The following is a 72,089-nucleotide window of genomic DNA, read 5'->3' on the forward strand; positions in this document are numbered from 1 at the left end:
ACTATTTGATGGTACGCAGACCATATTTAAATTGAAAAACTTTGGTGCATTAGACCAATATTACATTCAAATTAATGGTACGCAGACCATATTTACTATCCTATTTGGGCCATATTAGTCACTTTCCATAACCTGCAAAACAGTACATATACAATATATACCATTCACCCATTCATTATCATGAATGGCCCACATAGCTGGTTAGTAGAACATATTATGCATCACATAAACATTTGCAGCAATTAATCAAGGGCACCAATAATCTACCAATTATTCAGTCCTTATTAATTATAATAAAGTTGTTTTAACCTTAAAGGAATGTAGACCTAATCAAGAGTTTATGACTAAAGGCTCCCACTTAAACCAATAAATTTACATGATTTACTAATTTTAAACATAAAAATGTATTTCCTAGTCTAACCGGAAACATACAAAATTAATTAAATTTTAAAACTCATATAAAATTATAATTGAATCCTTTTATTTTATTTTCAGTTGAATTAAATAAATAAATTTAAATTTATTCAAGGTTTTAATTTTAGTAAAATAATTAGTATAAATTAGAATTTATAATAATTAGATTATTCAAAATTAAATTCCGAGAAAACAATTTAAATTACGAATTTTAAAGTTAATTAAAATCGTTTACGAACTGAAAATTTAAAATTAAAATCAAAGCGCATCAATCGTAACAAGACGAGGCACTTGGGCTTGCGCCCAAGCCCCATCGAGTCACGAGGCAGCAGCGCCCCAACGACTGATCTCATAGCCATGGCACGAGCAACAACAACCACGCGCAAACGCAGCAAGCCAAGCCACGCTTGCGCGCAGCGATGCTCGCTCGCTTCGCAGCAGCTGCCTTGGCGAGGCATCGCTCGATGGGCGCGAGCCATCGCTCGCTGGTGCGGAGCAGCGCTCGCTGGGCGAGCCAGCTCTCGCTCTCGCGCGCGCGCGCGTCGTCTGGCTGTGCCACGCTTCATCGCCCATCGCCCATCGAGTCACACACGCTCAGCTCCCTTGCTTCGCGCGCGCGCCTCTTGCTTGTTGCTCGTTGCATTCGTACCGCATGGGTGACGAGCTCCCTTGCTCGTCGTCGCATGCCCGCACTATACAACACCCCTTAAGGGTAGAGCTGGCAATTTCAACCGAATCCGATGGATATCCATCCACCCGATCCAGATTATACGGACGAAAACCCGAAAATAAGCGGATGGTTGACGGATGATTGATGGATCGGATGACGGGTGGGTCGGATATGGATGAAGGTGCATCCAATCCACCACCCGATCCATCAACCTATTACATTAGTTGTATGCTTTAAGTTATCATAATTTACTTTCATAATATATTTATTATTGTAAATCAAAATATACTAGACATAAGTGTAACACAAAATATTGTGTTCCCTTACTAGGATAACACAAAGATAAATCTAGCTTTGTAAAAGTTACGCAATGGTTTTTCAAAAAGAAAAGTAGTCATATGGACTAATTATTCCTAATTGCAATATGTGTCACTTTAAGTTGTTTTTATATATCTTCAAATTTATTTCACCCGATTCTCACCCGACCCACCCGAATCATCCGTAGATGATGGATGGGTCGGATGTGGATGAAGAATTTTACGGATGATGGATGGGTTGGATGACGGATGAAATGTCATGGATGGATGCGGATTGAGCTTCACCCGATCCAAACCCGATCCATTGCCACCCCTACTTAAGGGTAACACGTAGCGTCCATTGCTTTGTGCATGCAATATTTATGAGCGAATTTTATAAAAATTAAAACTTTTTAATTCAAATTTATTGACAAATTAATAAAACATATTAATTTCATAAATTTAGGGCGAAAAATCAAAAATTTATTAATTTAATTAATTTTCTATTATCATGGATTCAAATATAGGTCATAAAAATTTAAAATTTATCATAAATTAACAATTTTGTTGGTGATTTTTAATCATGGATACCTAATTAAATCGTCAATTAATTATGAAAATCAAATCAATTCTAAATTATTCGAATTTCAACAAATTAATTACAATTACAAATTAGGTTTGTATAATTAACAAGCTTAGGCATTCAAATTTGTTAAACATATAAAGTAGGTCAATCAAAATTCAAGATTTAACAACAAGAATCGCAAATATTCAAATTTAACATCTTAAAATTACAAACTTTGCATTCGAAAAACTAAAACCTCTGAAAAGTCATAGTTAGGCTTCGAATTTGGGAATTCTGGTTTCGGCCGAAAAATAATTTTTTTGTCAAAATTTTAGAATGACTTTTACATGCGGAATTGACACAAAAATCACTCGATTTCGTTGAGTAACGAAGAAACTGCCGAAAAACTGCATACATATAATTAAACAAACGCAAATTTGCAATTAATTACAATTACGAAAATTAATCACCCCTTTTAATTCCTTGCAAATTTATAAAATTTAACCATGTTAAGCAATTATTATGGAATTAATTAGAGGCTCGTGATACCACTGTTAGGTTATGATACATATAACTGAATATAAATCATGCGGAAAAACCATTAAAGCCAGGAATCCAAATTAATTGCCACATAACAATTAGCATAATTTAGAATGCATACTCTTTGTAGCGTGCCCTCGCTTGTTGCGCCCGAACCGAACAAGAACAAGTCTTTAGGACTCCAAGTGTCGTCCCTCCGTAGAAAGTCCACAGCACGTCCGGATCCGCCTTAGGTTTGACTAACTAGAATTGCCCCAAATGTACTATGATTTTCGGTTCTATGAGGCAAATAGATGACTGAATTTTATGCCTAAAACTCTCTTAAATACTTAGAAAACTCGTTATAAATTGTGAGAATTAATCACCTATTTATAGGATATGGAAAAGATATTGGAATCCTACTAGGAAACGAATTAATTAATTTGAATTTAATTAAAACTCTATTACTTAATTTATCTAGTAGAAATAGGAATTTAATCTTAAACGAATCCTACTTGGTTTAGGTTTCGTACGCAAGCACAAACACACACGAGCATGACCCGCATGCGTGCAGGCCATGCCCGCGCATAGCCCACGAAGCTATGAAGCCCACGCGTGCTGCTTGGTGCCCGCAGCCTAGGCGTGCGCTGGGCCTGGCCTTTGCGCTGGGCTTGGCGTGGCCTTGGGCTGTTTGTGAGGCACGCAAGGCTTGCTGGACGTGGGCCTGGCTTCGCGCTGGGCCTTCGTCTAGCAAGCTCGTCCGATGCTAATTCGTACGACGCGCTTCCGATTAATTTCCCGATTCCGGACATCATTTCCGATACGAACAATATTTAACATTTCCGATTCCGGAATTAATTTCCGTTTCGAACGAATATTTAATATTTCCGTTTCCGGAATTATTTTCCGATTCCGATAATATTTTCGATTCCGACAATATTTCCGTTTCCGGCAATATTTCAGATTCCGGTAATATTTCCATTTCCGATAATATTTTCCGATATGTACCATGTTTCTGTTTCCGGCAACATCTACGACTTGGATAATAATTATATTTCCGATACGATCCATATTTCCGCTTCCGGCAATATCATCGTTTCCGGAGTATTTATTATTTGCCTTTGACGATCTCAGCTCCCACTGAAAACAAGATCCGTCGATTCCGAATATCCATATATGGAGTATTTAATGCCATTAAATACTTGATCCGTTTACGTACTATTTGTGTGACCCTACGGGTTCAGTCAAGAGTAAGATATGGATTAATTATTTGCCTTTGACGATCTCAGCTCCCACTTGAACTGAAGCGGCCTCTAGCTAGGCATACAGTTCACTTGATGTCACTGAATTAATACTTAACCGCATTTATTAGACTTACCATTAAATGCATACTTGGACTAAGGGCATTATTTCCTTCAAACTTAAATACAATAAATGAAAGGTTATGATGCTTTAATTAAGCCTTCAAGCCAAATACTTTGTTGAAAGAAGTTGCTCAAACAAAGAAGCGAAGGAGTCATCGAAGACTACCTATGTATATATACATACAAAAAGTTAAAAAAGTTTGTGAACTCTATGTTTATCATATTAAGTAGTCAATCATGACAAGACTCTAATATTATTTATTGTAGTTAATCATGGCAAGACTCTAATATTATTTATTTAATTAGTTAATAACTTAATTATATGCGATGACGTGAAAATCCTACGTGGACGCTCTAAATGCTCTCCAAAAAACTCCCCTATATATATATATATATATATATATATATATATATATATATATATATATATATATATATATATATATATATATATATATATATATATATATATTAGATTCCACATATGGAAAATATTTTGTATTCCGCATTTTAGTTATCCAACATTTTTCTTGCATTAGATATGGAAATGACCAAAGTAATACTTGATAATGACCAAGGATTCAAAATATTTTTGTTCTATATTCTATTGATAATGATCAAGCAATATGTTGATTACTATATGTTTTCCACTTACCACGGAATTACTTGGAAATGACAAAAAATTTCTACCACATCATGCAATACTTACGATATTTATGTAATTGGTTAATAGGAAAATTATGTTTGGAATTATTTTGTGGTAAGTTAGTATTTATATTATGAACACTTTATAATCATGGTAGTCACCGTGTAAAGTCGAAGTTAATTACCTTCATGTATTCCTAGGTAATACCTTCCGTATCCCCATGTAATTACCATCTATGGGTAACAACAACAGTTACCTATAAATTGATGATAGATTATTATCATTCAACATGTGCAACAAAAGTTATTATTAGTTTTTGAGGGAACACATCAAGACGGGAGAACATTTATTATTATTTATAGGTATTATTATTCAACATGTACAACAACAGTTATTATTATTCAATTTATGGAAGTTATTTTCTAGTTATTCTTTTTGGTTGTTTGATTTCGGTTTTAGAAAAATTAATATCCCCTCTATGGGTAATATTTTTCCTATAAATAGGGAACGCAGTTTGTACATTTTAATAACTCCAATATCTTTCGTCGTTCAAACATAAAAAAAATTCAATGGATCCCTCATTCAAACCACCCCCAAAACCCCAAGACAATCATTCCATTAAGAGGGCAAATGACGAAATCAAGCAGGCGAAGAAGTTTCTACGTGAATGCATATCCGATAGGACAACCAACCTACGTTGAGAACGAAATGACAATGATTCAGAAACTTTGAAGTATTTGCTCGAACGATATGATGAAGCGGAGAAAGGAATTGCAGAAGTGAATAAGGAAATGGCAACCGGCCTTAAAATTTATGAGGAAGAGAAGAAAAAGTTAAAGTCAATTCAAAGGAATTTGTTCACGTCGCTGCACAAGGCATTACACATTGCAAACCGCCCTCAACTTTGCGAGTATATCAAACAATTGCTTGACCAGTATGATGAAGTGGAACAACGGGTGACGGAACTGAATCTAGATATTGAACCTATTAAGAGCACTATATTTGGTTGTTAAATTGATTTGTACGTTGGGTTCAACATTTTTGTGACCGAGTGTGATTTTTTCTATTAGTGTTTATAATTATCAAAAGTACGTACTTCTTTAATTGTGTTTGTGAACGAAGTGGTTTTTATCAAAGTTATGAACTCCGACAAATCAAATAACTTAAAATTGTACCTGTATTTTCATATCAGCAAACATTTTTTAGGAATATTGGTGTAGTTAGTTAGTGGGGTACCGTATCCGAAGTACTGACCAAAGGACTTTTTGACACACACCAAGGTTTCAACCATTTCGTTATATGTCTTAAGAAGGATTAATAGAAATTAACTTCCCGAGTGATTCGCACACTTATTTATCTTGGTATTCACCAACTTTAGATTATGGTAATTACCTATTAACTATATGTTGTGGATACCACCTGGCTATTACCACGCTGTGATATGGTACCTACTATGCATTACGTATATGTAACCCATACCAATTACCTTTCTGTATCCCCATACTAGTAACTTTGCTCCTTGTTTACATTTGTTTGTAATCGTGTAGAATTGAAGTTGTTTCTTCGGTGACTACCAAACATACATTATGTAATTACCAACCTATTTCGAATAGGTCCAAACACTAATCAATACGCATCTTTTAGTCCTGGTAAGTACTAAGAAATAATTGGTAATGACCTATCTTGCAAAATATTTTTGTTTACATCTTAATTTCCCTGTTAATTTTGCTAACATTTTGCATCAATTGCTGTAACACCCTCTATTTACTAACTAGAAATAAATAAGAATATAAAAGACTTTATAATAAATTGCGGAAGCTTACACCTAAATCGGAGGTATCACCGCCACACTTGATCACATTGTCAAGTGCTAAGGCTTACAAAACTCAAACTATTACAACTCAATTACTAGGTGATCTATTTACAACTATACAACTGTTATAAAAGACTAAACGGTAAAACTTGAGCTCCTTTAACTTCTAACTGCAATCCTTCACGATCAATCTGCTCCAGTCATCTTGACTGCTCACCATAGAGGACAAATTCCAAAAGGATCGTCGCAGGGCCACCATAAGAAAAAGACATGACCGCAAACACACATAGCAAATAAACACACACGTCAGCAAAAGCTGAGTAATCACCTGTTTCAAACAGAAACATACTAATATAGAATAATAAAGGCTCATATAAACAATGTAGTATGAAACTACATTTCAAGTATGATCCCAAAGATGAAACTAACTCCAAACTCTATAAATACTATAAGTCTTCTCTTCAGTTGAACCTCAAATATATTTAATATGATCCTTTCGTCCACTAAACTTACTTCAACCAATAGGTGCCATGTTTGCTCTTTGTTTTATACCTAGCCTTGGACATGGGTAATTCGAATAAATAAACCAACAAGTATAAAAACTTGAAACTCTCAATAGCTACTAGAAAGACTCTCTGAGTCAAGGCCACTTTTGGACCAAATCCCACGTTGGAGATATAAAGAAAATAATAAAGATTGTATCTTGCTCCTCTACTAATGGTTATTATCTCATTACCAACATGCCAAGGACTAAGGTCTATAACGCTGAGCCTCAAACCAAAAATATGATAATTTATCAACCTTCTCATAATTTGTTCAATATACCCACAATGGATTTCAAAATAAACTTATTAATAATGGCACAAGATCCCAAAATCATATACGGAGTAACTCATTCTATAATAATTTCACTCCTCTATTGCAGTAAACTAGTACCCAAATATAACTATCTATCAATCCTATAATATGATACGATCAAGCTTAATTATAATACCAGTATTGAATTCCCAATACAAACACGAAAACCATGCTAATAACTGAATTTGTATATCCATCTGCGAATATAATCTACAAGAAATAACACTTGAAATTTGCTACTACTATTAACTAATTTATATAACCACTGTGATCTAATACGATCAAGCATAGCAAAAAGTAATTATAAAGCCACGTAAAGCAATTACAACACGCAACTACAATAATGGTAATATAATGAAGTGAATACATATAAACACATAAACATCAAGTAGTTTACTATTTCAATGTAACTGAGCTTAATTACAACTAGCTAATGGCCTAGTATAGACTAGCATCTCAAAGGGACAAGGGTGACTACCTTCTCGGAAAACAAAAGTAAAAATAATCATGATAGCATCCAAGAAACGAATTGATCGACAACATTCTTGGTCGCAAAAACCCAGAGCGATTTGCTGCTTGTTAATTTGGTTGGGTGATAATGATTATCAAGCATATATATGAAGATCATGGGGTATATATCCATGGTTTACGCAAATGGAGAAATAGGTGATGATGATAATTTGCATAACCAAGTAAACATTTTGTATATGAGCAGCGCAAGAGAGTATAAAGAAAAACAACGGCAAAGCTTTCAAAAATAATTAGGGTTAACGGGTTATATATAGGTGCTCGTAATAAGAGTCCTACTAATTTTAAAATAGCGTTTTTAAACTTTCCAAAAATATTAAAGAGACTAAATAAAATGGAAAATAATTTAATAATACTTATAACTTCTTTTTGTTCCCATAAAATATATTTTACGAAATCATAAAATATTGGGTATTACAATTGCATCCGAAGTAATGACCAAAGGACAGTTTGACACATACCAAGGTTTCAAACCATTTCGTTATATGTCTTAAGAAGGATTATAGACCAAGATGAAATATATATGTTTGAGGAATAACAGACATACAGGTTCTAGACAAAAATGAAATATATATATATATATATTATATATATATATATATATATATATATATATATATATATATATATATATATATATATATATATATATATATATATATATATATATATATATATATATATATATATATGTTAAAAATTTCGTTCTTCCTCCTTGCTTCAGAATCCAAGCTGTCTGCAAGTCTATCCCCTGCTCTTGGTACACATATCATCTCTGGTTCGATCAAGAAAGACAGGAGTTGCCTGCAATTTTCCAATATTGAAGTTAGCATTCTCTTTATTTGGTTTATCGCTTGGATTTGAAGGATTGTATCAGCGTTTCTCTTATTAAACCAGATAAATTTTGTATCAGTAAAACCTAAATAAATGAAGTTACAATGATGCGTACAATCACCAAGAACTAATCAACAATGTTTTTCAAATCAGTCTACATTTCGATTTCCCCATAAATTTACATTTACCATATGCAACAAAAATAAAGAAGAAGGGGGGTTGTGTTTACCTGGACAACTCCATGGATTGCTCTGGGATCCTTCGAAACTACTGAAAATGAGTTAACACCCGAGTTCCAAAGAATGACGATACCACACGCGACTTCCACTAGGTCAATTGTATCAAAAGAATTGAAAGGTAACCCCTCAGCAATTTCTTCAGCACTGGACCTAGACACCCTAGTTTCAGTAATGATAGCCATTTCTGGACCATGGTCGCTCATAAGCAATCCATGGAGTTCCTTGACCAAATCAAGGAGGGCGTTCCTTGACCAAATCAAGGGGGTTCCTCGACTGAAAAAAACGCTCGCAACGTGAGGTCCTCGATCGAGTCTTATTGTATGAACCCCATGATGCTCCTCGACAGCGCAATGTGAGGTCCACCAGAAGAAAAGATTCCAACCGAGTCTTGGTGAGCAACATGAGGGGGATGCTCCTCGACACCATGTGATCCAGGAACCAAAAAAGGGAAGAGGTTCCTCGACCTGTGCATAAATAAGCTAAGTATGACAATAAACGATGACTGGTACTGAACTCCGCTCGACATATGACATGCCGAGGATGCCATCTCCTACGTCAAGCGTGGGGCTAATTGTTTGGGCACATATACATGGTCAGCCCAACTCGGTATAAAAAGACAAATATGCCCTTGAATCTTAGGAACCAAGGAGGACAACTGTTCATTAGAAGTAGACGTAATTACATAATTACTCCCGTGTAATCATATAAATACTCTGTTGTAATCATTTAAAAAGGCATCTAATCATTACCTAAAAAAGCAAATCAGTTACTCTCTCTCTCTAGTCCTTCTCACTTAACAATCACTTATCCAATTTAAGCATTATACGAAGGTTCCTGGGACATATTCAGGGACCGCCTAACGGTAACACAGGTGGTCGACTAAAAGGAGATAAAGGTCAAACATGTCATCGGTTAAGTTAATCCCCAAAATATTATCTTTGTAGTTTCTCGTGCAGAAACAGAAAATTATTTTTACGAATAGGTAATTAGAGTTATTGACGATCAAAGGTGCGCGTTGGGAAACGTAAAAGTCAAAGTGGTTGCAACTACTTATAAATGGAGAAGGGTACAAAATATACATTTACCCATGAAAATGGGGCATAGTTAGAGCATGTTTATCAAACGCCTTGTTTTGGTGTTTAGGAGAGAGAAGTAAATAAAAAATAATAAAATAGGTAGAGAGATGAGAGAGAATGAAAGAGAGAGAATGGAAAGAAAAATTGGTGTTTATGACCATCAAATGGAAAACCAACATCTTGTAAGGAGAGTTTGACATGTGGCATATGGGGACCAAAAATATTGATTATCTTTTTTTTTTTAATTGTCAAATGATTTCAGTGACCTAAATTTATTGTGTTAAATAAACATATGTGGGTATGGATGATGTAGGAGAGAGATGATATTTTTGCTGTTTGTTAAATGTTGTTAAAATATGAATAAGGGGAGTCTCTTAAGGGACTCTTAAGGAGAGAGAAATAAAAATAAAAATAAGAGCTAGCTCTTAGGTGGGAAACGAGAGGCTCTTAATCAGAGTATGTAAGATAAAATTATGAAATAAGAGATAGCTCTTACAAATAAAAGCTAGTGCCACATCATTTTTTTTGCATGAAAATAAAATAAAAATAGGGTAAAAAAGAATAAGAGCTAGTGTTAAAAATATTGATTATATTTTTTTTAATTGTAAAATGATTTCAATGACCTAAATTTGTTGTATTAAATAAACATAGGTGGGTATGGATGATGTAGGAGAGAGATGATATTTTTGGTGTTTTATTGTTAGAGCATGAATAAGGGGAGTCTCTTAAGGAACTCTTACGGAGAGAGAAAAAAAATAAGAGGTAGCTCTTAGGTGGGAAACGAGAAGCTCTTAATTAGTGTATGCAAGATAAAATTATGAAATAAGAGCTAGCTCTTACAAATAAAAGCTAGTGCCACATCATTTTTTTTGCATGAAAATAAAATAAGAAAATAGGGTAAGAAATAATAAGAGCTAGTGTTAAGAGTTAGTCCATTTCCCCTCTAAATAAAAGTCTCCTCTTATTATTGCTCTAATTAATGTTAGATTTGGTGTTTGGGAAAGAGAAATATAAAATATTACTCCCTCCGTTTCTTTTTGTTTGTTATTTATTCATTTTATAGTGTTTCACAATGTTTGTTACGTGGAAGAATCTTTCCTTTTATAAACTTATTATACTATCATTTCTTGTGCCAACTTTTAATTTTAATTGGCCCAATTTTTCAACTCATTAAATTTCTTTATAATTTCACAAGTATGTTAAGTTAGCAATCTTTGTGCTTTTCTATTATTGGTTCATTTTGATAACTAAAACAATCTTATTGGTTGTTGTAATGATTAGTGGATTGAGGTTTTACTTGGGTGTATTTTTTTAATAAAAAAGAAAATTAATATTTATTATACGTTAATAAACGTGCAAAAGTCAAAACGTAACAAACAAAAAGAAACGGAGGGGATATATTTTATTAGGTTAAAGACCAAAATATTAGTGTTTGACAAACATGCATTACATTACCGGTCAATTAAAAGTCTTCCCCTCTTCCAATCCTTGACGAACAAAAACTGCTATAGTTTTTCAATTAAAACACCCCAAAGAAGCAGCAGAGTGAGAAAGGGGGAAGAAGAGGAGAGAGAAAGAGAGAAGTAGAAGCCCTACAAAACCCTAGTTCGATTCTCTCTCCATAATTCTCATCCTATCCTTTTCAATTATCTTGTGCATCTTCCTCCTCTAAACCCTAATTTCACTGTTCTTCATTTCAATTTCGTCACCCCCAACGTTTTTTCCATCCCATTGACGTTACAATTTACCCCGACGCCATAAATTCTTTGTAATTTGCAGTTTCTAATACACAAATACTTTAATTTAAGGCTTCAGAAAAGCGTCAAGATAGATTTAATGGAAGGAATGCCGCAGAATACACCGAGAACGGTGGATGAAGTCTTCAACGATTTCAAAGGAAGACGCGTTGGTTTGATCAAGGCACTTACCACTGGTCTCATTTTCTCTCTCTCCTACACTTAATTTCGCTATTTTTGACATATTTTGTATTATTAATTTCTCTGTTTTATTAATAAATTAGATTTTTTTATTATTAATTTTCAGACGTTGACAAATTTTATCAGCAATGCGATCCTGGTAAGCCTAATTTACCCACTATTTTTAGGTGTTTTTATTATGATGCTCTACTTTAGTTTGTTATTAGCTGAAAATTTAATTTATTAGTTATACAATGCCACAATGGTTTACATTTTCTGCCGGTGGCCTTTCCTTTTGATGATCAAATAAAATAGATTATCTGTGTTGCTCAATTTCGTATTTGATTTTGAATTGTTGTTGTCTAGTGGCAGTGATTCATTTTAGTGAAATTCGTACTGATTTAGGCTCAAAATTTATATTCATACGAAGTAACTGTAGTTTAGAATGTTAATTATTTGTTCGAGGATCACCATGCTGTGGTCTTGAGGTCAATTAGATTAATTCAAATTAGTTCGTAGACAGTGTCGTTCTGTATGGAAATCATGACATGCAGTTATACAAACTCTTGACTGATTCACCGCTGAAATCAGTGTCTTGAATCTTGTCACATATCTGTATCTTTTATAACATAATTGGGTTATAATCAGAGTTCTGGTTCCATGAGACCAGATTTATTTTCTTTTCGACTTTTCCTGGTTTAATTTTCTTCTCAACAGTGATGTAAGTATGGCTTTGTGGATAGCTCTGAAAAAAACTTGAGTGGCAGAATAAAAAAATTACTGTTTTGGCATTGGCCACATTGCTTTAAAAAGGTGATGTGAGTGCTAACTGGTGAACGAGAGTGGCAGATTGAAAATAATGCTCATAGATTCATAGTTGTAGGATGTTCCTTTATGATAAGAATTTGTTGACAGGCTTCCTTTTTGCAGCCTCAAATAGGTCATAGTTTAGTTGATGGTCCAGGATTATGCCAAACATGTGAAAAATACTACTAAGATATTTTTTTCCATGCTTAAAAATAGTTGTTCAAATTTCTATTTAGCATATAAGCTGTCAAAGATAGTGTTTTCTTTCTTTTCTTTCTTTCTTAGAAGGTAAGATGAAGGACCCTACTGGTACCTCTTAAAAAATCAAATGCACCACCTCAACTAACTTGTCTTGTGTCAATGATTTGTCATTGGTTTTTATGAATTAGTGTACATTTTTTATGAAAGTGGTCATCCAAGATTACTACCCTGAATAAAAAAATTTGGCCTGCTTTCTGACTAACTCACTAACTGGTGATTTGGTTCTTCCAATTTACAAATTTAGTTCTTCTAATTGCTGGAAAATATAGCCGAACAAATCTGCAGACCACACCTTGCTTAAATTTGGCATGTTGGCAGCAACAAGTTGTAGCTCAACCATGATTCGGGTTTTGGTTTGTCGTTTCTCAATTTACTTGTTAGAGGATCTCGTGTTTGCAAATTTTATGTTGATGACTGATTGACTGGTATATTTGAAAAATTGTCAATGCTGGAGCTTATCGTGAGCTATGTTGCACGGGGACGGGGACGGAAAATGGCAAAATCAAAATTGCAAAAAACGGGTACGGCATGGATTCGGGAAAAAAAAAACAAGAATTTAACTAAATTAAACATCCATACATAAATAATTTAATAGTTCAAAGATAAAAAAAACCAAAAAAACAACAACTAAATTTAATGTCTTAAAGTAGACAAAGCTTAGACAAAGCACATCAATCTTCAAGGAGCAACTCGTTTTCTAAATCCGGCTCATCTAGTGAGAGTTTCGTAAATTCTAGAAACCCAACATCCTCCAAGTAATCAAATGCATCTCCACCAGTATCCCACATCTTTGTATAAAGTTTCCAATATTCTTCGGAATTCCTTGATAAAAGGAGAAGATTGTTGTGGATGAAAACCAAATCTTGGGCACGACTTGATTTAGCTTGTTCCTCCTAAGTGAGTGAATGAAGGAATATGTACTCCAATTTCGCTCACTATAAGATGATGAAGTACGTTGGCCAAGCACTTTAGATGCCAAGGATTGGAGGAGAGAAGTTTGAGCTCCAAAGTTTTCCCACCAACTCTTAGGATCCATAGAATGCATCCTTGAAATACAAGTAAAATCCTCAAAAGGTCCACTCTTCATAGAGAATAGAGCATATTCATCCGTCACTTTACCAACATCATCACTAAGTGCAAATAATCTACGAAAGCACTTCATTCTCTCTCGAGATACTTCACCATCTCTATGAGCAACTCTATATGGATCTCCAAGTAGCCATTCATCACTATAGGACCTTCAATATTTAAAAAAAAAAGTTATAGATTTGTGTATAAATATATTAAGATAAAAAAATGTCAAAGAATCCCCAAATCATTTTGGGACTATGGCTTTGTTGTTGTTGTTGTTGTTGTAAAAAAATGTCAAAGAATATATACCTCGGGTTCAAGGAGTGGGCTAGACAATGGAGAGGAGTGTTGCTCTTTTCCCAATGAGCTACCAAGATTTCATAAACCACGTGAAAAAAGGGACTAAACTCCGGATGAGGACCACATTCTTTCTTGTAAATCTCAAGCTTCACTTGTTCAATCATAGAATCCCACATCTCATACACTAAGTGAAGGCATGGTTTATCGGTGTCACAATGCCTAATCATGTCATAGATTGGCCTTGTGAAATCAACAATATAAGCTTGCTTGTCCCACCATTCATCATTCACAATCTTCTCTTTCACAAAGTTTGCCTTCCCCATGTCTTCATCTCTATCAGAAGTTCACTCATCACTTATAACCATGGCTTGAAGACCCCGTTTGATAAGCTTAAATCTCTTAAGCATCACAATAAGGGAGGCAAAGAGAGTATCGGCCACGGAAAGCAACTTAAGAGGAGAAAACCTTTGGAAGATGGCCAATCTCATGTCGGTGGTTCATGATGAAATTTTTAATTTGAATGGCATCCCCATGGATATCAATGATCCAACTACATTCTTCATAAGTTTCATGATTGCTATTCACAATCCTTGCCGCACAAATATTCTTGAAAGCAAGATTAAGGGTATGAACAACACATGGTGTCCAATAAATGTGAGGAAACTCACTCTTAATGAGCTCCCCAACCCCCCTTTGCAATTTGCTGCATTATCGGTTATGATTTGCACTACATTTTGATGACCTACTTCTTGAATGACTTCTTTCATGAGATTAGCAATGAAATCTTCCCTTCATCAAAACAATTCACAACTTTAAGAAAGATTGGACCATTATCAGAAGTAGACATGAAATTAATGTAAGGTTTTCTTGTTGGATCACTCCATCCATCAGTCACAATTGTCACCCCTTTTTCTTTCCAAGTTGATTCTAGTGGTGTCATTAGCCTCTCTACATTAGCTTTTTCTTGCACAAGTAATGTAGTTCTAAGTTTGCTCTAACCAGGTGAGTGACAACAAAAGTAAAGGCCCTCATATAGTGTGGATTCCTAGCAAGATTAAATGGCAACACTCCTGTGTAAAATATTCTTGCAATTTCTTGATCCAATTGATCCCTAGTCTCAATACCAAAACATCTAGTGATTTGTGATTTATCCGACTTCCTTTTCTTCAATGTAGCATCGGAGTCCAAAAGAGAAAGAGATTCACTAGGCAAAGGAACTTCTCTAGGGTCCGAATCAAGTTTCTTATTCTCAAATTCGTCATCAAGTTTTTGCATTTCAAGTTTATCAACACATTACAACATGTAATTCCTTGACCCTTAATTTGAAGCAAATGGGAAATGGGCCCAAACTCTTGAATAACTAGATGTTCGAATTTCATTACAAAAATTACATCGATATTTCCATGTTCCACCAATTGCCCCTTGTTTTTCAATTCTTGTTACAAACCTCCACAATGGAGGAGAACCCTCACTTGCAATGATTCCGCACCAATTGACCCACTACCCGTGCTACTACCAATACTACCAATATCAGTACTTTGTTGTTGAGATTGGGATGACATATTGGTCCTAATAAAATGAAAAATAAATAAACACATTCAACACAATGATTCAACAATTCGACAATCAACACTCAAGTTAACTAAATAATTAACTTACTGCCTAAATAACAAAACCAAAGAAAACAGAAAAAACGAATAAAAAAACAACCTAACACTCAATCAAATACATGATAATCGAAACAACCAAGACGAAATAAAATAGAAAAAAAAATAGAAAAAAGAAAAAAAAAAATCAAAGAACAAGTTACTCACTAGCAAGGTGGCGACCGACGACTTGCTGAGTTGCCGGGTTGCTTCGACCGACGAGGGGCGAGGAGATCTGTAGCAGCTTCGGCCGGCGACTCTTGCTTCGGCATGCGGCTTCGACAATCGAGATAGAACTGGAGAAGTAAATCGAAGGAGAGTAAAATCGAAAAAGTAGACGACCGGCGGCCAGAAGAGGGGCGGCCAGAAGAGGAGCAGACAACGCAGTGAGTCACGCACTTTAGGTGAGAGAAATTGGGGAATTTGAAAAAGTAAACCGTAAAATGTGAATTTGGGCCTCTTACCTCTAAGATTTCTTAATACTTGTTGGTACGTGCCTTCCTCTTAAAATATGTACCCAGCCCGGCTTCGACAATACCTTATCGTCCCCAAAAGTCACCCGCGTACCTGCCCCTTTGGATTCGTCATGGGTACGTATCCTAGGCGAATCCGTCCCGTACCCGTATCGTACCCGTACCCGGTACGGGAACGGCGCCTCCATGCTTCATAGGTTGTGAGCATAGTATTGTTTTTCCTTTTTACATGTTTGAGTGGAATTGGGATTGTTGAATTGTTCTTCATTTTTTGGAGTTGGTAGGGGGAAAGTGGGAATTGAGATATAGGCATGGTTGTTAAAATCCCGATTCGGATCTTACGATCTTACGACTCTACGATCCAAAAACACGCCACCGATCCGGATCTTAGGTAGGATCTTAATGTGTACCTCGATAAAAATTATGAGTGGTGGGATCTTAATACGATCATACGATTCTACGATCCGATCCAACGATCCGATCCAACATACAATATTTCAAGATAACAGTTTCTTTTTATTAATAGTTCACAATCACATATCATTAGAAATATCATACTTTTCCATCAATAAACTAGTTATAAAAAAAGTATATTGTTTACTTAAAAGTACAGAAGTTCATATAATTTCAACAACCTTGCACATACCTTATTAAATGCACTTGAATTTATACTTGTATTAATCTTATGTGAGAAAAAATTGATCTTTAAGTATTAAAATTACATGAATACATGATTGTACATTGCATTTTAATAATATAAACGTTATTTTTACTATTCACTCTCCTTTTTATATAGCGTTTCTAAGTCTAACTAACAGACTTCCTTCTGCTAGCTAATTCTAACAACTAATAATGCTTTGCCTACACTAACTAACAAACTTCCTTCTTCTAGCTAATTCTAACAACTAATAATGCATTGCCTAAACTATCTCTCCCCTTTAGGCTAGTTCATTACATTTCCACCCCCTCAAACTTCCACCCTTAGTTTTAAAAAGCGCGAAGCGCAAAAGGTCCCGGGAGCTTAAGCGCAAAGCACACGCTTTTCGTAGGCGAAGCGCACCTGGAAAGAAATAATAATATTTTAAAAGTTCAGAAAAGATTGAGAAAATATGGAAAGGAAAGATGAAAAAAAGAGAAATCGAAAAGATGAAAGAAAAATTCAGAATCCGACTGGATATCCGGCGAGAAGGCTAGGGAAATCCTGCTACGAGAGAAAATTGCACTAGGGTTTTCAAAACCCCCCAATTATTCATTTTTTTTAAAAAAAGAAGTCATGTGATACTTTAAAAAAGAAGATTAGAGTCACGTGGATTTATTTTTTAATTAAAAAGAAGGGTCTATTTTGCCCAGGTTACAGGAAGCACCGAAGCGCTAGGAAGCGCGTGCTTCCTGTATGTTGCTAGGCTTCGGCTGGCAGAAGCATTCTTCTGTGAGCTTCCGAGCTTCTAGGCTTTAAGCACGCTTTTTAAAACTAAGCTTCCACCTTGTCCTTAAGGTGGATAGTAATCACTAATCAGCACTCCGATTCCTAGCCTCGGAAAAAATGATCTATATTCCAATTTTCCAATTCTCAAACCGGCCAAAACTGAGAACGAGTTGCAGTGAGTTGTTGCTCCTCATCGGTGAGAATTAGTGTTTTCTTTAGGTTCTTAAACATGGATGAAAGTGCAACGACTTATCAGAAAAGAGTTAGTTTTTTGGATATCGTAAGTTGGTGGGTTGAAAAGAGGGTAAGAAAAGGGGATTAAGCATGGTGGGGTGTTAAGCGGAAGGGTTAAAAATAGGGTCAACATATTTGGTTGGGTGTTTAGGAAGGGCAACCTCGGGCTCCAACTCCCTTGCTCTTGATTAGACCATGGGTATGTGGCAAAATGTAGTTATAAAGGCTGTCCTTTACTGCCAATGAGAAACTTTGTTCTAACCTTAGTTGCCATGCCAGGCTCATGCACCCACAAAAGGCGCGTGCCTTTGCGCCTCTTCCTAGGCTCAAGGCATAGAGCCTTATGCGCCTTATGGTATAAGGCTCCGATTGTTTGACAAACAATGTTTTTTTTTTTAAAAGGCCAAAACCACGTGCCTTTAATGATTGCCTAACTGTTAGAATTTACTACATTGTAAAGGGAGAGAGAAAACCCCAAAGTTTTCCATTTTTCCCTTCTCTTGTCATGTAAACTCCTCGTATTTTAGAGTATCTAAATGAATAGCTTTAGTCACTTGAACCTTTCTTTCAAAAAGACTTAATTTTACCGTAATTACTATTTTACCCCTCTGTGACAACAAGTAGTACTATTTTGTTTTTTTCCCCAGAAAATAAATACCATGAAAAATTGAAAAAATTGTGCGCCTTGCGTACGGAAGGCGCATGCCTTCGCCTAGGCTCCAGGGACTTTTGCGCCTCACGCCTTTAAAAACTAAGGTTCTAACACATGGTGCACCACAAGTGTATATTACATTTATCAAGAAAATATTTTGTTTTGCTTGGTTGATCAACTTGTGACATATTGTTGTCTTTGTAAATGAAAGATTTACTTTGCTCTTAATCTGAAGAAGACAGTGGATTATCCATTAATATCGAAGAAGAAGCTCATTAAGCTATCATTTTTTTTAACTTAACTTTTAGGCTCACTTATGAATTTGGGATGCTTTTACCAGTATTAAGAGTGATATTACTCTTTGCCTTTTGTGTTTACTGAAAGGAATTGATTTTTTACTTGCAGAGAAGGAAAACTTATGTCTGTATGGACTTCCTAATGAAACATGGGAAGTCAATCTACCTGTGGAAGAGGTACCTCCTGAGCTTCCTGAGCCAGCACTGGGTATTAATTTTGCCAGGGATGGCATGCAGGAGAAGGATTGGTTATCATTGGTTGCTGTTCACAGTGATTCGTGGCTGCTTGCTGTAGCTTTTTACTTTGGTGCTCGCTTTGGTTTCACCAAGAACGAAAGGTACTTTTATAACTTCATAACATTTTATACAAGATGATGCAATCTTTTGTTTTGTATAAATCTTTCATCCCAAATATCCTGTTGAAAGTTTTAATATAGTCTGTCCCCAAAATTTTGAACAGTTGACAAGTCAATAATGATTTGGCATCATGAATAATAAAGTGCCACCTAACTTTCTAAATATAGTAAAAATTTAATAGTTAACTTGACTATATGTATTATCACCAAAATGGTAAAAATGACGTTAACTTTGACAAAATTTTGGGCACAGGAGTATCCTTTTCAGAATCAATTTCGGAAATTATGTGGATGGATTTGAAAGAGAATGTTTTGAGATGAAATAAGAAATTATGGTTGAGTTTTTTTGTTGTTGGTTCGGATTACTATCGAAGACATCTCTGTGACCTGTTAACTAGAACTCAAAACATACATATAATTCTTCTTTTGTTCAAGTAATTGATCTCAGAAACTTTCTTAATGGTCATGGTAAGACCCATCCTCAGTTTCTTCTGAGCTTAGTGCCTTCTGCAACTGAATGGATGGAGCCGTAATGTTATCTGTTACAGCCATGAAGCATGGGGACAGCTGTCCATAGCCTTTTCTGGTACCAGGGACGGGGAATGAGTACGGCTTAGGGACATCCCTAGAATGCCGCCAATATGTGGGTATGGTGGTAGCTTTCCTCAGGATGTTTCAGAGATGTTGCAAGCGCGTTCCCACCCCACTAAAATGGATGGAGCCATAATGTTATCTGTTACAGCCATGAAGCATGGGAACAGCTGTTCATGGCCTTTTCTGGTACCAGGGACGGGGAATGAGTGCGGCTTAGGGACGTCCCTAGAATGCCGCCAATATGTGTGCATGACTAGAAATAAAGGGACACGGGTGGTAGCTTTTCTCAGGATGTTTCAGAGATACAAAGAGGTTGCAAGCGCGTTCCCACCCCACTAAAATGTGGTGAGGCAGAGCTCTGCTGGTCCTCTTCGGTGAAGCTGCTTCAAACTTCTCCCTCGCTCTCGATTCTTATGTTTTTTCTTTCCTTTTCTCTACTCTCTAGGCGACGCGCTAGGTTATGCCGCTAACAGTATTTGTATTTCCAGGGTAATAGAATCATGTCCAGTGGATGACTTTGTCTAGATCTTGGGTTGGGCAGTTGGCCTATAACTTAAAAATGATTAATGGTTTGATGGCCTCAAATTAAGTGGTACTGTTATAATACTAATTATGCCCCCCCTTTTATTCTTTTTTATCCCTTTTTCTTTTACTGTTCTACACCTAACACTAACACTAACACATGGGCTTTTATATATATATATATAGTATTTTTTCCCCCATCAAAACAAGCCTTTAGTTTTTGTACTGAATCCCTGTGGTACCTATTACTGAAATCTAGTTTTGTTAATTTTTCATCCCCGTATTGCTGTATCTTTGTTTGTTCCCGGTACTTATCACGGTGCAACTTACACCTACAGTTCTATCTATCACTCTGCACTACAAGAATTCGAAAAGGACACATTATTGTTTGCCTGGATCAATTTAGTATTTTACAGATGCTGTTGATTTTATCTGTTGGTGAATATCTGATTCTTTGCTGTTGATTTGCAATTTATTCCAAATTCTACATGTTTGATATTATGGCTTTGACCACTGTTGCTTGGAAGAAGTGGATGGTAAGTTTGTAGAAGAAAGCAGTTGATACAGATTACAGACTAATAAATTATTAGAGGTCAAAGTTTTGAAGGTGATTCTGGCTTTCAAATGTTGCAACAGGTCACATATTGTTGTCAAAATTGCTGTCAACTAGAGCAGGGATAATGTTAGCCATAGCTGTTGTGTTCAAACAGTAGAAAGTGGACTTTCTAGCATCAGTGGCGGTCTGCTTTGCTGAATGTGGAATCAGCTTTTCAGGGGTGTGAACTTTATGCTGATAATGTGGTTGGCATGGTGTAATACGGCATTATTTTGGCTAGGGGTCACCATGTTGTAGTACTGATGGAATGATGGGCACTTGAAGGTGTAACTATGCAAATTTATGATCGTAGTTTTAAATTGCATCATTCTTTCAAGCTTATCTTTTGTTCACGATTGAGTTCACGGGTGTTTTAAGATGGGTTGTGCATACTGTGATGATAGTATGGCTTCGATGTGAAATTGATATGTTGAATGTTAATGAGACGAGTTATATTTAAAATTTGCCCACTTGTTCTAGCAGAAAAACTCCTTTATAAGTTAAGCTGGTTTCTGGTATTTTTGAGTGTGTATGGATAGTATTAATCTGTTGTGGGATTCGGTTTCAGGAGGAAGCTATTTCAAATGATAAATGACATGCCAACTGTCTTTGAAATTCTGAATGGGAATGCTAAGCAACCAAAGGAGAATCCTGGTCCTCATAACAGCAGCAGCAAAAATAAATCTGGTGTTAAGGTTGCAATATCCTAATATTTGTTTTCAATTTTAACTGAAAAACTTGCAGGTTTATGTTGTATTCTAAAATAATCTGCTTCTCTTGCTTTCCGTTTTAGCCGTCACGACAGCCCGAGAACCACAGTAAACCAATGAAAATGCCTACACCACCGAAGGAAGCTGAGAGTGGGGGGGAAGAAGAAGAGGAAGATGATGAACAAGGAGCAACCCTGTGCGGAGCATGTGGTGACAACTATGCTTCCGATGAGTTTTGGATTTGCTGTGATGTGTGCGAGAAATGGTTCCATGGTAAATGTGTAAGAATCACGCCTGCTAAAGCTGAGCATATCAAGCAGTACAAGTGCCCTGGCTGCAGTACGAAGAGAGCTCGGGTTTGAGAAGTTGTGTTAGGAAGAAGCAATTGGCCACGCTAATTGGTCAATTGAAGGTTTGGTACAGCTTCATTGATGCAATTAAAAAAGTCACGATCTTGTAGACTTCCATTTTCCATTCACTGTTAAGAAAAGGCAGGTCAGCAGCAACCCATTGGATTGAATGAAATAGAATATTTTTCTGTATGGGAATCAAGAATTTGTTGGTTGACTTTTATTCTTAAATTTGCAGAATTGTTAGGAACTGTTATCCATGTATGGATGCTGGCAAGTTAACTCACAGCAGAGGTTAATGTGTTATGTTATGTTTAATGCTCAGTTTTTCTAGTATGGTTCATTGTGTTTTCTTCTATTGCTCGTCTATTTATCTTTACGATGTTATGAGATCACTCTTACCTTACCAGCAAACAAATTACATTTGCATTTTGGATCATAAGTTGGTCCAAGGATTGGTCATTGTATTTAAACAACCATTTGTCGTGTTAGCTAGAAATTGCAACCCGACCTGACTTTGGTTAAAGCATCAAGCTATTTCAAAGTATGTTTAATGCTCAGTTCTTCATAGTACGGTTCTACTTTAGTAAGAAGAGTAAACCTTTTAGGATGCAAAACAATAGTTCCGAAAATGATTTCAATCCAAAACAAAATCAAGCCCTCACATGGTATGAGATTAACAAAATGGAACTGTTTTGAGACCTCTGCCCCTAACATTACAAGTACAACTGCTACTCGTCTCTGATCTCTTGGCAAAATTCGGTCAACAATTGAACTACCAATGGTCCTTGCAGGAGCACAGGCCGTCCTTGAAGATGTGAAACCTGTTATTATCTCTCACAATTATCTCTCTTTCCTCCAACTTGGAGATAATCTTTATAGCCATATGACAGTCTGAACAAATGCGCAAGTTCTTCATCACCCTAATCACTGAACCTGCTTCACTTACAAGAATACCGAAGCAGATAGCCAGTTTCTCACTGTGGATTCCTACCATCTCTTCTTTCTCTTCTTCCTCAATATCCGTCAGTGCACAACTCTGGTCACCAAAATATCCAGATTCTCTCATTTTCCTTCTTAATACAGATAATATGTTGTATATATCTGCTACTCTTTCATGTGATCTATCTCCTGCTATAAACTTATGCATTTTCCCATCATATTCAACTGAACTCCATCCTGTTGCCTTGCTCACACCACTTTCCTTCATAGCTTCTCTAATTCTCTCAACATCCTTCCACCTACCTGACACAGCATATATATTCGACAGCAAGACATATATACCAGAGTTGTTGGGTTCGAGCTCAAAAAGCTTGTTAGCAGCAAATTCCCCTATATCAACTCTCTTGTGGATTCGGCTGGCATTTAAAAGAGAACCATAAACCCCTGCATGGGGTTCCATCGACATCCTGTCCACCAAACTTAGAGCTTCATCAAACTTACCTAATCGACCCAAAAGGTCAACCATGCATGCATAGTGATCAACTGTTGGACAATTGATTGATTCAAATATTTTCCGACCTTCATCCAACAAACCGGCATGGCTGCATGCAGTTAAAACAGCTATGTGAGTTACACGGTCTGGCTTAATGTCATCTTCCTGCATTATTGACATAAGTCCTATAGCTTCGATGGCATTACCATGAGCCGCAAAACCTGCCATTATTGTGTTGTAGGAAACTGCATCTCTTACCTCCATTTTCTGGAAGATCCTCATGGCATCTTTCATATTACCACATTTAGAGTACATAGATATTATGGAATTGTACACTGATATGCTAAGCTTGATCTCTATATTGGAAAGGAGATTTACTACCCATTTACCTAAATCCAATGCCCCAATATGTCCACATGCAGATAGTACACTTACCATGGTTACGTCATCCGGTTTGAGGTGCCCAATTATGAGCATTTGTTTAAAAAGTTCAATGGCCTGAGGTGATTGTCCATTTTGAGCATAACCAGCAATCATTGAGTTCCAAGTGATGATGTTCTTTTCCCTCATCCTGTCAAATAAATCCCTAGCTGTTGCGAGATCTCCAGTTCGTGCATATGCTGAAATCATAACGTTCCAGGCAGCAGAGTTTCTCAATAAACCTAATCCATCAAAGATTCTTCGGGCAGCCACCATATTCCCACATTTTGCATACATATCAAGAAGGGCCGACTGAATAAACGAGTTGACTTGAATCTTTCTCTGATCAAGCATTACTTCAAGATTTTGGGCAAGACAAAGATCACCCTTTGAAGAACAAGACGAGATGATCGTTACCCACGTCCTCTCATCAGGGTTAACCCCAACAACCAACATCTCCTTAAACAATTTCAAAACCTCATCCTCAAACCCATTTTGAGCATACCCAGCTAGCATTGCATTCCACGACACAACACTCTTCTCCGGCATGCCATCGAAAAACCACCTTGCTTTCCCTAAATCCTTCATCCTTGAATAACCACTAACCATACAAGTCCAAGTAATAACATTTCTCTCAGACATCACATCAAAAAGTTCCCGCGCTTCAACTTCCAACCCCAACCTCCAATACCCAGAGATCATTGAGTTCCAATCCGCAACACTTCTGTTAGGCATTTCATCAAACACTTTCCGTGCAACCTCCACTGGCCCGAACTTTGCATACATATCCATAACCGCATTACGTACAATGCAATGGCAACCAAAACCCAGTTTGATAACATGTCCATGTAATACAACACCATATTTCCCAGCAGATTTGATCAAAATTGGGTACGCAGAAGCATCTGGCAAAACATCATCTATCTGCATTCGTTGGAAATACGATAAAACATCTTGATGAGCACCCAAGTGATAGAAATACTTGAGCATACAAGTATAGAAATAAACAGTTCGACATGTTGTAGAATTGAATATGAGTTGAGTGTAGGAAGCTGGGGCACTGAGTCGAGTGCACTGAGTAACGAGTAATGAAACCCAGAAACTGGTTTTGTTAAGAGAGTTGAGAATGATTTGAGCATGGAGCTGTTTTAGATGTTTTTGGGTACTCGATTTCTTAGCAATGGTGGTTAAATACGAGTACATAGGAATTTATGCAGCAAAAACAATCATACTTCGTTCTATCTTCCCTAACGGTTGTTATCCCACTTTTTGTACTAACGACGTAACTGCTTTGTCGTTTGATCATATCATGTCTCTAGGTACTATCGTGCCCATAGGTTGGGACGTGTCGGATGAACGTGTCGAGAGCAAGTCTAGACGACAGACGACAGTGCGAAGGCGACCATAAACTAGGTCAAGATCATGGGCCTCAGCCTTAGGCCCAGCGCCGTCAAGACCTTTGATGGAGTCAACAAGGCAATGAGAGATCCATTGAGTGGTTGCGCATAAGCAGGAAACGTGGAAATACTCAAGGCAACGACCTCCTGGTTCTCCGGGATATTCCTAATTGACTCGACCGTTGGACGTGGATTATAAAAGGCAAAGCAGGACGAAGTAGAAGGACGTTCACTCAAGCATTCAAGCCATAAAACAATATAGCATTGTTATTACTCAGTTTTAGCCATTATTAAGCAATTATTGTACCTTTATTATCGCAAAACACTTTCTTTTACATAGATTACTAGGGATATTGGTGGATTGGTAGCCTCATAGCTACTCGCAGTTTTTCTCCCTACTCCTGGGTTTTCCGCGTCAACATCTCCTTGTGTCGTCTCTCCTTTATTGCTTTCCGTATTTATTTACTTAGTTAGTGTCGACCCAAGCCAAATGCCGTCTGTGGGGACATTAACTAGGTTTCCCGTAGAAAAATTCCTTCAAAAAATACCCCTCTCAAGATGTCTTTTGGAGATATGACACTCGAGGAGATCCGAGCGGCCTACTTCAAGGCCCAGGCAGAGTTGGCTCGTCAGAAAGAAGAGAACGAGCGACTAGCATCTGAAAACGTGTCCTCTAAGGCTTCTGTCGAAAACCTCCATAAGGAGTTGGAGTCTGCAAAGAGTTACAAATACCAGTCGCGCTACAAACCCGGTGGAAAAGCCACACAGCTGCTGTCCTTTGACCTCCATGACGAGGAAGATCCAACCATGTCCGAAGAAGAAGAGCAAGAGAACCCGGACGGTCCACCACCTGACCCCCTGACCCGTCGCCTGAGACTCCTAGAGAAGCAGAGTTCGTTGATGCTAAAGCTGATGTCCAAACTACCAGGGGCACCAACATCAGTAGAGACCGAGCCGACCAACGGATACGCCGCATCACACTTCTGCGAGGAGATCGCCAGAGTGACCGTCCCGCACCAACTAAGGATCCCCATTTGGACAACCCTATACGATGGAACATCAGACCCATACCGGCACGTCAACGTCTACATGCAGCGGGTGTGGCAGATCGGCATTCCATGGGACCTGATCGAACCTGACATGTGCAAATCATTTGGAGGTACCCTCGACGGACCAGCACGGGAGTGGCTCATGAACATCACCCCTGGATCCATATCTTGCCTTGCGGACCTGATCAATGCCTTTTACCAGCAGTTTGCGAGCAGTCGCCAGCTAGAGAAGCAGACTAGAGATCTTAATCCAGAATCCAGGATCCATGTATAAAGTGTAGTTTAAGCAATACATACTTTTGTAGCGTGTACTCCCGAATTAGTCTACGAAAACGAAGGAGAAATTCAATCGCATTTCCTCTACTAAGTCCACCGACACGTGCAAATCCGCCTTGAGTATGATAGCTGAGATCATAATCAAGGATTTGAATTATAGGGAAAAACACAGTTTGGAGGCACAGAGAGAATTAGGGTTATCAAGGATGCGTAGGGTTGAGTGTATGATTAGTTGTGTTAGGAAAACATAGGCACATTATGTTATTATAATAATCTAAATGATGTGTGTGCTAACCGGCCAAACACAAGGCTTAGCTGGCCAGCACACACACGCACAAGCCAGCAGGCCTACACCGCGCTGGGCTTTGGGCTGCGCCAAAGCCAGCACGCGTGCAGCGCTGCTGCTGCTGTTGTTGCTGCGCTTTGTGGGTTGCGTGCACACATAGCCGCATGGCCGTGGGCCTGCGTGCTGATGTGTTGTGCTGCTCCTGCCTAGCGCGCGCCCATGGGCATGGAGTGCTTCGCGCACTCGGTTTTTGGGCCGTCATTCGTATGCGCCCGATGACTTCTTCGGTCAATACTTTTCGTATAGTACAATACGATCCAACGTCGTACGATAAGATTATTCGTTTCACCTAGATTAGGAATATATGCAATACGATATACGGTTCTGATCCAACGTCTTATCGTACAATTATGTTTTCCTTACTAACTTCCCAAGAAGCTATTAAACGAATTTGGGATTCATTTAATCCGACGATCTTTTTTATGTCATTGATGTGACCTTGTAGGTTCAGTCAAGAGTAAGTTGTGAGCCTAATAAATATTAGAACGCGTTAATCGGAAACATTGCTCCGGGCTTGCTGTTCCTATCACTTGATCTTGCTGAATAAATTATTCGTAATTAATCTGAACTTTGGTATTAGACTAATGCACCTTGGGTGAAAGACACATTTCCTTCATTCTCTTCCTTCAAAAGAAAGATTATTTAGAAGTCATGTGGGAGTGCCCCTTCAATGTCAGTTTTGCTCTAATCATACGGAACACACTGTGCACCTCTTGCTTTCTTGTCCTTTTGGAGTTGCTATTTTTCTAAAATTTCATAGCTCTCAAGGTTGGGCTTGCCCTACTTTTGGTCTTAATTAGTTCATATTAATAATTCCCTGGGATCAGATACTACTTTGAGAATCGCTATTGCTTAGTGGTACACTTGGTATGCTCGAAATTCAGCAGTGTTTAGGAATGAAAGTATTTCAGTCCTTGAAACTAGTAATCTAATTGTTAATCATACTCAATTATGGCACAACTTGGATAATCACGAGCAAATTTCTAATGTTAAGGCGCACAATTTGAGTGTCCCTCCAACAGAAGTGGCGTGGACTCGACCACCGCGTGATTTCCATAAACTTAACTTTGATGGTGCTAAGAAAGGTTCTCTTTCTTCGGGTTTGGGATTCTTCACCAGAGATGATAAGGTTTTCTACTTATGGCGGCAGCAAAGACTCTTCACCAGGAGGCCTCCATTCTTTTCGCTGAAGCTTTAACTCTTAGAGAAGTGATCAAGAGTGTTATCGCGTTCGGGTGGAAAAACATCATCATAGAGGGAGATAACTTAGTTGTGAGCAAATCGATGAATCAAGTGTGGTAGGTCTTGTAGAAAATCAATGGATTAATTGAAGATGCTAGAAGGGACCTATCAAATTTTGAGTTTGTTTCGATCAATAACTGTTTTCGGTAGGCTTCCAGCGGCGGATTTCTTGGCGGCAAAAAGAAGCTCTTGTATTTCTATGTCGATTTGGTTTTCGTCTTTTGACCCCTCCCTTTCCCTTATCATCCGAAAGGATGAGTTAGGTTGTCCCTTTCTAAGGGTCTAACCTGATTTTCTTTCCATATCAAAATAAAATAAAAATAAAAAAGGCTTTCCTAATATTAAATTTTAAGATTTTTAGAAAGAAATAATTATGGTCAAAGTAGTATCTAGGCAAACGTGCTAGTCAATGTATTACAACTTTTTTGAAAATAGAGGAAGTATATAAAATACTTTATCCGTTCTCAAATTAGTCATATTTGAAATTTTGACACTATTCACAATTGAAATATATCTTTAATTTTTTCAATAGATATTTCAAATTATATTCATGTGAGATATGTTTTTTATTCTTCTCAATGAGTAGTTTCATAATATCAAATTTTAATAATGTTTTAACAATCACACTTGGAGTACGTTTAAATATTAAGTTGAAACGGGCGAAAAAAGTCAAAAGGGTACTAATATTTAAGAACGGAGAGAGTATGTATTTGAGCAAGATCCCAAGTCATGTAATTCATCTAAAACATATTACATCCATCGGGGTACACCGTGGACTCTTTCACATTTTCTCCTTACATGTGAAGAGAAAATGTAATAGAGACCACTAATGGGTATAAAAATGTGAGAGTGTGCACGGTGCACCAGGTGTCAAGGTGTACCTAATAATTTTCATAATTCATTGACAAACATGCCGCAAATATGGAGAGGATAGAATATTGTCTTTGTGTACTTCCGTTCCATAAATATCGCACCATCTTGTTTTTTTACACTATTCACACTAGATATTGGTCATACTTTTTATTCATACCTAAGAATAATTGTAATCTTATAGATTCTCATCGATATATATTTTCTATGTATCAACTTTCTATAACTTTTATTTATACATAATTCGAGATATTAATAGTCAAAGCATGTGTTAAAAAATGTAAAGTTAATCATGGTGCAATATTTAAGGAATGGATGAAGTATAAGTTTTGACGGGGTGAAACCCTAGCCGTTCTCCTCATATTTCTCTCTCTAGGGTTTCCAAATCTCAAAGGTTTTCTAGGCCGGAAGTAGCCAAATTTCTTCGAAAATTTGGCTATTTTCGACCCTTTTGGTTTAATTATTTATGTGTTTCTCTTCAGTTTCAATAAAACTACATCGTTTGAGTGTAGTAAGTTCCCCTATAGTGGAATCTATATTACTAGTCTTATATGCACGCGATGCGTGCGAGATTATACACAAACTAAAAAAAATAGATGGATATATTGTCACAAACCAGACCAATTTACATAATTCGTGGCGATTTTCCTTAAAATAAGAAATGAACACAATTTACTCAAATCCAGTACTAAAAAGTAAAAACAACTCAAACAGTTCAAAATTTGCATCATATTACTAAATTTCTTCTTTCGTAGATGTTTTTCCCGGATTGTTGATTCTTCTCCTTGATGCGTCCCCACTTTTGATGAACTCGGAAAAAATCAGAAAAATTCAAAAATTTAGAAAGAATCAATTAACTCATAAATTCATAAAATAATCCCAAAATTTTCAGAAAAATTAAATCAACTAAATTGTTAATGAACCTCGTAATACAAAACACCAAACTGCTTGATCAAATTAAACCCGAAAAATGTATGGACCACCAATTTCAATCAACCAACTCAAGTATAAATTCAAATCTCTTTATCGATAAATTTTATATTCATAACATTGGCTTTCATGATGAGTATAAATTCAAATCAGCAAATGTTATGAATATAACCAACTCAATTTCAATCAACCTTCAATGCCAAAATGATTAAAAATAATATTCGAATCGACTTTAGCTCCAACATCCGTCTAATGCTCGAAATTATCCATAGACAATACACAAATTATCCTAAACTCCCAGTTATAACTAATAGCGCCAATTGTTTGGTTTGATCAGTTGTTGTGAATAACAAAATTTGTCAAAAAAGTAACAGCTGCTCTAATTATTATGAGCTAGTCATGTACACAGACAGTACACAGTACACAGATTTTAGCATGAACAATAAGCAATTGTTCACAATTATAGATTATTTAGCATGAACAATAAGCAATTGTTCACATTTATATATAAAAGGTCAGCTATATCTGGAAAAATATCAACTACATAATACGCAGCAGATTATCTCATATGGGTAACAAAATTCTAATTGCAAATCTTGAAAAATACAGAATTTTACCTTTAACATTGTCTTTGTCGTCCCCAGTGTAGTCACCACATAGCCATCAGCATGCAACTCCAGTTGCCCACCCAAAAACTTAGTAGCCGGTTCATGGCCTGTAGCAAAAAAAACCCAGAAACTTGCAAATCCTTAACCTCCCCACTGACCATATCCTTGACCTTCAAAAAAGCATCAAAATACCCAAAACAAATGAAAAAAATCAAACCCAAAATACAGAGCAAATAATAACAAAAATATCGAGACTTTAGTCATCAAAATTACTTCATTAAACCCAAAAAGAAAGCCATAAAAACAGCAAATTAAATCACATCAAAAATAAAAATCACATCAAAAAGTTAAAAAATAATAAACAAATAAATGCTGGGGTTAGGGTGTCAAGGCTAGGGTCTTGAAACTTGCAAGTAGAACAGTGGATCTGCACGCACGCAACGGAATGAATAATGATCTTGCAAGTAGAATAAGTTTCAAGATCCAGGTCCATCATCTAACTAAAGCAACACCCAGAAACTACAATTACTATCATATCAACAATTTGTCACAGCAATTCTCAACCTCATAATAACAAAAATAATCCACATAAACACCTTAACACTCAAAATCCCTTATCAAACCTAACAAAAAAAGTAATTTAGTTTATTAAGAGCAAATATTAATGAATTTCGTACATTTGTAGCAAACTAAAATGACACATGTAATTCAACCCTTAGAGATAGATTAATCTCTCCTGCCCTTAACATTCTTCCTACCTTATAACCCCAACAATTTGGTTCAACAATTTGATGTTAGATTGGATCAGTATTGGCATTCATCATCACATCAGATAACCATTCACCAGACAAAGATAATGAAAAGGATTGGCAATAAACCAAGACTGATTGTCCAATAGAAGGACTTACCTCAGCGATGCAGAGGTCTCTAAGAACAGCTCAATGGCACACACTGCATAAGAATCGCAGTAGAATAAGCAGATAAAAATATAAAGCAGAACAACAGTTGCAATAGACCAAAATAGTGATTAATGAAGTTAGTTTTATTCAATTTCCATCTATGTTATTTCATCTATCATTACAAATAATTCACAGGCTAACATCTAAGCTGAAGACTAAATGTCAGACAATCATCGGTAGTTCAGACCTGTCTGCTCCTCCATCGCCGAAACTAACACCGGCATTTCACCACCGTTCTCCGTCACCGGTGTACGATCCGCGTCAATCTAAATTTAACAATTAAGAGAACTAATTATATTAAAAACGATAGTCAATTTAACAAATTCATAAATTTAACAAAATTAAGAGAACTAATGATATTTTAAAACGATAATCAATTTAACAAAGAGAACTAATAAACTAATTGTATTGGTTATTCAAATATCATGTTCTCACTTCATCACCAGAAACATCGAATGGAAAATTAAACACCATAAAACATTGAAAGTAAAAAACAACCATAGAACAATCAATAATCAATAAAAAAAACGACCATTATTGAATGTCGTCGTTTAGAACAATTAAACGATTAATAAAAATCAATGTATATATAATGTGTTTTGAACAATTAAACACCATAGAACAATCAATAAAAAAACGACGATATTCAAAGATGAAGTGGGTAACTTACAGAGGGGATTTGCAGGATCAGATGGGCGGAGTTGGCTGAAGTTGTGAGGGTCGTATGAAGGCCATTCGCCGAACATGGAGTCCATTAACTAATGAATCAATACCAATCCGATAAACTCAGCAACAAAGGAATTGTAATAATGCAAAATTGCAAATGATAGGAGCTGAGCGGCGCAAAACCAACAATGGATTGGATAAATAACCAATCATCATAACTTGGCAGCAACCTGTCAATTCAAACAACCAAATTCAAAGAATCAACACACAAATGCAATCAAAATTCAAACATAATGGCATTAAACAACCAAATTCAAAAGAATTAACACAAAAATGCAATCAAAATTCAAACACAGTGGCATTAAACAACCAAATTCAAAAGAATTAACACAAAAATGCAATCAAAATTCAAACACAGTGGCATTAAGCAACCAAATTCAAAGAATTAACACAAAAATGTAATCAAAATTAAAACACAATGGCATTTAAACAACAAAATTCCAAGAATTAACACAAAAATGCAATCAACACTTACAGGCTTACAACATCCTCTTTAGATCTCATTACAACAATTGCAGAACCCTTCTTCTTCTTAGAACTCTTAATGACAACATCTTCAGCACCCAATTCACCTTCAACACCTTACTCCTATCCAACGCAACTCCACCACCGCCACCGCCACCGCCGCCGCCGCCGCCCACATTCTCTTTTAGAAATACGGGATTTTTGGCAAACATAGCTTTAAATCGGGCGATTCCCCATCCAATTTCCTCGTAATCTCCTCCTCATCCCGGGCCGTCTTCTCGGGGTCGGCAAACGACGCTCTTTCTCTCCCCTCAAAATCCGACAAACGTCGAATTGCTTGTTGTCCGGGACCTTTTTCTCCCTCCTAACCCTGAGTAAATCAGCGATGCATGCGAGATTAGGGTTTTGAGGAATCAAATTCGAACAAATTAAGAAATGTAAATTAGGGTTTTGGGGAAGAAAAAGAAGATTAGCGAAAGGGAGAAGAAAGATTTGAGAGGAAGGAAGGAGGAGGAGTACACGGTTAGGTTAGGTTAGGTCCTTGAAATAAACCGTAAAAGGGCGAGGGTATATTGGTATTTTTTATTGGGGACACGAAAAGTTACTTTACCAAAATGTCCCTCAGCTGTTCCTTTATATAATAGAGATTGAAGCGGAGTGGTGAGGAATGTGAGGACTCCAAAACCTCAATCCTCACCTCTCATGCAAAGTTATTTAAGAAAATGTAATAAATATTTTTAAACAAAAACAATAAAGTCAACTTAAATGTCTTTAACTTTTAAAATTGGAAACTTGAATAACAAAAAAGATATGGATTGAAAATTTTAAAACATATGTTCAAAGTTGCTAAATTTTAATCAATATAATAAATATGAAAAACATCACCCTTTTATTTCTACGATTCTTCTATTCTAATCATTTTAATAAAAATAAAAAAAAAACTTTAGTTAAAGAATATTAAACCATACACTTTATAACTTATAAGGAGTATTTTTAAAAAAAATAACTAGAAAAAAATAATATTCAAAACCTCTTCTCCCTATTAATAAGTATTGTTGTATTATCAATATTGTTAGGCATTAACAAATATTCTATTCATGCCATTTGTAGAATGTATTGATCTTTGTGTCTTGGATGTCGTGGATGGGGTGAGACAATTTTCATTGAAGGGGGAGATTTTGATTGTTGTAGAGTTGGTTAGGGGTTGGTTTGGAAATTTTTGTTGGTGGTGAGAAGAATTTTGTAGTAGCTGGGTAGGGTTTGTTGGTGGTTTGGTCGAGCAATGATTTCTCATAAGTAGAAGAGGAGCTCGATCCAAACCACTTTGTTGTTTTTGAAAGGAGAAAATCAATTTAACAAGATTAAATTAAGCTTATCATAATTGGCGGGACTCAACTGAGGTCTAAACAAATTAAAACTACTCTTTGTCTCATTTCTAAGACCATTATAACTTATATTATAAAAATAGAACGAAATAACATTCAAAATCCTTCTCCCCTTAAAAAAAATCGTATTGTTGTCTTACCAATATTATTACACACTTTACCAGTATTCAATTCTTGCCATTTGAAAAAGATATATATTGTTATGAGAAACATGTAAGTAAGTAGATAGTATAACATACATATAGTCCTCGAAGAAAATCTAGAATTTCAGAGGAGGAAAAAAACAAAGAAAATTTAACTGTATAGAAAATGACTACACTAAAAGAACAAAACATTATTGTTAAATGAACAATGTGGAATCTTGGTATAGAGATCATATAAACAAAGAAAATATGGAAACTCATTCAATAAAATGTAGTCTAAATTATTCATACTCAAATAAGTATAAGTAATAAATCATAATACAGTTACAGAAATTCACACATTAAACTACCAAATAACACATAAACATAAATGACCAATCAGTATAAAAAAATTATTTATTTTATGAAGTTGGCTAAAAACCATAAAATACTACAATATCATTAATTCAACAAAGTCACTTACCAACTGGTATAAAATATGTTACGACATTATTAGAGCATGACATTTTTATGTTAGACATCTAACAACAATTTAATTATCTAATATTGAGAAAACATTATTTATCATATACTCCGTAAATGTTTATGTATTGTCATTCCCATTATACATAGTACTTTGTAATGGTTTAATCTAATGCATTGCACTATTCTAATACTCCCTCCGTCTCTTTTTGTTTTTTACGTTTGGTATTTTGCACGCGTTTTAACGACTAATTAATGTGCATTGAGATTCTTCTAAGTTTTTCATGTAAACGAGAAAAATTACGTTTATTTATAATGTTTTCACTCTTATCAAAATTCTGATATTGGGAAAATGAGAAAAAATTAATGTCCCTATGGAAATGTGTGAGGGATTAAATGACCCAATTGATTTAATTGGTTAATATAATAGTTGGACACAAATTTTGATATAATATTAAATCATTTATGTGATCATATAAAAGGAAATGTAAAGAACATTTTGAGACACCAAAAAGGAAAACGTAAAGAACAAAAAGAGACGGAGGGAGTATCATTTTAATTTTATAGAAATCCCGTGCTAATTAGTTGAGTATTTTGGGGTTAGTATAGTTTTGGGGGGAGTATTGTCATGAATTCGATTCGTTGATAAAAAAATTATACGAGATCGAAATAGGTATCAAAATTTCAAATTGACTTAGATGAATCGAATGGAAATCGTCCTCGTGGCTACAACAAATCGTTAGACAGTCTCTCGAAAAAGGATGTACATTCTAGATATATGTGCGAGAGATATCCCACAGTGTAAGATCTTCACAACGGTGTTAGTTTTGGTGAAAGAATACCTCTTTTTAATTCAATTTGTTATGTATTTGTTAATTTCAATTTCTATTGTAGATGTTGTATGACTTTTTATTAATGAATTGATTTTACATTTAAAAAAAAATGTTACGGATCGTAAGGTACATAAGTTATATTTTCCTCAACTTACCCTGCTTGAACAACTTTGACATTTACAAGGTTAAACAATGGATAGCGAAAGAGCAGTGGAAGACTCGTGAGTCGTGAGTAAGTTTAGGTGAAAAGAATGAAAAAAGAAGGTGAAATTTGACGCTTTTGACCTCATTGCTTTATTACAGTGAATGAACATGATCGCCCCTTGTGCAGGCACAAATCACAATAAGCATAGTCTAAGAATCACAGAACTAGCTCTTGTGACTTAACATGAGTCCTTTCCCAACCCTCTCCCCCAAGAATGGCCTAAACGGTAAAAGAAAACTAATAAAAATAAATACAGAAAAAATGAGTTTGGCACCAATAATTTATCTTTCTGCTCTGCTTTGTCTCGACTTCCTACATTCGCCAAAACATAAGAATCGTCCACCTTTGCGTGGTTGAACAATAGTCCCTTGGTTACCCTATTAAGATTTAAGAATATCAAATCTTTGCCAATGGAATGAAATAATGCATGCATGCATGCATACAACATGTGCAACCAAAATGTAAAATGTAAAATGTAAAATGTAAAATGTAAAATGTAAAATGAAATTAGAAACTGCAAATTACCTTTCCCTTTCTTGGATGTCTATTGTTCCAACAGAAAAGTATGTTGCAGCCAGCAGTCCCCGGCCCCGATTCATATCCCCTGTAACAACATCCCATGAGCATTTGTTAGCATGCAAACAGCAATTTTCTCATAATAAGCCTGAAAAGTATATGGAACACTATTAATGCTACAAGAGAATCCATTTCATAAAGTCGCTGCTTCTCAATTCCTAACAATTTCAATCAGCTGTGTTGCTAACATTTTCTCAGGAAATACAGCTAATAAGTTATTAAGGATAAGATAACTTTCACCAACATTAGTTTATCACTAATTAATTGTCAGTCCCCAAACACGAACATTATGATGATCTGACAACCTAAATCCAGCCCAGTGTTACCTAATTTACTAATAAACACCCCCCCCCCCCTCAACCACTACCTGAAACGTACGAATTAATACAGTGTTCCAACTTTGGATAACACTGGACAGCCTCACGCTGTCGCTTATTAATAATGAATAGACCAGCTTTGTCAAGCTTATACTAAGAGGAATTTTAGATATGACATCCAATCCAACTATTTCTATAGTTTGATCATATGTCCTACTTTACTTGCAATGGTTTATGACTTTATGCAGAGGCCAAGACAGTGTTTAAAAAAGCGCTTAATTAGGTCTGAGCGAAGCGTTTGTGATTAAGCGCGCCGAAGCGCAAAAAGCACGATTTTTTTTATTACTTTACGTTGAAAGCTTTTTTTATATGTTGTTATTGTGTTTTGGACCACACTCTATTAATCCTTAACAATAGAAAGTGGGCCAAGAGTCCAAAAGAATCGAAAAAAGAAGAAAAGAAGACAACAGTCACAACCGGCCCTAGTTTCTTGATAAACACTATGTTATATGCTTTATTTTTGTTAAAACAAAGAGTAAATATTTTTGGAAGCAAATTTGGTGTTTATATATTTTTGTGGTTATTTTAGTAAGATATATATGCATAATAGTAAAAAAAATCTTAAATTCTTAAAAAGTGCGCTTCGCTTAGATAGTTAGATGGAGTGTGCGCCTTGCTTTAGTGCGCTTTGCGCTTTTTTATACACTGGGCCAAGAGTTCCCAACTTAAACCAGTATTTGTTCCTTACGTATATTCATAATAATAATAATATTAATAACACATTAGAAACAAAATCTCTTGTTTCATTCTTTTAAATAACCTTCAAAAAATTGTCATTTCATTAAATAATTAAATTCACAAATATGAAGTGGCAATTAATAAACGGTTTAAGTTAAGCTTAATAGATCACAGAAAGGTAGGAAGCAAGCAAAGACTTGTGAAAGACAAGATAAATGAAATAAAGGGAAGATAACTCACTGGTAATCCTTGCTGCAATTAGAGGCATAGCCACTCTGATGCAGCAAGCTTGGAGATATAGGAGGATGGTCAATTCTTTTACCAGTCTGATCCTTCTGCTGAGTTTTTCTGTCAGTAACCTTCAAAGCCTTGATTTCATGATTAAGTTCATCATCCCAATGGTTGGAGGTCAAATCCTTGGGGTTCATCGATTCCTCTTCCTTTTGGCAGTATATGCCTTCTTGAGGCAAAACCTGATTTTTCTCAGGTCGTAGACGACTCATTGATCGTGGTGTACTTCTCTCAGCAGCCTGCAACCAAGCTGATTCCAGCCTTTGCTCACGGATAATGGATTCTATTCTCTGCATAGGAACCTCTTGCCTCCTCACATTAGTGTTGTTATCATTCGCTTGGTCCAATATGCTCGATGACCTTTCTTCCAACAACAAAGACGAATTTGACCCTCCGTTGACATTATCATATCCTTCTCCCTGTTTAATCTGCTTATGTCCTGACAAATCTAGTGATCCACCTGTTTCTGCACTATCTAGATGCATTTCACCCTCAGGTAGCAGGATCATCCTGACCTCAATACTTCGTTCCAAAACCATCTCGATTGAGTTAGTGATGCTAATAAGAAACCGCTCAGCTCTGGACTTGACAACTTTGTCTCGGAATGCAATATACACAATGAGTACACCTACAAGCAGAATCTCATGTCAGAGGAAACTAACTCCAAATTGTGTGTTCACACACCGAATGTGGAAATTAACATTCACTGTAACATTTAGGAAGAAAATTTTGGACATCATTGTTACTGTTCTAAATTTTTACAGTTGCATGTTAAAACTTTTACCACAAACTATTCATTTGCGCATCATCTTTTCTCTCAATCTAATGTTGTTGGGTTTATTCTTTACTTCGTATTAGATATTCTATGAAGACCATGTGGTGTTTCAATGTATATTAATTCATTTCTATAGAATACATAATCCTACAGTGTTATTCTATCATTTTGCTTTAGAATTCTACAGTGTATTCTATCATTTTCCTAATAGAATAGGAGAACATAAGGTAAATGTTAAAAAGTATTTCGTACACTATTCGCTATTAACATTTTTCATGCTTCTTTGTTCTCAACTTTTTGAATGTACCTAAAGCTTCTAATATTACCCTTCTCTAATATAATATATCTATCAAAACAAAAGCTTTTCAAGAGCATAGAAAGCGCGATATATGTCAACTTACAAAATATTATTTACAAAAAGAAATAATCAAATAAGACAACATATTTATTTACAAAAAGAAATAAAGAAATAAGACAAAATAGAGTTTGATAATCAAATAAAGACTTCATGATAAAGAATAAATAAAGTTTGATTTTCAATAAACCATTATAGATAATTAAGAAATGAAAATTAAATACAACATTTTGCACACAATTCAGAATATTATAGTTTACATACTATTAGAAAAAACATGAAAAGTAGAAGATGCATTTATGAATTATGATATATTTATAAGTTTAACAAATAAACCTATATAGATCCAATTTATGCGCGAATGAATATACATGTTTCATTTAATTTGTTAAAATAAATGAAATAGAAGATGTATATTCAGATTTCAGACTCAATAACTGTACTACGCTTGTTATTTCTTCCATTCTTTTTTGTTGGTTACACTTTTTCTTTATTACTACCTCCGTTCTCATAAGTTCTACTCAATTTTCGTTTTCATCCCTTTTTCTATGTTCTACTCACCTTTACTACATTTCTTCATTTCTACCTTTTATTCACATTTTATCATCTCTCACCCCATTTTGTAGGACCCAATTATATTTAGTAATTCCCTTACTGGATCTCTCTCATCTTAAAAGCAAAGATACCCACATGAGTGGTCCCCTTTTTGAGTTCTCCTTATTGCTTCACTAACTAAGTAGAATTTAGGTAAACGGAGGTAGTGCTATTTAGGCAAAGGCCCTGTTTGGTAACTGGCTTTTTGCTGGCTTTTTCATTGGCTTTTGGCTTTTTAATGTGGTCAAACAGCCAAAAAACGTGTTTGGTAACTGGCTTATTGGCTGGCTGAAAACCCAGCTTTTCCGCCAAAAATGAAAAGCTAGTGTTACTAGCTTTTATGGTTGGCTTTTGGCTTTTCACTACCTAAATTACTTTTAATCCTTGTTTTTCACTAATTAACAAATAATTAAGATTTTAATACTCTACAATTAAATAATTAAAAATTGATTAAATAAAAAAATTGAATAATTAATAATTAACAATTAAAAATTAATAATTAATAATTAATAATTAATAATTAATAATTAATAATTAATAATTAATAATTAATAATTAATAATTAATAATTAATAATTAATAATTAATAATTAATAATTAATAATTAATAATTAATAATTAATAATTAATAATTAATAATTAATAATTAATAATTAATAATTAATAATTAATAATTAATAATTAATAATTAATAATTAATAATTAATAATTAATAATTAATAATTAATACTTCCTCCGTTTCAAAAAAATTGCAACACTTTTAGTTTTGCCACTATTCATACATCAAATTTGACCGTATATTTTACTGATCTATTAAACCCAAATGTTATCGAGTAAAATGTTGTTAAATTTATCTCATTATATACTTTCATAATATTAAATTTTAAGATTAGTTTAGAACAAGATAATTAGAGATAATTATGGTCAAAGTTTTATCTTGGCAAACATGCAAACAAAAGTGTTGCAATTTTTTTGAAACATAGGAAGTAATTAATAATTAATAATTAATAACTGATAATTAACAATTTATAATTAATAATTAACAATTAAAAATTAACAATTTATAATTTATCATTTATAACTAAATAATAAATAATAATTAATAAATAATAATTAATAAATAATAAGTAATAATTAATAATTAATAATTAATTATTAATAATTAATTATTAATAATTAATAACTAATAACTAATAACTAATAACTAATAACTAATAACTAATAACTAATAACTAATAACTAATAACTAATAACTAATAACTAATAACTAATAACTAATAACTAATAACTAATAACTAATAACTAATAACTAATAACTAATAACTAATAACTAATAACTAATAACTAATAACTAATAACTAATAACTAATAACTAATAACTAATAACTAATAACTAATAACTAATAACTAATAACTAATAACTAATAACTAATAACTAATAACTAATAACTAATAACTAATAACTAATAACTAATAACTAATAACTAATAACTAATAACTAATAACTAATAATTAATAACTAATAATTAATAATTAATAAATAATAAATAATAAATAATAAATAATAAATAATAAATAATAAATAATAAATAATAAATAACAAATAATACATAATAATTAATAATTAATAATTAATAATGTTAAATACTTAATAATTTATACTTTTAATTGGTATAAATTAATTTATAATGGTAACAATAATACTTAATTAATAATTTTATTTTAAATAATAATTTATGTATTCTATATTTAGTTATTACGTACTACTCCGTACATAACATTTAATAAAAAATGAAAAAAAGCCATAAAATGTCTTGAAATGTCATTTTACATAGTTACAGCCAACAACCAACAACTGATTTTACCAAACATGTTTTTAAATAATCAATAGTCAAACAGCCAACAAAAGCAGCCAACTTAAACAGCCAGTCAAACCAGTCAAGTGAAACAGCCGACATCCAATTGACATCCAATTGCCAAACAGGGCCAAACTTTTTCTTTCACAATCCCAGCTTATAGTACTCCATTTCTTACTTTTATCTTACAAAAACCCAACTTTACTACACTGTCTCTCCAGCTTTTTCTCCGTACACATAGCCCCACTTTTTACACTATTTCTTCTATTCTCATTGCTCTCTATAAATAGGGTTGTGCGTTGTTGGATATCGGATCGGATCCGAAAAACCGAATAGCCGAAATTTCGGATTGGGAAAAACTTGGCCTGTATCCGATCCGAATATATTGAATATCCGATACAATGGATATCCATACTTTTGCACAACCCCATCTATATATGATAAGTGCAATCAACATAAAGGCACGGATAGTAAAGTTAAAGTATGACTATCGGTTACAAGTTTTATGTATAGGTCCCGAACGTATTGCTATTTCTTCTTATTAATCCAAGAAAACAACCTTTTACATACGGCTTAACAACTAGTTATCTATAAAAAATTAAAAACAGAGGACTAACGAAAGGAATTCCATTTATTGTCCATTGCTCTTCCAAATTTGAATTCCTTATTGCGTTTGTTACATAGTAATTTTCTTAAACATCATTAAATCTGTAACAACACGGAATTAGGTAATCCATCCCTATTCGGATCTCCATATGACAGCTAATGATTCTACGATCACTATAGATGTTGAAAGCCAACATACAGTGCTAATTGGAGATATGTCTGAATTCAACATATTAAACATGGAAACAATTGAACAAAAGATAGAAACCACATGCGTACCTTCAACTTCAGCTATTGATAGTAGCCTTCCATGACAATGAAGCAGCTGCCTCAGAGTCTTAGAATGGCACCTCTCAATACATTGTAGCCATAGATCGTCAAGGCCATCCATGTTTGCTTTTCCTACAATCATACTTCCACCGATAAAATCACCATATGAAGCAGTGCTATCCATACTATTTGCAGAGTGCTTGTGAGTGGCTTTGGAATTGGAACTCCCGACAACAGTATGCAAGTAGGACTCCTTTGGATAGCCCGAATTTAGATTACCCTCAGCAGAAAATAACGGAGGAGAAGCTGATCTTCGGATCATATACAGGGAATCAGAATTATGCTGTCGTCCAGAAGCATCTCTAGAAGCAGTAGATGGATCCTCCTCGGTTGTTTTTGAGCTTTGCTTCTTGCTACTTCCAGACAGAGTGAATTCAGGTGATGTAACAGAGCCAAGTTGTAATAGAGTGGCAGTAAACCACGTAGAACGTTCACTGGAAACTCTCAATTGCTTTTCAGATTCAGAAAGAAGCTTCAATGCATGTTTTAGTTTTTCCAGCTCTGTTTCTGACACTGTAAAGACGTCAATAATTAATGTTAGTGACATAAGTTCATTTTCAAATTTGGAGCTGAGACTTTACAGACTTCACAATTATCCTGAACTAAACATGGGAAATCTTATAACATGAAAACTAATCCATTTTCCTAATCCATATTAGAAGCTCAGGAGACATATTTAGAGGAAGGCTAGTATTCACTAAATTATTCCAGAAGAATAAATAAAAGAATATATGACCAAATATTTGCATACAGAACAGCAGAAAATGATGTACTCGTGATGCTTTTAATCATGGTGTAAAAATACAAACTGAAGTTTGCCTATACCAGAGAGACCGGGCAAGTCTAAGGGCTCTATCTATTTTGGTGGAGTTTCTTTGTTTAGGATGGAACAATCACTAACTCAAACAGCCATAAAAAAGAACTACCTAAAAAAAAGAAAAAAAGAATGAGGGCTACTCTTTCTTTAACCCGAGAAGCATAATCTTTCCTAATAAAATCATTTCCATAAACAAATTAAAAACCTTCATTTTAGGCAAAAAACAGGTGCAAATAATGTGAAAGACTCTGATGTACTTTGTTTAAGCTAGGAAGTAGCATGAGATCAAATTACTACAAAGATAAGGATCATACGATCTGTGTTTTCCTCATAATTCAGAATCTCGGGTAATGAAATAAAATACTAAGCAAATTAGTGTAAAAAACAGAAGGCACAGAATCCTTGTAATCTAGAAATAACAAAATTGCCACTGTGGCCCACAGATACAAGATATGGCTATACAACAAAGATCCTATGGTTCTGATGTCAAATCTACAATGAATAACAAATTCATGACCTAAGAAAAATAAAAAGATTGAGCAAACTCCCCAAAGGCCCAAACCATTAAAAAATAATGAGGAATGTTTAATCAAGGAATAGACGGATTTAAAAGATTGGTAGTCAGCACTCACAACTTCGGCCACTTAACGAGGAGCTACTACATTTGGCATCTGCAAGTTGGTAAGATCCAGCAATGATGTCCATTATAAGACTTGCCAGTTGAGACATCAACACCAATGGATCAATCCCAGAATCCATCAACTCTCTAGCTCTTTTTACTGTCTCAGCAGTATTGGATGACATAGCCAACTCCAAGAGTTCCAGCAGTTTATCATCTGAAATAACTCCTACCTGTTCCATAAACAGACAACAAAATAAATATTTTTACAAGATACAGTAACACAGTCACAAATTTCTGGTTGGAGCAGCATTTGCAAGATTTCACCATAAGAACTCACGGGAAAGTGCTTATTAACTCCAAATATAAGCATAATAAGATGAAATATACATTTGAGTTCTCGAGTTTTGAACAATTATGCATTCCGAAAACAGGATATTATAGATCTAAGGCTGTCAGTCTCAGAAGGCTCTGAAATTAGACGTACAGTAAGCATACAAAAATGACAATGATATAATGTCGAGCTTGTTAAATTGTCATAAGTCTACTCTTAACAAAATTATCCATATGAAGAACTGTGTATAATTCACATTGAAATAATAGTCATTTCTAATAAACTTATTGATGCTGACCAACAGATTCATTGACTTTAGAATCCAGGAATATCCACTAGGAAACATTGTAAAAACATCTAAAGCCTTCATATCAATTAAATATTTTGCTCAAGCAAACTTTTGAATAATGAAATAGATTCCATAAAGTAAGGTGACATTTCCTAGTAGAATTTAATTGATATGATTTGGAAAGAGCCAATCAACCATAAGTATACAGTATTGATTTCACTTTCATGCCAGTTCCAATAATGAATGCCGGGTATAAAAAATATGACATTACAAGAAGTTTACAGAGCTGTAGGTAAAGCACTCTCCACAAAATAAGAATGATGTCATCCAGGAACAAAGTACTCGAAATTTCAGAAATGTCCAATTGCACTCAATGTTTTCTATTGTGCCACACAGTTTTAGAAGTTGTGTAATTGTAGTATAAACTCGTTGCTTTTTATCTTAAACGATTCAACTCAAACCAGTGTGGCAGATAAAGCCGAAAAGGGGATAAAAACGGGCTACAGTATGACCATGCCTTTCTACATGAAATAACATGAGCAAAAAAGTATCTGGTTAAGTTGCAATTCAAAGTTGCAGGCATTCACAAATACCATTGATAATGTGAAGATTGTGAAAACAATAAACTTAAATTCAAAGGAGCCCCCTTGTCTTGATTTTGTTCTGATATATGTGAGACAAGAAACCACATTATGGTCAAACTGATAAATACCTCAAGTACTTTAGCTATTAGATGTCTATATAAAAGTATAATAGAAATAGAACAGCAAAGAATGCAAGACAGTAAACTTACAAGTTCATTTACAAGAGAAGTGGTAATTCTTTTCCCAAGCAAACTCAACTGGTCTAACATAGTTTCTGCATCTCTAAGTGAACCATCAGCATTTAAAGCAATCAATTCAAAGGCATCGGAATCAACATCAAGATTCTCTTCAGCTGCTATATTTCTTAGTCTGCTAACAATATCACCATCTTTGATTTTGTTAAAGAGATACTTCTGACATCGTGAGAGGACAGTGCGTGGCACATTTTCAAGATCAGTAGTTACGAATATGAATACAACTCTAGGTAGTGGGTCTTGAAGAAACTTCAGAAACGCTGACCAAGTCTTAGATGGCAGCAAGTGGCATTCATCAATTAACAAAATTTTGTAACGTGAGGAAGCTGATGAAGGTGCAGCCAACAAGCTTTTCAAGAGGTGCCGCATTCGATCAATTGCCTTTTTATTTGAACCATCAACCTCCATTAGATCCTTACTCCTGCCAGAGATAAAATCAGAACAATCCCTACAGATCCCACAGGGTTTTGTTCCCTCAGTGGCTAAACAATTCAATGCAGCTGCAAAAATTTTTGCAGAAGATGTTTTTCCAGTTCCACGAGGACCTTGGAAAAGGTATACAGGGGCAACCCTTCCTCTTGATATAGAATTCATAAGGGACTGGACTACAATATTTTGCCCAATCAATTCATCGAAAAAAATTGGTCGATATCTTTGACTTAAGCTCCGAATATTCTCTGATGAGCTTTCCTCTTCACCTTCACCACCAGCAGCAATTAGGTCCGAGCCATCTTGACTCCTACAGTTGGCAGACCACCTCCTCCCATCTAGCCGGCTCAAACCTTCCAAATTGAGCTCTCCAAAATTCGTAGACAGCTCATCATCACTATTCCCCGTTTCAAAAGATGATTCTCCACCATCAGCGCTATTACTGAGCAAGGGGAGATGACCACGGGCCATCTGAGAAAAGATCTTTTGTTTTTTTGAGCGCGATAAATATCCGGGTTGTTTGTGATTATCTTTTTGGCTACCACAGAGTAAACTACCTCCTTTTCTCCTCAAAGTATCAGAAAGAGAAGGAGAATAGCAACTTCTACAAGCCCCCTTATGTTTGGTTGTCTTCTTTGACCAATAACATGAAATCCCACATCCCTGACGACCAGGCAAATCTAAATGATCTTCCTCGTTATCATCCACATCATTGAAAGAAGTTGTTGTCCCATCCCAGGATCCTACAGTACTCGGATTCTTGCAATTCGCCAGCATAAATCTGTTAAAAGAACTTGTTGACAAGGCGGGAGTGCTCAAAGTATATGAGGAGTCATCCCTTCGACTACCTCGCAAAAACTTATGTTTTTGCCTAAGCCTTGAAAGCAAAGGGGATTCACCAGATTCTTCACGCAACTCATCAGAACCACAACAATCTTCTGTGTCATCCGATTGATCAATTAAGCTAACAGAATCATCCTGATTCAAAACCAAACGACTTGAAGGGGATCCATTAAATGCCCATTTCGAGTTCTTATCACTTACACCAAGTGGTTTCTTCTGCTTTTGTTTATGCAATTGTTGTCTTAAAGCAACAGAAGAAGCACTTTTCCTAGATTTTTTCTTACCAATGGCCCTCCTAACCTTCGTAGGTGACGCCATTGACGCAAGCGTCGTGTCCCTACATCTAAACGTGGTAGAATAATGTCGTTGGTGTCGACCACCCCTACGATGATGATCCCCTATACAAGTATCACTCTTGGAATCACCACCAGCATTTCGAGCATCACTCAAACTATCACCAACACTATCACTAACAACACTCCCACGAACTGAAGATCCATCATTCACATTATTATTATTACCACCATTCTTACAAACATTACCAACACCTCCATCCACATCAAACCTACCCAAACTCTTCTCACTCGAAGACCTGTTACTCCTCCAATTGTACAAAAAAACTCTCCTCTCCTTCGCCTTTGCCTTCTCCTTATCCATCTCCCTCTCAACACCATTATCATCATTACCCTCAACTCTTTGCTTAAAATGGGGACTAACATCATCATCCCCATCATTTTTACCAGTCAAATGTTCATGATTATTATTACCATTATTATTATCATGATAAAGAAAGTGGAGATTATTATTACTAGTATTGAAAAAAGATGGGGCCACAGATCTAGACGAACTTAAAGGTGATTTCCAAGAGGAAGTGGTACCAGGATCACGCAATACCCGTGCCGCCTTTCGAATTTGCGTCAGCTCCCTCTTCAAATGCAGCTTGCTCGGATCATACACTCTACTGCTCCCCGACATTTCCTTCTTCACCTCCGCCTTCGCCTTAACCGTAGCCTTTGTGTTATTGTTCTACACAGTTAAATCTGCATTGAAAACACAACCTTCACCAACAACAAAAAAATCAAAGTACCCAGAAAAAGGATTTGCATTTACATGCAATTTTGAAACTACCCATCTCAATCAAAACTCAAAAATCAAAAAAGGGTCCCCACTTTTTTTTGTGATTTTTGACTTTTTGACACATAAATCTGTATAAATCCCAAAATATCCTCTCTTTCTAATAATGGAAGAACATTGAGAAAGTGAGATATGGAGATTATGGTGAAGTAATGGGTAAGTAGATCTATAAAGTAATAAAATCCTAAATTAACTTATAGAAGATGCAATAATTTAATTTATGGATGATTGAGGAAAGAGGTACTACTACTGTACTACTCCTAACTTTGTAATAATAAGTTGCAACTTCTCTCTCTAGATTTGGTTGGTTTCTCTCTCTAGGGTTTGGTTTATAAATTGGCGCTCAATTGTTAAAAATGTCAAAATCAAAATGATGTTGATTCTAGTTTGACTGTAAATCCTCCCTCCAAATCCGGAGAATTAAAATTAGCAAAGAATCTTTATTGTAAGTAAGTAAATTTCGTTCCTTCAAATTAATTGATTACTCCCTCTTTTTTTTTCCTTTACGTTTTACTATTTGGTGTCCCAAAATATTATTTACATTTTCTTTCATATTATCATATAAATATTTTAATATTTTATCAAAAATTATATGCAATGATTATTTTAACCAATAAAATTTATCGGATCATTTAATCTTTCACGTTTTTTTATTGGGACATGAAATTTTTCTTATTTTCTCGATATCAGAATTTTGATAAAAGTGAAAACATTATAAATAAACGTAATTTGTCTTGTTTAAATTAAAAAAATAGAGAAATTCCAATGCACATTATTAATCATTAAAACACGTGCAAAATAACAAACGTAACCGAACAAAAAGAGACAGATGAGTAAATTTTACTTTAATTGTAATTAAATTGGTATTTTTGAAAATGAAAAAAAAAAATTGAAAGTACAAATTTGTCTCAATGTCTTCTTCATGTCTCTTTTCTCTCTCCTTCACTTAACACGGTAGAGTGGGCTAATACTCTAATAAGTCGTCATTCTGTATTGCAATGTTTTTTTTAATATTTGTCTTATTAGACGATACAATTGGATTTTTAACACTATTTACCCAAACTCATATGACTTGTAATTGTGATTTATATTTAAGAAATAACATATTTATATAGGGTCTTATTATATTCGTCTCAATAAATATTTTTTAAATGTCAAATTTTTATAATATTTTTTTCTTATCAAACGTGCCTAGATAATTTTTTTCTTATAATATTGAAGATATTAACGTTTGAATAGTGCATTACCAAACGTGCCTAGATAATTGTGTAATTTGAAAAAGAACAAAGAAAGTACGCCGTATCAGGGAGAACATTGTGATACGACGTACTTTGGATTGTGAACTACTCCCTCCGTCCCTTAATACTCGCACCGCTTTCCTTTTCGGGTCGTCCCTTAATACTTGCACCGCTTCTATAAATGGAAATTTATACCAATAATATATTATTTCTCACACTTACTTACTAACCCCACCTACACCCCTATTCCCTACAAAAAATCATTTAAAAATTCACACATCCACTCACCACTCTCCACCTCTCACACATTTCCCACTAACTACATTAAAAAATACCCCACTATCAACTAACACTCATTAAATTAATAAGTCAATTTAAATGTCTTAAACTCCGCACCGGTCAAACCGGTGCGAGTATTAAGGGACGGAGGGAGTATTAAATTAGTTTGGTGATTTTTTTGAGTGGTGTGAGTTAGTATTACGTGTAGATTATATACCATAATGAAATTAAGGCTCAGTTTGATAGTCGGTAATATATGAGGGGAATGAGTATATGTATGACTAGAGTTGTTAAAGTTGATCCGGCTCGAAAACCCGGCCTGAATCGGCCTTTATATGTAACGGACCTGAACCTAATATTTTGGTAAAACATGTAACTCGTAACCCGACCTGTACCGACCCTACAAAACAATTAAGTATTTATGACCCTATATTGTATGACCCGAACACGAACCCGACACCTAACCTGCAAATGATCGATAACCGAGCTAACCCGACCTAACAATAATCCGAACTCGTTTCGTCACCCGACCCAACAATGATTTGAAACCGATTATTACCCGATATGTGGCGACCCGTTACCGATTTACCCGACCTGTTGATAACCTGACTTGTCATTGACTCGGCTAAATAGTAATCCTCCGTCCCTAAAAGATTGCCTCATAATCCTTTTAGGATGTCTCTATTTGTTTGCCTCTGTAATACTCGATATTTATTATTAAATTATAATAATATTTAGGAATAATTTATTCTAATAATCTAACATTTGGGTATTTCTCTTTTATTAATCCCACATATGACATTTTTTTCAATAATCCAACCTTTTAGACCTAATCTCCTTTAATGGTCCCTTATGACCATCCACCTGAATAACTGGTTATCTATTATTTTTTAATATACTCTTTCACCCTACAAGATCACTCACCAACTAGTATACCTCGTTGAGTCGTCAGACCGTGAAAGGGGAGGGGTTTGTTGGCGTGAAGGAAAGAATTTTTTTTAAAATTAGACGAATAAGACAAAGACACGTGTCAAGATGATAGGCTAAAGTCGTATCACCTAATCGAAGATAAACCTAAGTCCACAAACAAGATGGTAAGGGAAGTAGGGATCGAATCCACGGGGAAACTACGTTCTTTCCACTACTAAAATAAAGGTCTAGACTATTGGGAAACAAGAATATGCTTTGGTTTGAATATTAAACTACGATAATAATTAAATAAGGAGAAATCAAATAAATAAAAGGCATAGGGTATAGGGTATAGGTTCACCAATGAACAATAATCCAGGATGAGAAACACTCACTAGCAGTCAATAAAGTAACTAATCAGACTAGCATGCTCTCTCGAATCGATACTAATCATAGAATTGGAATTAACAGGCTCTCGCAATTTATTAAACCCAATTCTACCTATTGAAAGTATCATAAACATCAAATTGCATCTCTTTAATTTTAACTAATTGGCATTGCTTAACTATAACAATTAAACCTGCACAAATCTAATCGTAAAGAAATATAACCAATAAATAGGAAACTAATCAACAATACCAACAATCAACAACAACTAATCATCCCTTCATATTAATTTATGGATTCCCAAAATCCTAGATTGAAACTACTCACACATGATTGAAGTAAACAAAGTACAAATATTTAACGAAAACATAATTAAACTAGAATAATAAAATAAGGAATGAATCAATACCGAATTTATGAAGGACAAATTGAATGAAAACTTCGAACTTTGATTAAAAGATTTAAAGATGTTTAACAAAGGGTTGAGAGAATAAAACTAAGTGCAACAAACTAAGTATGCTGAAAATAAGATGTTTTAAAAATAACTTAGGGATTCATATTTATAGTCTTACCCTAAAAAACCAAATAAAAACGGAATCATTAAAGCTAAATGCGCGCCCAGGTTATCGTTGCTCAATCGGGCAAAGGGCCCGCCCGATCGGGCGAACAACTCGACATAAATATTTGTTAGCAGGCTTCAGCGCAAGCGCCCGATGGGCACCCCATCGAGCGCGTGCCAGATCTTTATTCTCGCCTGACGGGCATCCAGTTTTCCTTGGTGAAGTTGACGAGCCCATCTCCCGATAGGCACCAAGCGAATGGCTCCCGATCGGGCGCGTGCTGATATGAGTTTTTCTCCTTCTTGCTCGCCTGGTTGGTCTCCCTTCGCCCACAAATCGATGGATGACCGGCTTGGTACGTCATTCTTCCTTCCCATCACCGATTCTAACTCTTAGGGCTTAAATATAAGCATCGTAGGCGCCTAAGAGTTGACAACATCCCGAACATGCTCGGGATCGTGTAGGGGCCCTTAGTATCGTGAAACGAGCCTAAAAAGATCAATTTCCCTTCAAATAACCTAAAAGTTCATGGCACTACACAATACACATTAGTTTTAAAAACGACTCCTAAGAGCTCGTTTAATATAGAAAAGTACTAAGGGACGGGTAAAAACACCATAGAATGTGCATATATCAAACTTCCCCAAGCTAAACCTTTGCTTGTCCCTAAGCAAAGAGCATGAATGAGAGATGGACAATTAATTCACCCCAAGTTAAATGGAAAAGAGAGATGATGAATAAAGATCAAACCAACGTAAGCATATATCATGATTGAATTATCTAGTCCTTACGGTCACACATCAACATGTTCAAAGTTCACACAGGGCTCACAAGGCATACACATAAATTAAGACTGGGTCTCACCAAGTGAATCACTCCTCTCGTTATGTGGCGAGATAAGCGAACCAAATGTGGCCCGTTCACTCACCTTCCCATTATGAACATGCATTGTAACACCCCAAAATTTGGACCTTTTATATAATCAAAAACCCTGTTTTTATTCCATAAAATCATCGCCAAAACCTTGGGAGTGTCACTGCTACATATATTCTCCATACAAAATAAATGCAAAGCAACAAAACAATTTAAAACTATTAAAGTAAAAAAAAAACTAAGTGGTCTAAAAGGTGGCCCATAAAAATATTACAATCAATCCCCGTAAAATAAATAACAAAATCCAACTTAAAATGAAATAGAAATTGTCCTTTGATCACTAGGTGGTTATTCTAAGCGTCTCCTCACTCATAGCCAAGTACCTTTACCAATCCTGCAAAAATAAATAGAAAAGAGACAAGAGAGACAAACTCCCAAAAATCAGATAAACTGAGTAATTCCAACTCCATCCCGTAAAATAAATAATTTTAGTTTGAAATGTTTTGAGTTCATAAAATAAGTAATTAAACAACAAGCATCAATTGAATAATCCCATTATTAAACTTATCACACAAAGATCAATATTAATTGAGGGAAAGAGAACGCCAAGGGTCGCGCGTGACCCTTGAAAGTGGCCAAGTAAGATGAGTACAGAATGTCCCTAGTGTGCACACCCCTCACTAATTGACTATGGGTCTCCGCGACCGCACACCAATAGAATTAGGAGGAAGACTAAGCAGAAAGTTTAACAGAATAATAGAAACCTACTAGAAGCCTAACGGGTCTCCACTAAAGTGCACCGATAGAACATCTAGAAATCTTGACCTCCTTCCCCAATTTCAGTAGTCACTGGTCCGTATAGGTCCAGGAAATTCAGTCATCTGCAGTATAGAAAACCACATTCTAGAGCCAAAAGGGCAAAGAATTATGAATGTGTAAACTTTCATCCCTAGATCCATACAAAGAACCAAAAGGATCGCAATCCACATTCCAACTAATTAGCTTGTAAGCTGTTAGCAATCTCTGATGCATCAGGGATCAAGTGACGAATAAGTTCTCAATAGAAGCCTGGTTATTATACACAATTCTTCTCCATTCCTCTCTCTGAAAAAGACCTAGCAGCAGTTAAAACCTTTCTTTAATGAAAAACTGATCATCTTTTAAGGTTCAAGCCCCCCCTCCAAATTTATTAACAAGATCTTCTCCATCATCCGAGAAACACTACTTTTACTTGAGTCAAATTGGGTCGTTATAGGTCAACAACGTACTTAATTATCTCTATAGTCTGCAACTATATCTTTTAATTTTATGCTTCAATGGAATGTAAAGACAATATCGTGAGTGTAAACTTTGGTACTCATATATATTTTCCTTCCATGCAACTTGCAGGCTAGGGATCGAGTCGATTGGAAGAAAGTCAACACGACCTTACTTAAGGTTTGTAATGCATGATCTAAAGGGACCTAAGTGGCTGGATTAGAGACATTTGTTAGATTAGCTCTCTAGCCTTTTGTCTTTAGTTGTTAATATTAGTTGTAATTTGTTAGACTAGCTAGGTGTTTAAAAATTGTAAACATACGTACTATATATACGCTTTGCTCTGTTGGGTTAATATAAATGAAGTTAATGTAATGATTTATTTATCAAAGATAAGCAGATTCATACCTTTGCTATTTTGGTGTTGATTGGGTACAGGTTTCAATACTCAATGGAGTATATATCTAGTTGTGGTTATTGCCGCCTATTTTATATTTTAAAAGAATTTGGAAAAAAAAAATTAATGTTGTTGAAGGGGGCTTTTAATGTACGCCTCAACAACATATGAATTTTTGGCGCAAAAATAAGGACCTGTTGAGGGGGGCATTTAAGAAGTGAGCCTCAACAGAGGAGGCTGTTGAGGCGGGCTTCTTAAATGCCCCCCTCAACAGGTCCTTATTTTTCGCGTTTCTGTAGAGGTTGTTGAGGCGGGCTTTTGAAAGCCCCCCACAACAGATCACCTGTTGAGGCGAACAAAGCCCGCCTCAACAGATCACTGAGCTGTTGAAGCTACGTCTGTCGCAGCGGGCCTTGTTCGCCTCAATAAACCCAAAATGCCCCCCTCAACAGGTATTTTTTCCACTAGTGCTAGCAGGGTAGCCTGTTCCTTACCCTTACGGGCTTTTCCCTCTTAAATACACTTTACGTTATTAGTAATTTAGTAAGACCCAACACGCAGACAACCAATCTCAAGGACCCAATAATAATAAAACTTGGCATATTATTACTACTGTACTCAAGCTATTCATATACGGAGTATATCATAATTCATGGGTGCAATACTAATCAAAACCATATCAATTAATTGTTCGGCATGTATTATTTGCTATAAAGAACTACAAATAGTTTTATGATCATAATACGACAAGCATCAAAAATTTACTTTCATCAAAATACTTATAGTAGCCTTAGTTTTCGAAGATAAGGGTAATATTATCAAGCATAATGTCATATAGTCACATTACTTACATCGTTATCGTCCTATCACCTAGTATCATATACACATGTCCAAAACATTTTACTAACGGGATACTAAAATATGATGGACATTGAAAATTACCTTGAACACGCACGTACTTCAAACTAGTAATCTCCTTGCGTATTTCCTACCTAGCCTTTGTCTAAGATTACGCAAAATAAATAAACCTAAGTTAATACACGATAGTCGCAATATTAGTCTAGATATACAAGCGTTAATACGTAATTGACCGCAAGTTAATGACGACAAAAAACGTTAGCGATTAACTCACCGAACCAGATTTCATTTGATTGAAGATATTAAATTGTAAAGTCAACTTTTGAGAGCGATTTCCTTCAATATTGCATAAAGATCAAATAATTCCCAAAATACGTTACTTTTTAAGTTAATTCCCACCATACCTTCCACGTCAGCATGGTAAACCGGTCTATTTTTTTTAATAATCAGCCCAAAACCGCTAAATGAAATAGCGGTTTATAGGGTTAACCGCTATCTCATTTAGCGGTTTGTTAACATATCAAAATCAAACAAAAAAAGAAAACCCTCGCTCTTTGTCTTCCTCTCCTCGCTCCTGCCTCCTCTCCCTCCTCGGCCCACAACCATCGGCGTCGCCGCAACCACCGGCTGGCTCTTCGTCTTCCGTCGTTCTTCTGCGTCGATCTTCCACCGTTATTCTGCCGTCGCTCCTCCGTGTTGGTGTTTCTTCCTCAGGTAAGTTCTGTTTCTTCCTCGATCTCCTTCGTTCCTGCCTCCTCCCTCTCCGCGGCCCACAACCACCGCCGGCTCCCCGTCTTCCGCCCTTCCTTTGCATCGAGCTTCCGCCGTCGTTCCTCCATGTCGGTTCTTCTTCCTCAGGTAAACCCTAACTTTTAATTTTTTTTGAATTAATATATTCAGTGCTCTTATGTGTCTGTGCTTCTTCCCTGTCTTCCGTCGTTCTTCCGCCGTCGCTCCTCCGTGTAGGTGATGACGGCTGTTTTTTTTTTATCATGCTTTGTAAAACCGCCATCTCAGATGGCGGTTCTGTTTTAAAGAAAACCGTCATCTGAGATGACGGTTTTCTTTAAAACAGAACCGCCATCTGAGATGGCGGTTCAACGCTCAACCGGAAAAAAAATACTTTTCTTTCTTCCTTGATGACGTGGACGTTATGATGGGAATTAACTTAAAAAATAACGTATTTTGGGAATTATTTGATCTTTATGCAATATTGAAGGAAATCGCTCAACTTTTGATGAAATAGGAAACTAGTTACTTAAAATATAAAACCAATCAAATTACTCCCTGCAACTCACGATTAATTCTAAAGAAACATCACGACTGATTGAAAAACAAAACTAAGGGATCATACTTCATCATAAGAAAATCCATAATTTAGAGAAATAACTCATTAATTAGGTTGATGTAAAATAAGAGAGAGGATGAGAGGATTGTATGACTTACCAGAGAAACACTTAAATTGAAGATGGTGAGAAGGGAATGACGGCAGCAAGGAGTTTTGAGGATGGAGTTTTTTCTTTGGTTTTTTTTCCTCTTTGAGAGTAACGTAGGGAGGTGTTTTTTTTAGGGTTTGAGGGTTTATATAGACAAGGATAATAATAGGGTTTATTTAAACGACTTAATTTTCAGAAATAATGATAAAACAAAGCTGAAAATATGTTTTTTATACTTTCTTTTAATTAAAAACCATTAAAACCTTTATTTTAAATGTAATTATCTTAAATTACCAAACTAATTTATTATAAAATATCCGAAAATTCGGGGTATTACATGCACACTATCAAATGAGTAGCAGCCCCTCCCAACTTACAACATTCTTGTGTTTGAAGGTTCTCCTAAACACTCAACCTACGTCGGAGTCGACTCGAAATGCACATATACTCTTTGATCCTTGAGAAACGACTATTTTCAACCTATTGTTATACACACATTGCACGATGATAAAAAAGGACTTTTATTCAAGCTTATAATGTTGACATAGTATAAACAACGGGTAAGGAATAATTTGGAAATGTGAGGGTAAAGTCTAATTTGGGGAGAAAAATATAACCAATGAGACCAATGGAAATCATCCCCACAAAACTACATACTCAGCAATTTTCAACTTTCAACCATAAGGGGAGAAGTACAAAAAAAAAATATGAAATAATAATCCACTTCTACCCTTTCCTTGATTTTCTAACTACTGAAATATATAACATTTTTTTGATTTTTTTTTGAATAAAAGTAACGACGAAAATGAAAAACTAAATATGTACAAGGTAGAGTACCATAATGACAGGCTAAAGTCCTATCACCTAATCAAAGATAAACCTAAGTCCACAAACAAGATAGCAAGGGAAGTAGGGATCTTATTCACAGGGAAACAAGCGTTCTTTCTATTACTAAAACTAAGATCTAGATTATTGGGAAACAAGAATATGGTTTGACTTTGAATATTAAACTACGACAATAATTAAACAAAGAGGAGTTAAGATATTAAAAGGTCTAGGGCATAGTTTCACCAATGAACAACAATCCAGGATGACAAACAATCAATAATAATCAATAAAGCAGTTAATTAGACTAGCATGCTCTCTCGAATCGATACTAATCATAGACTTAGAATTAACGGGCACTCGCTACGTATTAATCCCAATTCTACCTATTGAAACAAGCCTAAACATCAAATTGCATCTCTCGAATCTTAACTTGACACTGCTAGACTAATGCAATTAGACATGCGCAAATCTAATCACAAAGCAAATGGAAGCAATCAATAGGAATTAACAGCTAATACCAACAATCAACAATAAATAATCATCCCTTCATATTGGTTCATGGATTCCCAAACCCTAGAATGGAACTACTCACACAAATTTGAAATAACTAATGCAAACAAATAAATTGGAAACATGGTTAAACCAACATAATAAAGCAAAGTAAGAAATAATACCTAAGGGAACGAAGAACGAATAATGAAAGCATGAATTTTTGATTGAAAATAAAACTAAGTGTTTTGCAACAATTGAGAGAATAAAGTTAAGTAATGAAATAAACTAAGTGTTCAAAGCTAAGAAATACGATGCCCTAAACAAATAACTAAGGGCTATATTTATAGTCTTGCCCACAAAGCCAAACAAAACTGGAAATAAACTAAGCGAAAACACGCCAGGGGTTGTCGTCGCCCGGTCGGGCAGACGCTCGCCCGACCGGGCATCCAGCTCGTAAATGGCCCGACCGGGCGGATGAAAATCTTCTGATACTGCTGATGGGCACCAGGCGGTTGGCGTCCGGTAGGGCGCGTGCTGAAGGAATTATATTCCTTTTTGCTTGCCTGGCTAATCTCCATTCGCCCTCCCATCGCAGCGCGATTAGCAGAACGCGCCGTTCTTCTCTTGTAGCATCGAGTCTAACCTTTGGGGCTCAATCAAAGACATCTTAGGCTCCTAAGGGTCGACCATGATCGTCCCGAACATACTCGGGAATCGTGTAGTGGCCCATATCATCATGAAACGAGCCTAAAAAGGCCAATTTCTCTTAAACGAACCTTAAACTCGTGGCACACTCATAACACAAATTAGTACTAAAAATGGCTCCTAAGAGCTCATTTAACGCAGAAAAGTACTAAGAGACGGGGGTAAAAACTCTATATAAAATGCACATATCAAACTTCCCCAAGCTAAACCTTTGCTTGTCCTTAAGAAAAGAGAATCAATGAGACATAGACGATTAACTCACCCCAAAATCAATGTAAAAAGATGGACGATAAAACAAGGATCAAATCAAGGCAAGCAAATATCATGATCGAAATCTCTAGTCTCCACATTTACACATCAACCTATACAAAGTTCAAGCAAGGCTCACAAGGCATACGTATAAAATCAAGATTGGGCCTCACCAAGTGAATCCCTCCTCTCGTTATGTGGCGGGCTAAGCGAACCAAATGTGGCCCGTTCACTCACCTTCCCATTATGAACATGCGTACTATCAAATGAGTAGTAGCCCCTCGCAACTCACAACACTAGTGTGTTTGAAGGTTCTCCTAAACACTCAACCTACGCCGGAGTCGACTCGAAATGCGCATATACTCTTTCGCCCTTGATAAACAACTATTTTCAACCTATTATTATACACACATTGCACAATGATAAAAAAAGGTCTTTATGTAGGCTTGTAATGTTGGCCGGGTAAAAACAAGGGGTAAGGAAAATTTCTGGGTATGTGAGGGTATAAAGTCTAACTCGATGAGCAAAACAACCATTGATACCAATGAAACCATCTCCAAAGAATGTAAAATCATCAATAGCCAAAATATGACCGCACGTAAAGGAAGAAGTAAGCAACAATGTGAAATATGAACCCACTTCTACCATTTTCCTTGATTTTCTTAAACTATGAAGATAAATGAATTTTTTTTTTATTTCTTTTGATTTTTTCATTTTTTAATGCTAAGTAACGATGAAAATGAAAAACTAGATGTGTACAAACTATAAAACCCGTAACCACAAACTTTAGGTGTCAACTAATGATTACACCCCTTCCTTGCTAACTTCCCATATAACACAGATGCACACCTTGAGTAACATAGGCCTTTAAAGCCAACCATGTCAACAAAAAGAACCGATACCAACAAATGATCGCTCCTCCAAGCTAGACTTGGATAAGTAACCAACAGGGCTAATAAGGGCTATTTTGTGGAGTTTAAACAAAAGAATGGTCAAGGCTAAGCATGGGAAAGAAAAAGCAGGAACAAATGTATATATCTAAGATCGTCTGAAAGCTTCCTAAAGAATGGCCTTTCATCATGCGCAAAGTACAAGTGTGTTAAGCATACTAGTAGTCGAAAACCAAAGACTCATATCAATGCAACACCAGGAATTAAGCACTCAGAAGAATTACGGCTCAAGACCTCACAACTAACCACAGTCCAGCAATATACATATGACAAGTGGGACAAAGTTGACCTTTAACAAGAGTCAATGCAACTGTAGTTCATATAAAAAACAATCAATCCATGATGCTCACCTATCTTATCACCTTGAATCATCCAAAGATTTTTTAACCAAAGGGGCACATGGAATTAATTGTCTCAATCTCATTGATCAACATGTATTTTTGTATTTTTTTTCAAAGCGGTAAATCTAACCTATAAAAACAGTAAACACACCAAAGCAATAAACACACAAAAGCGGTAAATAGAAAATAGAAAGGAAGAAAAGAAAGCATACCTAATATATATAGGGAAATGAAACACCCCCCAAGCTAAATCAGACAATGTCCTCATTGGCTCAAGGGGTACCAAACCCATCATCATCACTGATGGCCCTGGCCATCATCATCCATGTCATCATCACGTCCACCGTGACCGCTAGGGCCCTCTCCATACCCACCATATTAGTGAGTGGGTGTGAAGGTACCCATGGCACCAGGAACACCATATCCCTCAGGGGGATAGCCAAACCACGACGGATGTTGAGCCGTTTGAGGCACGACACCCTACCTAGCTAAGTGATCGTAAATTGGGAACATGGCTCGTTGGTGATCACTCTCAAAGTGATAAAATATGATCTCGAGCCTACTAAAACGCTCCTCAATAGAGAATTTCTCCCCCTGTGGAGCTGGGTCATCCTGCTGCCCACCCTCTCTCTCACGACGCCCTCTACGAGAGTAGACTCGAGGCTCAGGCTGCTGAGGCTCTTGTGGCTTGGACAATGGGTCAATGTTATCACCCACATAAAGGTAATGCTCTTGGCCTAGTCAAAATCGGGTGCGGCCCTCGGGGTCAGGCAAAAGGAAAAGCTTGTCCCTCCCGAACATCCAATACATGGAACCATGGCGAAGTGATTGATGTTCGCCTTGTAGTCGGCGCAAAGCTAAACTGAAATGTGCCAAATCTTGAAATTTACTTCCCTTAACCAACACATGATCCGCCTCAACAAAATTCATTGTGGCCATAGAAATATGGGCGATTAACCCACCAAAAACAATGCTCGTTTTGTAACTTTGAATGGCCACTAGCTTCCTTGAAATGCTTAGCCATATGTTGGGCTAAATTCATCCTATAGCTCTCCTCTATAGGGGAATACAGGTAAATACATATAACATATGCGGAAGATCCCCAAAGCCAGGAAACATGTATAAAGAACATATTAAGCATACTTACATTCTAAGCGTGTTTTCCCGAGTTTAGTATCAACGAACACGAACAAAGAACTCCAATTATCGTTCCTCTATTTGGTTCACTGACACATTCAGATCCGTCTTGATAATCGTAGCTAAGAAAATATTCAAGAGTGTTTGCTTTTTCGGGAAGAACAGTTTTGTGTAGAGAGCAAAACTAAAACTACGTAATTTTCAGAATTAGGTTTAGGGTTGGAAAAACTAACTTAGAGTGTGGAATATAATCTTAGGTTATATTGTGTGTAACCGGCCAAGGCACAAGTCCTTAACCGGCCACACACTTACACTCACCGAAGCCACATAGCAGCCGAAGCCCACAGCAGCCGAGCATCGCAGCCATGGGCTTGGGCCTCGCTGCTGTGCTCGCTGCTACGCTGCCCCATCCCTGCGCGCACACTCGTGCCTGAGGGCTGGCTGCTTGCTACACGCGATTTTGCTGGCTCGTTGGGCCTTGCACGCATGCGCGCTTGGCTCGATGGGCCGGCAGCTCCGTTGTGGCTCGTATTCACGACTAACGCCTTACGACTATTATTTATCGTATCGTATATGACGAATCACCGTCGTGCGATACGATTATTCGTTTCGCCTAGCTTACGAGTATTCGGGATACGATATACGATTCTGATCCAACGTCATATCGTATATTATGTTTTTCCGAACTAATTCCCGAAAATCTATTAAATGAATTTCCGAGTCATTTAATCCGGTGATCTGTTACATGTCATTGGTGTCACCTTATAGGTTCAGTCAAGAGTAAGTTGTGAGCCTAATATAGATTAGAACTCACTGATCGGAAGCATTGCTCCAACTAGTTGTTCCGATCATTTGATCTCACTGAATTAATTGTTCGTAATTAATCTGAACCTTGATATTAGACTAATGCACCTTGGGTGAAGGACACATTTCCTTCAGTCTCCCACTTGTCATTCAAACAAGTGTGCATTCAAATTCCTTTGTCGCTTAGTGTTACTTGCTGAACATAAGGTAAGATACAAGCCATCCTTATTAGGTCCAGAAGTGTTTCTCGGATTTTTGAGTTCAACTGTTAAACTTTTACAGAAGGTTAAGCCTTAACCATTCTGAGCACGGCCATGTATTTTCAAAGTATCTTACTCTCTGAGAGGCCTTGATACACAACAACACCATATCTTATCAAATATAGGAGGACAATCCATTCTTGCAATCTATGAATACTCACTTTGATTCATAGTACGCCCAATAACTACTTTTATAGCCTCCTTTTACGGTGCGATGTTTTGCGAGCATTAGAGCTAGCGAACTAATTCTCAAACGAGCAATCATAATTACTCATGTTCTGAGGAATGGTTCTAATCACCATTAATGAGAACTGCTTATGACATGACTTTAATCTCTTAAAGTGTTCTCATGGTCAATCCGATACAAGATCCAATAAGTATCTATTGACAGGCTAAAGTCGTATCACCTAATCAAAAATAAACCTAAGTCCACTAGCTAGGTAGGAAGGGAAGTCAGGATCGAATCCACAGGGAAACAGGCGTTCTTTCTACTATTAATCAATTAATCTAGACTATTGGGAACAAGAGTTTGGTTGATGGTTTGCTAAGACTACGGCGATAATTAAACAATCAAGAATCAATATATTAAAGAATCTAGGGCATAGGTTCACCAACAAATAACAATCCAGGACGATAAACAATCACGATAATCAACAAAGTAATTAATTAGACTAGCATGCTCTCTCGAATCGAAACTAATCATAGACTTAGAATCAATGGGCTCTCGCTACGTATTAACTCTAATTCCACCTATTGACACAGGCCTAAACATCAAATTGCATCTCTCGAATCTTAACTTGATATTGCATGACTAACACAATTAAACCTGCACAAATCTAATTGTATAGTGAAATAAACCAATCAATAGGAATCAATTACAATGCCAACAATCACAATTATTCAATATACCTTCATATTAATCATGGATCCCCAAACCCTAGAAAATAGATTACTCAAACATATTAATAATAAACAAGGAAATTATCATGATTAGAAACATGATTAAAGCAAGACAAAGAATTAAAATAAGAGCAATTACCTAATTCAAGAACAATGGAAAATGAAAGCTTCGATTTTTATTGAAAAGTAAATTAAATGTTTGCATAAATTTAGAGAGAATTCAACTAAGGAAAATAAAACTAAGGGTTTCAATACTAGGAAATAAGATGTCCACTAATAATAATCAAGCCTAGTATTTATAGTTTGCTCATAAAAATAAAAGAAAAACCGGAAAGAAAATTGCGAAAAGGCTCGCATAGGTTGTCGTCGCCCGGTCGGGCAGACTTCCGCCCGTCGGGCGACCAGCTCAAAATCCGCTCGTCGGGCGCAGGTCTGCCCGGCGGGCGGAGATAGACGTTTGAGAATCCTTCGGCACGCGCCCGGTCGGGCGCCTCTCGCCCGTCGGGCGAAGGGAGAAAACCTCCATGGCTCCATCTGATGCGCGCCCGGTGACGACCGGGCAGGAACTCGCCCGTCGGGCGCCCTATGACTGCAGCACCATCACTTGCTCGCCCGGTGGGCGAGTGGAGATCAACCGGGCGAAAAGCTAAACGATCCGTCCTTTGCCCGTAACACCGAGTCTAACTTCCGGGGCTCATCCATGAGCATCTAAGGCTCCCGCAAGTTGACAATAGTCGTCCGAACTCCCTCGGGAACGTGTAGTGGCCTAAATCACCATGAAATGGGTTTGAAAAGACCAATTTCTCACTAATCAAACCTGAAACTCAAGGCACACTCAATAACACATATTAGTACTAAAAACGGGTCCTAAGAGCTCATTTGATGCATAAAAGTACTAAGGGACGGGGGTAAAAACACTATATAAAACACACATATCAAATCCCCCCAAGTGTGAGGGGGTCGAAAAAGCACGAGGCTAATGCGTGACCTCGTCCCTCGTGGGTGTGACGTTTCTTTTTGTCAAATCAAGTGTAATTGGATTTCCTGTGAGTTTACACCCAATTGACTAGTAATATAGGAGTCGCCATTCAGTTTTTAACGACAATGAGAAAAACTGACAAAATTCGGTTATCGTGACATAAAGGGAGTGCAATTATGTTTGACCACGACGGTCGTAGGTTCCCTTGTGATCCCTGGTGGTGGGGATCGCTCAACGTACACCCGCAGGGTAGAGATTGAGGGTTCGGGGGACTGTAACTAACGAGAGGAGTACTCGCTCTTCGATAACTCCAGAGGCAGGATATCCTTACTAGCTCAGCATAAATAATTGAAGGGACATGCGTTAACTATTAAACTAATCTGAGTTGATTTTATCAATATGCAACATATAGTACTAGATCGAACGCGATTATCTGATTTAGATTGTTTTAAGGGACCTAGCATGATAATCCAATTTCCCAAAAATATCATATTTATTAAGCGTGATCGAACAATCAGATTTTAGTTAGTTTAACAGTTCATAAAAGGGCGAGGAAAGCAATTAAACCACGGAAAAGGGACACATTACGACGCACCCTTGAGAGGTGCGTCACGGTTCTCAGAAAACTAACCACTTTGACTTTGCTATTTCTCCTTTTATTTAACGAATCTCAAATTATGGGACGGGATACGTTCTGTTCGATTTATGGATCGATTGCGACAGAACGCGTGATCAGTTTTGCAGCGTGAGGCTTAGGCTTAGGGGTTTAGAGTCAATACTCAGAATATAATTGTGTGTTGTGTGTTTTTTACGTCGAACTTAGGGGTCTATTTATAGGAAAGAGTGGCGTAGAAAGATAGATTTTCAGGAATTTGAATACGAAACGGATTAGGAAGAGAATCCGTCCCAGGTATTTTCGGTGCCTAGCTCTGGGCGTCAAAGATTTCGGCGCCCAGGGCTGGGCGTTGAAAACAGGGTCTGGCAGAATTCTCTGTCAGATTGGACTCTAGAGTATGGAGTCCATTAAGAGACTTTTTTTTTTTGCTAGGCAAGCAAGATCGAATAATATTAAGCTCAAAACAGATTTACAACCTAAACTAACTCAAGGATGAAACAAACCAACTAGGTTGGACCATTCCATCAAAGATCTAGAAACAGAAAACTATCTTACAGAGTAGCAAACCACAAGCTATCTCTCCTAGATACATGTTTAGGTAAAACAACCAAAATTCGATCTCTAACATTTTGCTTAACTCTAGCTACCATATTCTGAACAGTTGGAAAGGAAGCATTCTAAAAACAACCATTCCTACTTGACCAAACAGCATACACTGCAGCAGCTAGCATTGCAAAGCTAACCTGCCTTCTAAACTTTGACATTCTGCCATGAGCAATACACCTCATGAGCTGCTTCAGATTACCAGTGGAATAAGTAATCCCTAACCAAGCTTTGAGAGCACTAATGCATCTGCTGCTATAGGGACAAGCAAAGAACATATGCTTATGATCTTCATCAGCTTGTCCACAAATCAGGCAACTTGCAGTATTACTAACACCAAATCTTGCCAATTTTGCAGTGGTTTGAAGCCTGTCCTGCACTGCCAACCAACATATGAATCTATGCTTAGGGATATTCAGCCTATTCCACACCATATTATCCCACTGAATCACAGGTTTTGGTCCAATGATTTTCTCATAAACTGTTTTCACAGAATAATGAGGCATAGCAGCTAACTCAGTTTGAGTATAAACTAGTTTCAATCTCTCTTTTATGGCACATATCTTCTTCCAATACCAGCTAGCAGAAGCTACAGGTTTATACTCCCACCAATCCCCATCCTTAATGTACACAGCATGAACCCATTTGATCCAAACATTATCCTGCTTGGAAGCAATGGCCCAAACATATTTTCCAATGCTTGCAATATTCCATCTGACAACATCTCTAAATCCAAGTCCACCTTGCTTCTTATCACAACATGAACTTTCCCAAGAAATGTTACTGTTTTTCTGACTATAAGCTTGCCCACTCCAGAGAAATGCTCTACAAACTTTAGTAACTTCCTGCAGTACTTTCTTGGGTAAAATAAATACCTGAGCCCAGTACATATGAATACTCATCAACACAGAATTAATGAGCTGCATTCTTGCTGTGTAGGAAAGATTCCTTGAACTCCAGACTTTAATCCTAGCAACCATCTTATCCACTAAGACATCACATTGAGCAGCAGAAATTCTTTTAGCACAGATGGGAACACCTAAGTACTTAAAAGGAAGCTGACTCCTAGTAAAACCAGAAACATTGACAATTCTGTTGATTTCATTCTCAGCCATACCACAGCAGTAGATTAGCTGACTTCTGCTTGTTGGCTAACAAACCAGAAGAGTTGGAGAACAGCTTAAAATCTTGAAGCAGAAGATACACAGAGGGGAACTCACCTTTACTACACAGGATTAGATCATCAGCAAAACACAGATGAGTGAGCTTAAGCTCTTTGCATCTAGGATGAAACTGAAATTGAGACAACTCACTCATTTTGTAGAGAATTCTGGACAGGTATTCCATGCAGATCACAAACAGAAGGGGAGACATGGGATCACCTTGTCTTAAACCCCTTTTTGACTTGAAAAAGCCATGCATTGTGCCATTAAGCATCAGAGAGAACTTAGGGGTGGTCACACACTCCATCACAAGAGCCACAAAAGCTACAGGAAAACCCAGCTGTACCAAAATTTCTTGCAGGAAATCCCAATCAACTGTGTCATATGCTTTTTGAAGATCAATCTTCATCATACAACTTGGTTTAGCACTCTTCCTACCATACTGTTTTACCAAATCCTGAACCACCATGATATTATGCACTATGTCTCTGCCATGTACAAACCCCCCTTGATTCTCAATGATCAAATCTGGTAATACTTGCCTCAATCTACTACAGATCACCTTAGTAATGCATTTATACAGAGTATTGCAACAGGATATAGGTCTGAATTCACTCACATTCTTTGGACACTTAGTCTTAGGAATGAGAGTAATGACTGTATGATTTAACTCCTTAAGCAACCTGCCTTGTTGGAGAACATCCAGAACAGCATTGACAACATCATCACCAACAATGCTCCAAGCATCTTTATAGAAGTAGGATCCATACCCATCAGGCCCTGGTGCTTTCCTACTAGGAATAGAGAAAAAAGCTTTCTTCACCTCATCAGCTGTATAAGGAGCATTTAGAATATTTCTATGAGCATCTGTAATCAAGGGACCAGCTTGGACAATATGACTAAGAACAAGTCTTCTATCAGTGTGAGTAGTACCCAACAAAGTTGTGTAATAATCCAAGAAAGCTTGAGAGATATCAGCAGGATTATCTCTCCAAATCCCATCCATGCCATGAATGCTGTAAACTTGGTTATGATTATTCCTAGCTTTGATACTCTGATGGAAGAGGGAGGTATTTTCATCACCATCCCTAATCCATGAAGCCTTTGCCTTCTGTTTCAAAAACTCTAAATAGGCTTGATGCTTATTTTTGTAATTCTGCACTGCACTGAGTTCTGCATCAGCAAGACTCTGATCAGCAGGATCAAGATGCATTGATGTCTGAGCTGCAATCATGTCATGGTATGCTTGAAGATCAGCAGCTTGAACATCAGAGAATCCCTTTCTATTCAACTCTTTGAGAACCAACTTCACCTTCTTCAGTTTGTGAACAACACCAAACATCTTGCTACCTTGAGCTGTACCACTCCATTGTTCTTGGATAAGAGGCAGAAAATGAGGAGCAGATTTCCACATTATAAAATACTTAAAAGGCTTTCCCCCCCTGTATCCCTAGGATAGACAGTCAACAATCCAGGGGAATGATCAAAACAACCCTCATTCATAAAACACACTTCAGCTGAGCTATAAACACCTAACCACTTATGATTAGCCATTATTCTATCAATTTTAGAAAAAACTCTAGCTGCACCATGCTGTTTATTATTCCAAGTGTAGAAATTACCCAAACTCTTAATATCTTCCATACTACAGAAATGCATACAATCACAAATATCCATTATTTCAGCATTCCTAACAGGGGAGCCAACTCTCTCATCAGTACTCATAACACAATTGAAATCTCCACACAAGATCCAGGCATCCTGTGTGTTTAAAGCTTTCAAATCTTTCCACAACACTTCTCTATTAGAGCTATCATTGAAAGCATAAATGAAAGTACAGAAAAAACTAGGCATACCACTCACTGGTTGAATGAAGCAATGCATAAACTGACTAGAAGCTGCTTGGATACTCACAGAAAAGCTTCTTGGATTCCAAGCCAAAATAATTCTGCCACCATTATGATAACTTGCATTACTAGAGAAACACCAATTTGGGAAAACTCTTTGGTAAAGCTTCCCTAAGTTAGGAAGCTTAACCTTATGCTCTAGGAGACCAACTAACCCCACATGATATTTATGAAGAAAATGCTTCACAGTATCCTGTTTCTGAGCTAGGTTGATACCCCTAACATTCCATGATAATATCCTATCCATAAGATTTGGAAGAGTTCCCTCTTCCTGTGCTACCCTCCTCAATGTCATCTTCCCTATCTAACTCAGCAGTACTGCAAGCACTGTGACCACCATCATCATTCAGCATTTGGAAAGAATTAACAACTGGTGTTGGAACCAAATTGGTAGGTCTAACCCTGATTGGCCTGAGAGTTCTCTGAAACCCCTCCTGATCCACCTCTGGTGCCACCACTTTTGTGTGATTCTGAACTTGTTGTTTTTTCTGCACCCATATTCTCTTAGTTTTCCCCTTCCTACACTCAATGGTTGAATGTCCAACTAGTTTGCAATTATCACAAACAGTTGGTCTCCACTCATAGGTGATAGGTACCTGAACCAGCTCACTATGCTCATTCATAAATGAAACTTGATCAGGAAGCTTTTGTGTGATTGGCATATCAACCAACACCCTAGCATACTGAAGTTTATCCCTACTCACAGTGGCTGCATCCCTCTTAATTGGTTTGCCTAACTGACTCACAATTTTGAAAAGAGATTTTTCACCCCAATACTTAAAATTCAGACTCAGCTGAATCCAGATGGGGACATATTTGATCTCTTCCTTCTCCATATCCATATCAACACTCCAGGGTTTCACTATCATAGGTTTGCTGTCAAAGAAAAAATGGCTAGAAGTGACTTTGTCTCTCATGTCCATAGTCAGAAATCTCACTAAGTAGATTCCCTTTTTCACCAACACCACCTTATCAACATTAAAGTTCTTCCAGATTCTCCTAATAAACCCTTCCATAACATGTATTGGGGGATTAGCACCAATAATATAGCAGATTATGGAAGAATTCCAAAAATCCACCTCATCCTGTATATCATCAAGATCAATCTGTACAGGGCTAGAAACAGGATGCATTTCAATTGGATCAGGTGGCCTAAATTCATCATCAACACTATCAGCATGTTCAGTCATTACTTCATCAAATTGTTGCAATATTGGAATGGAAATCGTACCAATATCAACATTAGATGGAGTATTATTCACCTTGTTAGCTGATATGTGAACAGATTGCATCCACTCATTGAAGGAATGCCTGAGTTCAGAACGAGCTTGCAAGTGTTTCAATCCAGATTTGGGGGTGAGAATTTCATTTTCAATCGTCAAATCCAGTGCTTCGACTCCTAAAACCTCCTCAATCGATCGAGTCTTAAGAGCCTGAGAATCAGATGAAGGTCCTCTTGGTTTCTGCTTTGCATTGCCATGCTTACTACCTTGCATTTTGCCCCCCAGACTTCCTTGCCATGGCAGCAGTGCACAATGGAGATCATGCACCGAAGGGAAACTTGGGGGAGAAGGCAAGGTTTTCTCTCGCTTCCATTAAGAGACTTAATCCGAGTTATTTGGTGCGTATTAACATTGTGACGGAATGCGTCTAGGCCCGTTACGAACTCTAGGCTCGTTAGGATTTTAATTAATACGTGACTCTTATTTTCGAATCATATTAGGAATAGGATTCTCTCGTAATCTCTATCTCATTTAGGGTTTATGTTGGAGTGCAACACCTAATTCTGACAGGTTTCTATCTTTTTATTCTTACTACTTTTAGCAACTACCCTTTACGGCAGTTACCATTTTTAGCAGGTTTCCATAAATAGCAGGTTTCGGGTGAAATGAGAAGGGGAATTAAGATTCGTTATTTTATAGGAGATGCGTTGTCAAGTGGAGATTTATGTTCTCATCATAGAACCTTCCTTTCGGGAATGGGGACAAAAGTAGGTGTCTACAGTTAGCCCCCACTTTGACTGAGTCTTGGAGTAAGACGATGGTCAAAGTATTAGACGGAGTGCGTCGCACAAGCCATGGTGACCTGTTTTGGCGAGGGTCTCACGAGCCCCCGAGTGATAACATTTGACTTAAGGGTCATCACTTGAAGTGTCGACATATCCCTCACGTGTCACTGGGATTTGTCAAAGGATAGTATAGAAACTTCCTCACTTTGTCATTGGAAGGATCTAAAGGTGCATAGAAACTCCCTCACTTTGTCATTGGGAGTAGCTACAGAGTTTTTCGAAATCAAAGCTATAAAGTGTAATTGGGCCTGGCCAAGCCCAATCACGAGGTAAAAATGTTTTTAAAGATTCTCATTTTCAGGGTTAGCTAAACGAGAAAACCCCCTTGTTTTTATGGGACGTAAAACGAAGGAAAATCCAGCATATCGTTCTTTTTTAGAAAAACGGAAAACCAATCCTTTAATTTTTGGAAAAAGGGAAAACCGATCCTTTAATTTTTGGAAAAAGGGAAAACCGATCCTTTAATTTTTGGAAAAAGGGAAAACCAGAAAAAGTTATCGCTGCAGCGACTAAGGACCTGCGCGGTTAGTGGCGCAGACACCCCGGCTAAAGATGGCGAGCCTGTCCGCTAAGGGTGGACACCCCGTCCGATAGAAGTGGACGAATCTGTTTTGAAGTTTGTTTGCTTTTTTTTTGAAAATAAGGACCTACGCGGCTTGTGACGTAGACCCCGCCGGCTGAAGATGGCGAGCCTATTTTGAATTTGAAGACTTTATTTTTCAAAAACTGAGGACCTGCGCGGCTAGTGACGTAGACCCCGCCCGCTGAAGGTGGGCGAGCCCTGTCCGCTAAGGGTGGACGCCCCGCTCGCTGGAGGTGAGCGAACCTGAATTCGTCTTTTTGATTTGGGATTCGCGTGCCGCGGTCTTGCCTGATTGAGGTGGACAAGTCCCTATTTCATTTTTTTTCTTGTGATTTCTCTTGAGAATTTCTTTTCATTCATTCTTGCAGGAGAGAATTCTTTCGAGGGATGCTCGGATTTAGTTGCAACCTGAATGTGGGTTGACAACGTGCTTAGACGGACCATTGTCTTGTGGTCATCTTCTTTCATGGTTTTGAGCTAGTCTTTATGGCTCAATTTAGCCATTACCTGGGTCCTTGATTAGGGGACTATGTGCAAGTATCAACGACGACCTTTATCTTGGAGGTCGTAATCCGGTTTTTATTTGTTTGAATTTATCCAAACACCGGACTTCGTATAGCGTAGCCTGGGAATATTGTTGTAATTTTGCATATCTCTTTTGAAATATATATTTTCCTTCGAGCCCCCAAGCATTCGTGCTTGATGGTCATTTCTTGTCAAAGAGATTCCTCGGGGATACGCATTTTGTGATATCCATGACCATGTTTGGGATTATGCTCGTAAGTGCGAGCGATCTTTGTAGTGGTGTGCTACTCTTGACAAAGTCGTGAGGTACAACTTTCAGCAAGGAAATCGGCAATTTTCGAGTCGAATGTATGCGGCAGGGCCCAATAGAGGTTAGGGCCCTTTTTTGAGCCTGGGTTCATTTTCGGCGCCCAGGCCTGGGCGTTGAAATAATTCACACCCCAGGTGGGGCGTTGAAAATGTTGTTTGGGCTGGTCTTTTGATGACACAGTTGGCCTCTTGTTCATTCGTTTATTTCACTTGGAAGTTCTATGTATTTTCTTCTCTTTTGTTTTTTCTTTATTTTTAGAACGTGATGATTTTCTCGAGAAGCCGTAGCCGATTGGTGGACTACGGTGCTTGTCGCTTTGGGGCGATTATTTTAAGGAACTGTTGCTCTTAAGGCGTATAGTTATTGCAATAGTTGGGCGAGTCTATTTGGCCCGAGGAACATACCTTGAGGCGTAAGACTTTGACCGCTCTTGTTGTTGTATATTTTTCCTTTTGAACGCTTTTGTGAATGTTCGATACTTAGAATAATGATATGTACGTGCGAACGAGCGTTCATAGAATGGCCGTTGTGTGCGGTCCATTAATCAGTTTGCTTGAATCAATTTTTTTTTTTGAGCAATGACTGATTTTGAATAGTTTTCTTAGAAGCTTGATAGGGTTCAGGCCCATTCATGAAGTGGGCTCAAACATCGTGCCCTTTCGATTGTTCAAACATTTGCTTCGAGATTTTTATTTTTATTTTGCTATGGTTGTTTCGTAGCTTGGAGCCCCCAAGTATGCATGTTGGGATGCTTTCCTTTTGGCGTACGATTTTTGTAGGTTTTTTGAGAAAGATGCCTTGGGGTTCCGCTCGTGTAGGTGCGAGTTATCCCTTCCGTGGCAGGTAATGTTTGGCTACTTTCAATCCTTAATGTAGAAGTCGTGTGGCTTGCATTTTGAATTTGGGCGATAAGTAGTCTTTGCCTCTTTTACACATGCTCTTGGTCGTGCCT

General features: G+C 36.6%; 3 protein-coding genes and 1 long non-coding RNA gene across 5 annotated transcripts; 1 reads left to right on the forward strand and 3 right to left on the reverse strand.

Annotated features, from left to right (window-relative positions):
• The first annotated feature begins 11,312 nt into the window (after positions 1-11,312).
• LOC110792387 (PHD finger protein ALFIN-LIKE 7) lies at positions 11,313-22,367 on the forward strand. Of its 2 annotated transcripts, none has more exons than XM_021997185.2 (5): positions 11,313-11,755; positions 11,866-11,898; positions 19,014-19,242; positions 21,540-21,666; positions 21,777-22,367. In XM_021997185.2, the coding sequence occupies exons 1-5, from the start codon at positions 11,659-11,661 to the stop codon at positions 22,041-22,043; spliced, it is 753 nt and encodes a 250-aa protein (XP_021852877.1). In that variant the 5' UTR covers positions 11,313-11,658; the 3' UTR covers positions 22,044-22,367. The 2 variants fall into 2 exon arrangements, with proteins under 2 accessions (XP_021852877.1, XP_021852876.1); XM_021997184.2 differs by having other exon boundaries at positions 11,317-11,755; positions 21,765-22,367.
• A 176-nt stretch (positions 22,368-22,543) lies between these two features.
• On the reverse strand, positions 22,544-25,162 carry LOC110792386 (pentatricopeptide repeat-containing protein At1g14470). Its single transcript, XM_021997183.2, has one exon. The coding sequence runs from the start codon at positions 25,087-25,089 to the stop codon at positions 22,807-22,809; it is 2,283 nt and encodes a 760-aa protein (XP_021852875.2). The 5' UTR covers positions 25,090-25,162; the 3' UTR covers positions 22,544-22,806.
• A 5,523-nt stretch (positions 25,163-30,685) lies between these two features.
• On the reverse strand, positions 30,686-32,453 carry LOC130469289 (uncharacterized). Its single transcript, XR_008929738.1, has 4 exons — positions 32,234-32,453; positions 31,751-31,829; positions 31,513-31,555; positions 30,686-30,774 (listed from the first exon to the last, which is right to left on the reverse strand). It is a non-coding gene; the product is annotated as an uncharacterized lncRNA (long non-coding RNA).
• A 3,381-nt stretch (positions 32,454-35,834) lies between these two features.
• LOC110792388 (protein STICHEL) lies at positions 35,835-47,873 on the reverse strand. Its single transcript, XM_021997186.2, has 6 exons — positions 45,073-47,873; positions 43,670-43,889; positions 42,170-42,733; positions 37,654-38,332; positions 36,308-36,386; positions 35,835-36,159 (listed from the first exon to the last, which is right to left on the reverse strand). Exons 1-6 carry the CDS (start codon positions 47,362-47,364, stop codon positions 36,064-36,066), a joined length of 3,930 nt encoding a protein of 1,309 aa, XP_021852878.1. The 5' UTR covers positions 47,365-47,873; the 3' UTR covers positions 35,835-36,063.
• Positions 47,874-72,089: the final 24,216 nt, after the last annotated feature.

The sequence above is a fragment of the Spinacia oleracea genome, chromosome 3 (genome assembly GCF_020520425.1).
Source record: "Spinacia oleracea cultivar Varoflay chromosome 3, BTI_SOV_V1, whole genome shotgun sequence".
NCBI classification, from domain to species: Eukaryota; Viridiplantae; Streptophyta; class Magnoliopsida; order Caryophyllales; family Amaranthaceae; genus Spinacia; species Spinacia oleracea.

Excerpts from the sequence above, each read along its gene's own strand:
- LOC110792387 (XM_021997184.2), top strand. The coding sequence starts at position 11,659 with ATGGAAGGAATGCCGCAGAATACACCGAGAACGGTGGATGAAGTCTTC. Across the intron at positions 19,243-21,539 it reads GGTTTCACCAAGAACGAAAG|GAGGAAGCTATTTCAAATGA; the intron begins GTACTTTTATAA and ends ATTCGGTTTCAG. Across the intron at positions 21,667-21,764 it reads AAAATAAATCTGGTGTTAAG|CCGTCACGACAGCCCGAGAA; the intron begins GTTGCAATATCC and ends TTTCCGTTTTAG.
- LOC110792386 (XM_021997183.2), bottom strand. The coding sequence starts at position 25,089 with ATGTACTCGTATTTAACCACCATTGCTAAGAAATCGAGTACCCAAAAA.
- LOC110792388 (XM_021997186.2), bottom strand. The coding sequence starts at position 47,364 with ATGTCGGGGAGCAGTAGAGTGTATGATCCGAGCAAGCTGCATTTGAAG. Across the intron at positions 38,333-42,169 it reads ATCAATAGCTGAAGTTGAAG|GTGTACTCATTGTGTATATT; the intron begins GTACGCATGTGG and ends TTCTGCTTGTAG. Across the intron at positions 36,160-36,307 it reads GACATCCAAGAAAGGGAAAG|GGTAACCAAGGGACTATTGT; the intron begins GTAATTTGCAGT and ends AAATCTTAATAG.